The sequence below is a fragment of the Peromyscus leucopus genome, chromosome 19, assembly GCF_004664715.2.
Source record: "Peromyscus leucopus breed LL Stock chromosome 19, UCI_PerLeu_2.1, whole genome shotgun sequence".
NCBI lineage: Eukaryota > Metazoa > Chordata > Mammalia > Rodentia > Cricetidae > Peromyscus > Peromyscus leucopus.
The window spans coordinates 10,182,625-10,254,713 of NC_051079.1; the positions used below are offsets into that span (position 1 = coordinate 10,182,625).

Genomic DNA, 72,089 nt, shown 5'->3' on the forward strand with positions numbered 1-72,089 from the left:
ACTCATCAGAGGAGCAGATGACAGGCTGGGTCATTGCCCCACTATGGACCGCTCCACGACTGTCATCTCATTTAAGTTTCCAAATGCCACTTTGACTGGTAAACTACAAAAGGGAAAATAAAACTCCTCACACCTAAAACACCTGTTTCGATCTTTTTTCAAATGACATTTCTACAAGGAAATGTACACACAGGCTTCAAGTTTTGTGCAATACTTTTTAAACATTGGGAATTAAAATGCAGCATGTTAGGGCATGTTGGAGGAAGCATGCTCAAAGGAAATGCGTCATCTGATCTCGCCTGATCCTACCATGGGATTGTTTCCTCATGAAATATTTGAAGCCTAAATCAAAAAGAGAAAAACTGGATTGTATGGCCCTCATATATGTTGAAATATAGAAAACATTTCAAACTACTAATTTATTAAATCAACAAGTAACTCAAAATTTGTATGAAATATAGTACTTTATTAACAAACTAAATTTGCAGTCTGGTAGGGTTTCAGAGATTTAATTCATCATACAATTAATATTTAAATTTTGATGCAAAAAGAGAATTACACGCAGTTGCCTAAATAAATCCAACAATAAATATAATTCCTCTGAGATAAGTTTTAATAATGCCTTGAAAACATTTGAAATAGCTAAAACTGCTTAATATAGATTAATTTCCCATACTTTCTAATATTTCCTCCAATACTTCAGGGAAATCTCTCTTGATAAGTGAGAAATACACCCCTGGATATCAATTGTACTTTTTAATTTAGACATAAATTTTCTCATCTATAATTCAGTAAGTATAAGAGCAAGATGAAGACAAACAACACATATAAACTATTGTTAAGCTAATAGTTGTAACTGCTCATAGAATATTCAGTAACTATATTGAAGAATACAACTTACTGCAGCATTTGACGATTTTCCAAATTGGTACTATTAGATCCTAAAATGTTGAAATCTACATTGTCAGAATCACATTTACTTCAAAAAGTAAAAATTACATCACCATTCCAAGTTATCTTGCAATGACTATAAAATTTACAAAATCAAATCTGGCTTATTAAATCCATATTTCATTTTATTCCTGTATCCAATTTCACAATAAAAAAAACACCTTTCCTAACTGAGACAATAAGACTAGTTACAAAACCTAAATGAAACAGAAGTCTGTTTTGCCAATAGAGAGAAAGTAGAAGATTAAGAAAGTCAGTTTAGTTTAAAGTAAAGTTTCCATAAGATGTAACTTAACACATAACTGTAGTTTTCCACAAATAACTAATAAAATATCATTTAAATATATAGTTCCTTTATAAATCAATAAAATAATATCTCATTAAAATGTAATTTATCTACTCATGTTAAAATATTTACGAATTCACAATTCAATAATATTTGGTAGGTGTTACTTCAATGGATTAAAATTTTTAATGTGTTTCTAATGAGAATTATTTCTAGTCTTCCAGCTTTTCTTTGAGTAATGACCAAGGTAGACTGAGCATTAAGTTCCAGCATGGCCGCTAACTCAGTGTTGACGCATGGTTAAGCACTAAACCCCATACCAGTTACAGCTTGACGCCTTTAAGGCTGATTGGAAAAAGGCTTGAAGATAAAGTTGAAAGCCACTGAAATAGTGGATCAGCATCAAGTTAAGTAGCTATTATTCTCCCCACAGTACTTATATATAAAGTAATACCACATTTGGTTGGACAAACAAAATATGTCTGTGAGCCTAAGCCAGCCTATGGAGATCAAGATTCCAGAGTTTTGATGGAATCCTTAACCAATCTCTACAGTTCAAGGCACTGTGGACACAATGTTTTCACCCATGTCATTCCAACAGAATCTCCAGGAGCCTGATGATAACACAGGGTAGAGATCTGAGGACTAAGCTTTGTAGGCTCCTGAGTGAAGAGGTGCTCCTTGGGGGAATGAAAAGTGTAGCAAGAATCAAACTTGTTTATACACACAAAAGGATACACCTACAAATACTTAGAAATCCATCTGAAGTTACTCTGGGAGAAAGAAAACAATATCTTGCCACAAAAGAAAATATTTTAGAAGCAGAATTCTCCCCACGACTTTGAAGAAAATATTTAATTTGTATATATACACAACACACATTCATGTTTTAAGCTTCCACAATACCCAATTCCACCATGGAGTCTCACATAGTGTGCAAAAGAGCTTAAGTTTCAAACATCACCAGTTTCAGTGGCAGACACAGTCCAGTCCTGAGAAGGCAATGTATACATGCACAGAAAGAAAAGGAACAATGACAACTTCCTGTCTAGACAACTTGGAAGTTCCGGAGACAAGGAGAATTCGAAGAGCTGTGGTTGGTAAGGCATCCTTATCTATAAATGACTTCACCTTCAATAAGCAAAGTCCTTTTACATCCAGTGACGCCTCTGTATTCATTTGCAGATGTCACTCTCTTAACCAGAATGATTATTTCTTCACACATGTCTTTGCTAATGTCCTAAATTTCGGTTCCAATTGATCTAAAAACTCCAGCCCTTCTTCCTCCTGCCGATCGCTGCAACAGCCTACAGAGCCGGCCATGGAGCCTTTGCCTTCGTAGTGATACGGACGAACATAGTCTTCGCAATGCTTGTGTTCCTCATCTTGTCCACACAGATACACCTTCTGTGTGGAGAAAGAGCACAATTTATTATGTCTTTTAAAAGACACCTAAACAGACTAGCATAAAAATGATTCTTGGATTTACCTTTTACTGTTTAATTTTTAATCAGAGTGTGTCCTCTAATGGATTCCTACATATAAAAAATGCACATGATTGGTCTATATTATATTCATTTTTAAATTATAGCAAATAAATAAATGGTCAGAGTGAACACATTTATAAGAACTAAAGCTATGCATATATCACAGAAATAACTTAAAACTTCCCATTTGAATGAAGGTGTATTTAGTTGAAATTTACCTCAATGGCTTCTTCATATATGTGGAGAAAACCAATGTACTCTGGGATTCTTGCATTTATACTGTTATATAGTTGTAAGAGTCTAATACATTAATGTTATCTATAACATGTGTAACATCATATACAACATGTTATGTAGCTATAATTATCTAACACACTAATTTGGCTTACATTAGCCTGAGTAATCTGAAACAGACAAGGAAAACGCTCAGAATCCTGAGAGAGAACCTAAGATTAAAGCTCACTAACGTATCTGGTTGATTTAGGTAGGCAAGATTTTGTAATCACCTGTAGCATTCCAGCACACTGGCAAAATGCCAGCAATTTATGATCTGTTCATTATACTATAACTAATTTTTCACAGATATTTTTCCAATAATATTTAGTGAAGAAGACATCAGTCTTTCAATATCCCAAAGACATCCACACAAATTAGTCCTAAAGACTCATAAACCATATTTTTTAAATTGAACTTTGAATGAGTATTTTGCTCTGAGTTTGCTCCTGAAATCAGTGTCTATGCTGGTACAGGAGATGGAAAGATGTGTTTTAGGTGTATGAGGGGTACTTTAGGGTATCCTGGTTTATAAACCATGTTGGGATTTCGTGTAGTGGGCACCCGAAGACCTGAGAACTTACTTCACCAAGCCGGGGTTGGGTGAAACTTTGCCAGTCGGTGTACGCGTATCGGCCAGTGTCTGCTGCTCCCAGCACAGCTCCCTTGCTGGACTCCAAGGTGTGGTGGCCACCTCCTTTGTTGGACTCCAAAGTGTAGCCTCCTTTGACCATCTCAAAACTTTGCTGTGTTTTGATTCCTTGGCCACCAAGAGTCCCAACAGATGCGCTTGTGTCACAGATGTTGGATGTCTGTGTGGGGAGTCTAATATTTGCCTCCTAAATATAGAGTTAGAAAATGAATCAATGGCATTGAAACCAACTCTTCCCTGCCATAGATAAGTCACATGCTATCTATGTCCCTCACATGTAAAATCAGGACAATGTTAAGAACTGTATCATGGGCATACTGGGTCAAACTCTGCCTGCCCCCAAGAATTCACACACTGAGGTCCTCACTCCAGGATCACTGCAGAATCAATCACATTAAGTTTCAAGGAAGCTATACCAGGTTCGGTGAGTATTTGATCTAATATAACCAGTGCTCTTACTAAAAGGGAAATTTGGATTGTATGACACAGGAGATAAGACCATGAAAAATCGCTTCTGTGGCTACAAGACAAGGGACAAGAAGTGAATAGAGCTCAGGACATCCATCCACAGGGCCTTCGGAGGACACATGGTCCTGTCAATATCTTACCTCTGATTTCTACTTTTTATTGTTTGAGTCACTCAGTATGACTCAAATACATAAGCCAATATAAGTGGACATTGAAAGACAACATGCAGGGCACTTCAGTTTCTGCTTGGTGCAGTAAGTATTACATTTTGCTATTACTGTGGAGTGATCAGTTATGTTCACTAGGTCACCATGGGATTCAGTGGGATTTTTAATTATAACTTACCGTCACTTCCTCTCCTGGTCCTTCCGTATTTGATACAATTAAATTTTGCTGGGCTACATCATCTGGGAAACATTTCTTTACTGTTCTCTTAGTAGTAGTCACACAGAAACATGTAAACAGAATACCTAAAAAATGAGAAAGCAAGGCAAAATAATACTGTGCTGCATTCTGGCAGATATTAAAATAATTTGACAAAACCAAAAAATTTTAAAAAATGAAATAATTTGAAAATAGGATTTTTTAAACCATCTGCACAATTTTTCAGAAATCTTCACTGTCTCATAAGTAACTTCTGAAGGATTAAACATGACCTCTGAAACTTACCTAAACAGTTTTAATCTGCTGTTATTGCTGTTTCATCTAGGACTCAGAACCCCACTTACAGATGAGGTACAAGTTTTTTAGAGGGCACATGTATCAACAATTACATTTATGCTGACAATTATACATGTCATCAATATAAAGAACTGCTGTACATCTTTCTAGACTACTGTAGCTGAGACAAACTGTCCCCAGTGGTCCATGTGTTAATGTCTTGGTCCCTACCTCAGAGTGCCATTGAAAGGCAGTGGAATCTTCAAAGGGTGGGCCTTAATGAGAGGAAGTTGCATCACTGAGGACATGCCTTTAAAGGGAAGAGTGGAACCCTAACCTCTTTTTGTTCTCTTTTTTGGTTTCTAGCTGCGATTAAGGTAAGTAGCTTTGCTTGGCCATGTGCTGCTGGTCACAGGCACAACACAACAGAGCCTGTTGGCCATAGGCCAAGAGCTCTGAAATTGAAGTAAAGCAAACCTCTTCTCTGTGTCAGTTGTTTTCTCCAGGATTTTTGTTAAAATGATGGAAAATTAACACATAAGTACTACATAACACTTGAATTAATATACTTTGGATCATAATACTTACACAGTAGCAATGCAGAGCCTAGGACCATGGAGAGAATGGCCCATTTCCCAAGGACTACATTTGGTTTAGCATCCCTCTCCTCCCTAACACTCATTCTACATTCTTCTGGAACTGTACAGTCACACACTCTCACTGATAACATATGTTTTGCAGAGAAACCATGTCTGTCTTGTATTTGGATTGGCACAGAATAGAAGTTATAATTGAGATTGTGTCGTTGACGAAGAATGGCACGTTTACCTAGTGGGAAAAGGATAGATAGAGTATATATTAATATGACATTACAACAGCAACATTATTCCTACTTTGTGTGCCTTCAAGGAATTAATCTGCAATCAAAACTCTAATGATTCATTTTTCTTTCATAAAAATGATTTTGATGCTTCAGAAAATTAAGAAAAGAGTTGACATTACTTTACATTAAAAATAGACTGATCTCCAGGCTGGGAGTGGTGGCACACGCCTTTAATCCCAGCACTCAGGAGGCAGAGGCAGGTGAATCTCTAAGCTCAAGGCTAACATGGTTTACACAGTTAGTTCCAGGAGAATCAGGGCTATGTAGAGAGCCACTGTCTCAAAAAACAATTTTAAAAAAGAAAGAATGAAAATAGATTGATCTATATTTAAACTGTTATTCAGATGATTAAAATTGATTTTTAAATTTTCTTAAAAGATATTCAAAACAAAAGTCTAAGTGTAACATACACAATATAGATAGATGATAATTGATACATAGATAGACACATGCATACATAGGTAGATAATTGTTAATTTATAAGCATTAGGTAGATAATTGGTTAACAAATAGATGATAGATATATAGATAAATGAGAGATATATGGTAGATAGATGTATAATAGATGACAGATAGAAGATAAATATTAAAGACTTATTATTTTTTGAAGATCAATAACTTCCTACAGTATGTATGTATTTATTATGACTAAACAAGGAGGAAGCAAGGCCTTCAGCAATCATGAACCAGGCTTGCTCACACGATTTAGAATAAGCACTTACCATCCTGTGGTTCTAGAGTCCAATGTTTGCTGGCAGAATTATCCAGAAAGAACTGAAAAGGTGGACCATTATCAGGCCCATCTAGATCGACAGGTTCCAAAACAGCATAATCCTTCTCCTGCTGACAAATGGTCAGGTCTTTGTCAATCTGTGGTGGGTGGTCATTAAAATCTTCCAGAAGAACTACCAGTGTTCCTGTGCAAGAGCGGCCAACTAGAATAAATAAAACATAAGTTACTCCCATAGCAAAGCAAACTGAGATCCACTCAAGTCTGTGTTTAAAAACATTTATCATTTAATTTTTTTTCCAATAAGAGTCTCAGTTTGAAGCATCCTGATAAAAACAGAATGAGAGATACTTGACATTACTTGGAAGTTTGTTAGTCAAAACCAGAGTTGAAAATAAACTCTTAGAAGATTTTCCAAGACACCAAAGGCCGATTTTCTAGTTCCTGGAAATGGTAGAACATCATGAAGAAACAGCACCATACATTTATCTTGTACAACAACTTACTTTAAATTATCTGTTTATAAGTATCAGTGAGTGGGGATTATCAGTCACGGAGCTAATAAGTACAAGGGGCAGATAAAATATAAATTCTTAGCATTTCTAGAAAGAACCTCTGAAAAGTTGGCAGTTCTCATTACTGTTTTCCATATCTGCAAGCTCACTATATTACAAATCAGCCCCTGAATGAATAGAGTTCTTTGTTATTAGAAAGAGTTCACATTGTTTCTTCTCAAGTTGTGATATGCCCATTAGCTCCCAACATTGTGTGTGTTACTTTTAGAATCAAATAAAATACTTACTACTTTGATATGATAGCTACTCAATAATAACTTTAAGACTTTTTTAAGAGGCTAAAAAAAAAGAGAAGATATTTTATAAAGTTTGAGCTCAGTTGTTCCAAATACACCTCAAAGTTCCAAAGTCCTCAGTACTGAATTTCACAATCTAGACCTGGAGGTTTATGAGTCTCTCAATCCGTAGAGGAATACCAAATCTAGACATTTGCATTATTTGGGACTCATTGGAAAAAAGTACTTGTCACTCTTTCAGAGGACCACAGTTTAGATCAAGCATACATGTCAGGTAACATGGACAAGCAGGTCATTCTTCAGTGACAGGGTTCTAATGGGGAGGACCAGAGGATGAGAAGGTAAAGAAGATAGGAAACCTGGAATCAGGAGTTTTATGTTTTATGCCAAGCAAGTTTACTAAGAAGTACAGTTTTTAGGGGAAAAACTGGACAAATTTAGCAGAAATCTCATAAAACAATGTTGCACAAGGCAAACATAGAATATCTCACAAGTGTCAGAGCAAGCACTCAGAGACCTTGGGACTGGTGACTCAGTCTCTTCAGGGGGAAAAGCCAAGTTTTCGGGAACTGAGAACTTAACTCTTTTGACACCCTGGTTCCAGCCCTAGCCTCCATCTTGCCAATTCTGTCCCTGGGCAAGAACACAGATCTAGGTTCCCTTTGTCTTTTCATTAGGGTCTCTGAGAAAGCCTTGGATCAGCGTAGCTCTCAACAGTCAGACCTCTCACAACTGCCTCTAACTCTAGTCCCAGGGAATTAAATGCCTTCTTCTAGCTTTCTAAAGACAATGCATGCATATGCACAAACATATACATAAATTTTCAAAATCTGCATCAAACATAATGTACCAAGTTCTTATCTTGATACTTGATAAAGGAAAAGTTTATCAATGGAAAAAAAATGAGCTCATAACCAATCTAGACAAAAAGGAATACAAATGAGAAAGAGAGAATGCACATTTTCAGAGTAACAATGCAGCATATGTGATAATTAGAATATTAATTCCAGTGTATACAAATGTTTAAATTGCAGTACTAAGACTCAAACATGGACTAATGGGAACAATCAAAAAGTTGTCATGGCTATTCACTTTAATAACTTAAGGAACATGAGTTTGGGGGCCAGGCTTGGAGGGAACACTGGTGTTCTCATGTTCTAGGAGGAAGGAGTGTAAGACATGTCTTCTAGACTGACAGCAGAGAAATTAGCCTGACAGGCAACAATGAGGCACACGAGAAATACAAGGAATAAACTTGAGTCTAAAAAATCATTAGGGCTTTTTAAATTGTCATCTAGAAATACCTTTGAGCATCAAAACAAAATTTCATTATTCATTATATATTACTCATGCATACATACATAGAGACTAAAACTCAAATAAACAATGTTCTTCATATTGCCATATGATTTTCTCATTAAAGTTTGTAGCATCCTCATCTTTTCTAGAGCACATCTAAGTTATGTATGACTCTGGGACATTGTTTGCTTGAGCTTTGCTCTTTTATGCTAACCCCGTCATCTACACTCAGTATCTTTTAGCATGAAACAACAAAGTTACTTTCTTATATTTTTCTCTCTGTATTTTCCCCCTCTCTAAATTATAACTTCATTCTTCTTTCATCTAGTGCCAGCATTTCTATAATCTTTCCCTCTTTGTGCTACGATATGAACGCTTCTGAACTCTCCATGCATAAAGATATCTGAACATTCCCTACTGGTAAAATTTTCATACCATAGACTTTCTTCTGAGAATACAAAGCAGTTAAACTTTCATTATTAGTAAGACCAAATCCTCATCGCATGACCCCTAGTTTCCATGGTCTTGTGCTTGGAATTTAATATACAATCAACATCTAAAAGTAATTAGTAGAGAGAGAGCCCTGTTTCCCATCATAATTCTATGGGTAAGCCATTTAGATTTCATTTTTACTTATAGAAATGGCAAACATTTTAAAGAAAGAATAACAAATCACCCAGAATTATATAGTATATTATATTAACATGTTTCTCAGCTAATGCTCTCACCATTATTCTGTAGGGTTTTTGAACTTCCAGCAAAATAACTATATAATAAGAATGTATGTTTGAGTTGTGGAGCAAAAGGAAAGAAAATATGCAGATAGGTTACTTGGTAACAGCATTCACATTTAGAGGCAGTTCAGTTATTGAAACCTAGATATCTTTATCTGGGAAGAGGGTTCTTTAATGCTGCTGGCCCCTGAAGAGGATGTGGTGTTTTTATCCAAAGGCAGGACGACTGAGAGGTGAGAAGAGCCTTGACTTGGGAGAGTGTGCATGAGTCAGCTTGCCCCGTCTCCCTAAACAGCAAGCAGCTGGCATTTTAATGACTTAAACTTTTGTCTTTCTTTTAGTAGATATAACACTTGCTTTAAAACCATAGCAAAAGAGCCAGAGAGATGGCTCAGTGGTGAAGAGCATGTACTTCTCTTCCAGAGGATCTGAGTTCAAAGCATAGCATTCTTAACAGGTGGCTCACAACTACCTGTAACTCCAGCTCTTTGAGGAGCCAACACCTATAGCTTCTTTGGTCACCTGCACTCACATGCACATATCTACACACACACACACACACACACACACACACACACACACACACACACACAAAATTTTGTATAAAAAATTGTAAAAATACTATAGCCAAAATAAGGACATAATACCTGGGGAATCATTGTATGTTATTAACTTAAGCAAATTCAAGACATGTGTAGAAATAGCCTATTTTACTGTCTGGAAGTATGTTTTACACACTCAGCTTGTGTTTCTAAAAACAGCAGAGACCTTCTTGGGTTAATCAGAGAGGCAAAAGAATTAGCTCTGTCTGAAAAGCCCCAGATCATTTTTATTCTCCTTTGTCTTACATGGAGAAGTACATAATCAAAGTGTAACTTTTGTTTCCTTATTTCTGTGATAATGGATTTATATAATGCATGGCATAATAGTACATGTGTACACTAAGAAACACCATGAACACATTTTGTATGCAAATATTTATTTAACCTATCTAACGTGGTTCCAGTAGGGGTTCATTTTAAGAGCTTCAAGATCACTACTTGATGGTTGACTGTATTTGAAGCAGACTCTCTATAGAATAGATTCTAGAACTAATCTTTTGTTACTGTTGTTGTTTAACTGGAAACAGGTTTTTTTTCATACAATATATTCTCATTACTATTTCTCCCACAACTCCTCCCAGATCCTTCCCTTCTTCCCACCCTCCCAAATCCATACCCTTTCTACATACAGTATATCATACAGTCTATCGTACACTATATCATACAGTGATATAAAATAATAAGATAATATAAAATATTACAAACCAAAATAGGACAAAATAAACAGAAAAAGAGCCAAAGAAAAAGCACAAGAAACACATATAGACTCAGAAACACACACATTTGCACACACAAAAATCCCATAAAAATACAAAACCAGAAACTAGGTATATAATATATAAGCAAAAGACCTGTAAGGTAAACATCCTGGCTAGTTTTTATGTCAACTTGTCACAAGCTAGACTCATCAAAGAGAAGGGAGCTTCAGTTGAGAAAATGCTGTAAGACCTTGCTGTAGGCAAGCCTGTAGGGCATTTTCTTAATTAGTGACCAATGGGGAGGCTTCAGCCCATTGTGGGTGGTGCCATCCCTGGGCTGGTGGTCCTGGGTTCTAAAAGAAAACAGGCTGAGCAAGCCACTTCTCCCTCCAGGTTCCTGGAGAAACCATGCTTTTGATCATGGTGTTTCATCACAGCAATAATAACCCTAACATATATATATATATATATATATATATATATATATATATATCCAAAAATACCAATTTGTTTTATGTTGGCCACCTGCTGCTGAGCATGGGGACTACCCTTAAGTGTGGTTTATGTTTGGGTGGGAGCTCCACCTCAACCCCTGGCACCCTGGCATCCCTATACCCAAAGAGTCTGGAATGTTTGGAAGGAGTTTGATTGAAGATCCACCTCAGCTCCCTTCCCATCTCTCTTCCTAAATCCACCCCTTCAAAGCCCGCCAAATACAGCTCCTTCCCCAGAGAGGCTCAGGAGGACTCCCACAGGGGATATATAACAGCATCCCAGAGAACAGACTGGTGGTTCTTCCAGTCTTGTTCCCGTCTCCTCTCCCAGGAGTGCTTTACCCATTAAACCTGGGCTTTTCCTGATTCAGTCTGATTCGGTTTGTTTCGATGGTGGAGAGGCCTTCAGCTGGCCTAAAACGTATCAATTTGTATTGCACCATGAGACTCCATTGAAGAAAGTCATTTTTCCCATGTGGGTGATTATAGAACTAATCTTGACAATCACTAGCTCCAGCAAAGGCGTGAGCCGACATTGAGTTATTTCTTTAACAGATGCTCAGAATAAACCTACCATAAGCTGGACTGTTTTAGGAGGGTTGAGCCCTTTCAGCATATTCAAGGCATCATAATCTAAATGAAAGAGGAAGCAACCCGGAGATCCCTCAGCAGAAATGAATAGCCCAGTACTCAAAACTGGACTTTGGTCATTTACTCTCAGATAGCTTTGCTTGAGGGGTGGATAGAGAACTAAATGGGTGATCTGAGTAAAATGGGCAATCACACTGAAAACATTGTCTAGAGTGCAGAAACAACGTCAAGTAAACAATGACTGAACTGAAATCTGACACAGACAGCTCTTACCCCACACTTTCCTAGACACACATTCTATACTCACGTTTTATTTTTAGAAAATGTCACTCACCTGCATCCATGGCCACTACTGAAATATTATACTGATTGTTCTTCACAAACTTTGACTCTCTGTCTAATATTTTGAGGGTTTTCAAGTTTCCGGTGCTTTCGTTGATTTCAAACCAGTTATCTTCATCTCCTACCTTTTGGTACCTGGGTTTAGAAGGCAAACACCAAATGACCAAAGAGGAGACACACTGACCATGCCTAAATTTGAAATAAGTTCATGCCCCAGTGAAAATGAAGGAGCGTTTTAGGAAAGTGCATTACCTTATGCCTTCAGAACTGCTTGTTTCTGGGTCTGTGGCTTTGTAGCCCAGAAGCTCTTGGCCAGCTGGCAGTCCATCTTTGCTCTGAATGATTTTGACTGGTGGCTGGCACTCGGGGCCTTCATCACTGTCTTTAATTTTCACAGTGACAGTCGTGGTGCACATTGTGGGGGCTTGTCCATTGACAGCTTTAGTGAACTGGGCTTCATTCAGAACACCAATTTGTAGAATGACTTGGCGATTGACTTCATAGTTCAATGGCTGTTCAATAAATATACATTGATCAGTCAATGTATTGTTATAAAAAAACACTAATGATTCCAAGTTTTAATAGAAAGGAATGTCATTCTTAGTTTTAAAATGCTACTCAAAGTTGGTACTAACAAAAGGGCCAATTATTAGCTTCTTAAAATGGTTAAAATGGACAATTTTTAAGATTCAATCACTTTCTTTCCTACTTTGTTTTGGAAGATCCTATCTTCATCTTTTATTGTAACTTTATACACTAATAGGAATGTAGCATAACTTTTAACTCCCGCTGTGAAATTAAAGAGGAAAGATGTGAGAGGGAGACATGGAAACAGTGGTTCAGAGAGCAGCCGAGGAGCGTGCACAGCCAGGAGCGTGCACAGCCGGGAGCGTGCACACTCAGTGCAGTCCACCGAGGCAAGCATCAGGTTCAGCATCTCTCATCTACAGAGGATTGAAGTTTGTATCTGATACAAGTTTCTTCTAAGACAGAGTAAAATAATAGAAAAGTGTCTATGTCAACCAGTGTAAATCATTTCAGCACCTTACTGCTCTATTGTGCTATACAGGAAGTATTCATTTTTAATTTATATACTATACATCAACTTTGTGTATATAATGTCTTTTTGTCAAAGTCTTCGTTATCTTCTCTTATCCCCTTTCCCCACCACAAAATCCCTTCTTCTTCCCAAGTCCTCTTCCTGGGCTTAGTCATGGGTGCTGAGGAGTGACCGCCCTCCCTGTATGTCATTTAAGTGCCTGTACCTCTGAAAAGGGCTCATAGAAGGTGGTAATTTTTATACCAATGCTGAAGCGTGGGTTTGAATCCCTTAAATACTACCTTTATGATATTACATACCTTGACAACACACAAGACTCCTTCATTTGTATTCGGATCGGTTGTGATTTTGAAGTTCCCATTTTCATTTCCTTGGAGAATTGTGTATACTGCCTTTGAGTGAGGAGTGTTGGGCAAATCTTGATCTTGTACCATCATTCTTAGAATCTCAACGTCGATTCTGTTTTCTTCTACTTCTGTAGTATACTGGGGTGGGGGGCAGAATGTCCTTCTAATTACACATCTGCAGCTTTAACAAAGTGACCTTTTTATTTAAAATTATATTTAAAGAATGTAATATGGAGGTAATAGATGCTCATAATTTGGAAAAGAATGTATGTTTCATGTCTGGCTAACTGCTTTCTTCCTAATTCTCTTTTCAAATCTCTTCCATTCACCAAAAGTGACTCATCTCTTGACCTTACATCACTGAGGTGATTTTCTGTCTCTCTGGCCCTCAGATTTATCTCTTCTCTGACCCTATATGACATTGACATTTTGTTTCCTCTTTAGACATAGCAAACACCAATTAAATTACACTAACATATTAATCACACAATACTTGTTGATAATGAGAACATATATGATGGGTTTTGGGCTTCACAGTACTGTGGGCTGACCCTAGTGCCTCAGGTATGAAAGACCAGAGCTCTAAACCTGAGCTATGGCTGCAGCTCAGAATTACCAGTTTTCACAATAATCTTGTTTCTACTGACTTTGATTCACAAGCAAACATTTTAAGAAAAAGTTTTCTCTCTTTATTTGAGAACTTAAATCATAGACATCACTCTTTGAAATTAATAATACATTAATTAAAATATTAAATTAAAAAATTAATAATGAAAGGCTAAAAAGATAAATCATAATCTGCAAGAGATGTAAGATGAATTCATAGGAAAATGAAAAGGATTGGATCTAGATTTAAGTCCTACTTCTGATTTATGGTCTTAATGAATGAGATCTTTGACAGTGAACTGTCCATCACTATATTAGATTTCTTATTTTCACTAAAACTCTGGTGTAGATCATGAAAAAATGAAAAGTTGCCCATTAAAAGTCAGAAAAACAGCCACTCCTAGGAAATTTCATCATAAATTATGCCTCACATAGTTTACTAGCTAAGGCACAACACAAGATGAGCTGGGGGTAGGAATTCACTCTGACCCCAGCAGAGGATAAAAGGCCAATCCCTTTCCTTCTTCAGAACTATCAATACACAGGACACTGGAAAGAAAGCCTCTTCTTCAACAGATAAATGAATTTAAGTCCAAGGACCCCAAAACTGGAGCAACCTTAATAACCAAGAAAACATTGAACACATGACCCACATAAGAGGGGAAGAATTCTTCACTGGCCAAGAGCAAGGCCGCTTCCTTACATCCAAAGCCTGCAGCACCTTGCCTAGTCTTCTTACACAAACCATGTTTTTCTCATTCTACTGGGTTTTTTTTTTGTTTTTGTTTTTTTTGGTTTTGGTTTTGGTTTTTTTTTTTTTGTTTTGTTTTTGGTTTTTCGAGACAGGGTTTCTCTGTGTAGCTTTGCGCCTTTCCTGGAACTCACTTGGTAGCCCAGGCTGGCCACGAACTCACAGAGATCCGCCTGGCTCTGCCTCCCGAGTGCTGGGATTAAAGGCGTGCGCCACCACTGCCCTGTTCATTCTACTGTTTTTAAATGATTATTATTTAAAACAAAATGTTCTCAGGGAGCTGCCAAATTCTAGATTTTTTTAATATGAAGAAACCTAGATAAACAATACACAAGTCCACTCACAGAAGTCTGGGTGAAATACGGTGAATTGTCGTTCTCATCCTCCAGTGAGATTGTGATTGTTCCTGTGGTGAAGAGACCGAAGGGCTGGCCCCCCATGTCCCGGACTTCCATCACTAGCTTGTAAGTATCACATTTCTGTAAAGAAAGGAGGGAGGGAAGGAAGGAAGGAAGGAGGAGGGAGGGAGGGAGGGAGGGAGGGAGGGAGGAAGGAAGGAAGGAAGGAAGGAAGGAAGGAAGGAAGGAAGGAAGGAAGGAAGAAGGAAGGAAGGAAAGGAATGTTACTGGAAAACATATCTATTTCCCCTCACAGTTATCATATATACTCCTTACACTGTGATTATATTACAAATATTCTTTAAAAAATTTATATGTCTGTATTCACATAGCTGCATGCCCATCCCTGAATATTATTTAATAAAAACATTATACATACAAATACAAAACAAGAAATTGAGCAAATAGTACAGCTAATTCCAACTGTCACTTTGCCTGGACTTGAATCACCTAGGAGACACACCTTTGTGTGTATCTGAAAGGGCATGTCCAGAGGTTTGACTGAGGAAGAAGACACCATCCTGTGTGCTAAGGGACAGCACCATCCTTTGTGCTAAGATCGCAGACTTATGTAAGGGGAAATGGAGATAGACAGCTGACTGCAGCATTCAGCTCTCTGTGGTTCCTGACTGTGAAGTGTGACCAGCAACTTCACACCAGGGCAGAACTGAACCCTCCGGGCTGAGCACAAACAAAACCTTCCTTCCCTGAGTTACTCTTGTTGAGGATTTTGTCACAACAAAAGAAAAAGAACCAACTACCCAGATGTTTACATGTCAAATTTAAACTTCTCCATTCATACTTGACAAAACTGAAACCAAACCCAGATACCCCTTAGCTGAGAAATGAGTAAATAGACTGGTATATTCAGATGATGGAAGAATAGTTTGTACTGTAAAAGTAATGAGCTAATGAGTCATGCCGTGAAAAGACACAAGGGAAGTGCAGATTACTGGGAGAGGGCAGCCAGTCTGGAAAGGCTTCATATTGTATGGCTCAGACTGTGACATTCTGAGAAAGGTGAAACTATGAAGAATTTCTCTCCCTCTCCTTCACCCCCTCCATGTATGTGTATGTGTATATATGTGTGTGTGTGTGTGTATATGTGTGTGTGTGTGTGTGTGTATATCAGTGATTCCAGGGGTTCAGGAGAGGAGAGTAGCTATAGACAATAGACCTGTAGCAGTGGACCTGTGCAGCATGGGAAATGGAAGCAAATGGGAATCCATTGACTCTCTGCTCTATTTACCAGCAACTCTAAAACTGCTTTAATACAACACTTTATTGATTTTTCTAAATGGCATACATTATAATGAAATTACTCTTTCAAATTCAGAAATGAAATAAATTTGAGCAATGTTATCAGGAACTCGCATCTGCACACTGAGAGCAAGTCAAACCTGTCTTTGCCTTGTACTATCTTAGCATCTCTGTAGAGGCAAAAAAGTCTCCAGAGAATCCCTGGGCACAGCCTGGGAAGAATGCTTAGGGAGTAGGCACACTGGCTGTACTATAATCATCCTGGCAGTAATTACCGGCTTAAACATAGTGACTGACGAACTAATGCACTGATCCATTACCTCTCTGTCCAGTAAAGGTGAGGTGGTAGTGATCACACCTGTGTCTGGGTGTATGGCAAAGTGCTTTGGGTGATCTGGTATTTGCTGTAGAATTTTGTATTTCAGACGAGTATGTAAGGTTCCTGGTTCATCATTGTCTATGGCAGTCACTTGTCCCACTGAAGTTCCTGTTTAGATAAAGCTAGTACTGTCAAAAATTTAAATCATAACATCATTGAGCTATAAACAAAAAACAGAGGCATCATTGCAATATATTGTCAACACACACACACACACACACACACACACACACACACACACACACACACAAACCAGTAATGTTTACAGATAATCTGAATATTGTTCAAATGTTCGTGCCAACTTCCCCAAGCACCTCTTATTGGAATTTCAACTAAGTGTATACTGTGAAAAGTGTGGCTTATATTTTACACATAAGACTTACAATGACTCCCAAACTCTTTTTCCCATCAACAATTGGCAGTTAACAGCAGTTCATGAACTGCTTTTAAATGGTGACTTCTCTCTTGCAGTACAACTTAGTGCAATGTTTTTGTATAGCAAAGACTTTACATTTTATGTTTTAATAAGAGTGCTGAATTATTCATAGATGAAAGCAGTTGTTAATATGTGAGAGAATTGAATGCAATACAATAGTCTGTTGTTCAGAGGATATTCATAGACTGAACATGAAAGCTTTCCGGTCACTTCTGAGAGAGCAGCATCAAAACTAAACATGGACCCAGCAACAGAATGCAGAGAGCCATAACTAACATATCTTAGAAGTGTTTTAAACAATGGCCAGTTTTCTTACGTTCTTCCAGAGGCTTAGGGCACAATCTTGGCTTTGTGTAGTCTCTCTGAATTCATGCTAGATTCCTTCTCCTAGAATTCTCCCAAGTGAATGAGAACTCAGCAATTCTTTCTACACTACAATATTTCTATGATATCAAAAATTAACCTTAGGGAGAACTGAATCAGATAAAGTTTACCAGAATTATGGTCATGATATGAAAAGGAAAAGATATGAACTTACTTGAACTATAAGATCAAATTTAAGAAAACTTGCTCAGACCAATCTGACCCTTAATAGAAAAACCATTTCTAACAGGGAAACAAAAGATGAGTATAATCCAAAGTACCAAAACAACATGAAATGAAATTATAAAATTAATTTTTTATTGAGACAGTGTCTCTCTATGTAGCCAAGACTGGCCTTATGAAGTCATGACTGGCCTTGAGTACACACGTCACTGACCTCTTTTTTCTGGGTGCTGGGTTTTAAGATATGTGCCACCATGCCTTGCAGTATTTTGAAGTGCAAATGATCTTATTATGTCACTATAAAATCTCAGGCCAGCAAGATGGCACAGTGGGTAATGGGGTCTTGTTGCTGAGCCTGGTGATCTGAGTTCAAGACACCAAATCCACTGTGCAAGGAGGAAACTCATTCTTGACAGCCTCATTCACGCACGTGTGTGTGTGCGCGCACACACACACACACACACACACACACACACACATACATGCACACACATAGGGGCACACACACACAAATATACAGACACACACACATACATGCACACACATAGGGACACACACACACACACACACACACACACACACACACACACACACATAAATTATAAACTTTTTTAATGTGAACTCACCAGATCGGCAATTTTCAGGCACACTAAAAACTGTCAGTTTGGTTTCAAAATATGGGGCATTGTCATTGTCGTCTTCAACCTTGAACAGCAAGGGCAGAGGGTAGTCTGGGGCATAGCCATCAGCAGTGGTTGCATATCCATACACCTGGAAGGAAGAAAACATTACCAGCTAGTTCTTATGAGACAAATTCCACACAAAAGGAGGTCCAAAGTAGGACAAAGGGTGTTGTTTACAAACATCATGCACAGGTATGTGTAGCTAAGAAATGATGCAATGTACAGAATGCGTAGTCAGTGTGAGCACATACCATGTAGCTTCAGCCACCATGAAGAGTTAATCCTCATTATTCTCCTACCAAAGTCCCATGCACTCCCATTACCATGAGCTCCAATTGCTCTCAGAATTAATCATGTGTCTTTTGACTTGTTAGAACATATGTAGACCCACTGCAGTTATGTTTATAACAACTACTATCAAAACTTATAAACGTTTCAATTTTAATATACCCAGATACTTTTCACAATTATATCTGGGTGATATCTCTACCTGTATTTTCTATCACTAATATGTTTCTAATAAAATGCTAATAAAAACATATTCCTATCCTAAACTACACGACAATAGGATAATCTTGATCCCAACTGCCAAGATTTAATGTTTTTTCCCTCTAATTCTATACAGTTATTTTTGTACTCACTTTATGTGGTTGGTGCATAGTGGATGTTCAGTAAGTAGTTATTGAATTAAACAGTCCACTATGCTAACTAACACTTCCATCCCCATCACCACCATTGCCATCATCACCATCATCACCATCATCATCACCATCACCATTGTGGTGGTATGAATGAGAATGGCTCCCTGTGATTCCTATGTTGAGCGTTTGGTCCCAGTTTCTGGATTGTAAGGAAGGATTAGTATGTGTGATCTTGTTAGAGGAGGTTTGTCACTGGAGTGGACTTCAAGGTCACAAAAGCCCATTCCAGGCCTAGTCTCACTCCCTCTGCCTGCAACTTTCCGATCAGATGTGAGCTCTCAGCTGTTGTTCCAGTGCCACCCTTGCCTGCCTGTGGCTACACTCCCCACCATGATGATTATGGACTAACCCTCTGAAACTGTAAGCAAGCCCCCAATTAAATGACTTTTTTATATGTTGCCTTGGTCATGCTGTATCTTCCTATCAATAATAACCCTAACTAAGAAACCGTCATCACCACCATAACTACCATGGCATATCATCACCATCACCACCATCACCAACATCATCATACATAACCACCACCATCATCACACTACACCTTTACCGCCATATTTAGAACATTCAAATGTCACACTATCCAGCCTTCTAACAATTCCCCTCTTCTCCCCCTAGGCTATATGAATTTTTTCTCAAAACGCTGGTCTTAAGATTAAATGAAAGCATAAAATTATCATTAGATTACAAATGCCCTCAAACATGAAGCTGGAGAGTCACAGGTATTTCTCTGAAACACCTAACACAGTTACATAGTGTCTTATATTTGATAAGTTTTTAAGTAAAAAAAAAAAAACTTTCTATTCCATTCAGTCATTTTCTCTTTTATAAAGACAAGTTACTCCTTATGCTTGAGCCTTCCATATTAATTCTTCTACCTTATCACAGAGGCATCACAGCATCTCCCTACCTTTTGCTTATGGTGACTTCTGCCTGTTTACTCTACCATTGGAGATCATGTTTCCTACATGTAGGAAACACTAGGAGCTTTAAATAATAACATCTCATCCATTGATATTTGACTGCATATAAGGATGCTTTACACCCACTTGTTTGAACTCAATGATCTTGCATCATATGCTATATTGGTTTTAGTAGTAGTAATGAGTCTAGAATCCATCCAAGAAATCCTAATAGAAATTGTTTCAAACAAGATGATTAAAACTAGGAAAGCTATTGGTTCACACTTCATGTGTTTCCACTAGTTTGGCTAGTTGTCTCTGTACTTTTCCCAATCATGGTCTTGATATCTCTTGCTCATATGATCCCTCCTCTCTCTCTTGTCAATTGAACTCCTGGAGCTCCTCCTGGGACTTGGCCATGGATCTCTGCATCTGCTTCCATCAGTCACTGGATGAGGGTTCTATCATGACAGTTAGGGTGTTCCGTCATCCAATCACCAGAGTAGGTCAGCTCAGGCACCCTCTTGACCATTGCCAGTAATTTATAGTAGAGTCATCTTTGTGGATTCCTGGGGACCTCTCTAGCACTCTGCTTCTTCCTATTCCCATGGTGTCTTCATTTATCATGGTATCTTTTTCCTTGTTCTCCCAATCTGTTCCTGATCCACCTTGGACCTCCCGCTCCCCTAAGCTCTCGTTCCCCCTACCCTTGTTCTCCATTACTCATCCTCAGCCCCAGTATGCTTATGTTAATCTCATCCATTTCTCCATTTCTGGGCGATCCCTGTGTCTTTCCTAGGGTTGTCTTTACTAGCTAGCTTCCCTGGAGCTGTGAGTTGCAGGCTGGTTATCCTTACTTTACATCTAGTATCCACTTAGGAATGATAGCTGAGGAGCCCCCATGGTACTTGACTAGGCCCTCCAGATACGTGAGACAGTTGTTTAGCTTGAAGTATTTAGCGGGCTCCCAGGCAGTGGGATCGGAACCTGTCCCTAGTGCATGAGCCAGTTTTTTGGAACCTAGTGCCTATGCTGAGACACTTTGCTCAGCCTTGGTGCAGGAGGAGGGGCCTGGACCTGCCTCAACTGAATGTACCAGGCTCTGCTGACTCCGCAGGGGAGACCTTACCTTGGAGGAGGTGGGAATGGGGGTGGGGGTGGGAGGGAAGGCTGGGGGTAGAAGGAAGGAGGACAGGGGAATCCATGGTTGATATGTAAAATGAATAGAAAATCTCTTAATAAAAAAAAAACTAGGAAAGCATCTAACATTGAAGCTTGGCCTCAATCTCTCAGAGAATCTGTTCATACTTAAATAATTATTAACAACTAAATATAGGTATTCTCTTAATTAGTCCTTATATACACACTTAAAAACCTCAAGTAATGCTTTTATGTACTATCTAGATGCCATTGTTATATAATAAAAGCAATACAATGCATTAACGTTAGTATGATGATAATAGTAATATTAGTCATATTTAACTGAATTAAAGATACTATTTCAGTGTCATGGATCTGCTATTTTTTCAGTCTTTCCCTTTTCAATTTTTGTCTGGAGGAATATATTTCCTTCAGCCCTTCTGTGTTTTCCTTTGTTGAAATGTCTGTCATCTTTGCGAACATTTGAACAGCTTCATCCAGGATTTGGAACTGAAGTCTGGCCTCACAGTGAGAGTAACTAGTGTAGACTGAGCAAGGAAGAAGAGCATGATGAAACTGAGTGGCCCTGGAAGGGCCATCAGCAACATGCACGAAAAGACAAAGGGCAGAATTGCATATCTGGGAACAAGATCAGCATCACTACACAGGACACTTCTGGTTGAAAAGGGAAGAAGAGGCCAGGGTTTTGTAGATTTTTTTCAAAGGTGCAAATCTCCAATAGCTCGAGCAGAAATACTTTGCAATTGTCTTTGTGGAATAATTTGAATGGGTAAAGAAATCTCCCATCTTATAAAAAAATTATATAGAAAGTTCTCCTCTTATTTGATAAACTGTCAAAAATGTTCTGTCATGAATCCCTGTAAGATTAGGTAAATTTAATGATGAAAAAAAAACTTGCTAAACCGCAAAAATGGAGTGACCTGGCTGGGAAATCTGAACTTCCTTCATAGACATTTCTCTTGGTTAAACTCCATCAGCAAAGAATATGGTTATCGCTTACAGTTGAGAATTGTAAGAATGTAACTAATGTCTGTCATTAATCATCCTCCTAAGCTAAGGGGATATCTCTTATATACCAGTTAAAGATTAGACTGCTAAACAGATGTTTGGATTTGTCCTTAGGTAGACGAATAAGATAGATTGGTAAGTAAATTCTAGATGCCCAGGAAGATAAAATGCTATTCAGGGGTTAAATCTCTGAGGAATGGGGGGAGAAGGGAGCAGCATCACACTAAGCAAGGCCTGAAAAGATGGGCCCAACTAACTTAGATACACATTCAGAATCCTTGGATGATGGAACCCAGCTCAGACAACTAGGTCAGACTTTCTGGGCATGGGCCCAAGTATCAGTTTTACTTATCTTGCTTTTTAGATCTTATATGTTTTACAACATAAAAACATGGGTGACAATAACTGAAGTATTTTATTATAGAGAACTTTGAACCCAAAGAAAATCTTTGTTATTTCTCCAGTTTATAGGTAAACATCTGTTCTTGAGATATGTCATTGCATTTTTACACATCTTCGCATCCTCTGCTTATATGCTCCCCATATTGTACCCACTGCCATTTTTTCAGCCTAGCACCAATGGAACTTTGAAGTTTATATTGAATAGTAATAAAATTCTACATACTAAGTGAATTATTAGATGCTTAATATTTGTAAAAAACAATGTTTACAATATTAATACATGAATAACAAATACCTAATGTTAAATAAATATTTCAGTGATCTTACCAAAAATTGGTCATACTGCTCACGGTCGATGCTCCGGGTACAATAGATATCGCCAGTGTCCTTTTCTATGAAGAACAAATTAAAAGGCTCTTTGTCCACTCCTGGTCCACTGATGGAGTAAAAGATGGTGTAATTCTGGGCAGCATCAGATTGGATCTATAACAAGAAGAGACAATTTGGAGACAGAACAAGTATATCTTGATCACTATCTTAATCTTACCTCTTGTGAAAGTTTACTTTTAATCACTTTCTCTCTTTCTTTTGTTCCTTCCTCCAACATTTCCCATTTTTTTTTTTCAAAATCTTATCTCCATCCTTCCATGTGTGAAGCCACAGACTCTGTCCCTTGCTTGATCCCTAATGTCTGTGCAGTTCTGAGGCCTGTGGAGCAGTGTGCCTTCACTGTCCTGTTCTGTTCCTGTACACAGTGCAGGACACCTTTCTGTGATTTCCAACTATTTAACACTGAAAACTGTATAATCACAGGTGAAGTAATACAGTTTCTTGTACTGTTAATTCTACTGACCTCAGATTGTTGCAAAGCTGCCCTAGGCTTGCATTGCAGCTGTGTGGCACGAGGCAGCTCACTTACTAACCCCAAAAGTGACCAATTTTTAGGAGGTAAGTGTTCATTTAAGCCAGAGTTGAGCTTTGCAAAATGAGTATATTTACTCTCTGCTGGGGAGAGCTTAGAAATCTAGCATAGGGTTGGAGAGGTGGCTCAAGAGTGCAGGTGCTTGCCACCAAGCCTGACCACCTGAGCTCAAGTCTTGGCACCCATGTGGTGGAAGGAGAGAACCAACCGTTCCTAGCCATCTGCGGACCCATGCATATGTATTTCTATGGCACATGCATGCCCTCTGCCCCAAATAAATAAATAAATAAATAAAATGTTTAAAAAATCTTCAAAAAATAGCATTTAGATGAAGAAACTCTATATAGAGTTTCTCTATGTTCCTCATTATAGTGAATAGATGATACCAGTAGTATTAATAATTTAATAATTCAATAACTTCCTTATTTAATATATTGTACACTATTTATTTATGTACTTTATTGGGGATAGAACTTAGGACCTTGCTTGGCAAACATTACCACTGAGCCACATCCCCAGCCCATTAAAGTTGCACCTTAGTTGTGTAGCTTGGTCCTTTTGTGGGACTCCTAGCAAGTGGGAGCAGGGGCTGTCTCTGATTCTTTTACTGGCTTTTGAGACCCTGTTCCTCATACTAGGTTGCCTTGCTCAGCCTTAATACAAGGGGAGGTAATTAGTCTTACTGCAACTTGATATGCCATGTTTGGCTTGTAGCCATGGGAGGCCTGCCCTTTCCTCAACAGGAACCAAGGAGTAGATGGGGGGAAACAGAAGAGAGGTTATAGGTTTGGGGCTGGGAGAAGAGGAGGGAGGGGAACTATGGTTGGGATGTAAAATAAACAAACAAATAAATAAAAATTTTAACACATATGAAATTTTAATGAAAACCATGGGACAGACCTGCTGAACGTGTTGTGGAAATGGACCTAATGAGTTCTCCATCAGCGAACATGGAATAGGAGCCCATCTTCTCTTACTGCGAGTGTGCACTGGATCTTTGGTATGTCTCTTCCTAAAAACCTACATTTGACGAGCAATGAAATACAGCTTTACTTAGCATTATTAAAACTGTGATTTTCTGTGTACTCCAAGATGGAGAAAATAAGTAAGAGTGATACATAACAATATCATGAATTATCCCCTAAAGAATTTGTATTATCTTTTTTCAATACACACACACACACACACACACACACACACACACACACACACACACACATTAACTTTTTACTGCATCATATTGCCTAGTTCTATCAGTTTCCTGATGTAACTAGTTAGCAATCAGAATTTGGTTGGTCATTGATATAAGCATCTTTGAGAAGCTATAGACTTTCCCTGCCCCACCCCCACCCCCACATAATCAATTAACAAATACTTAAGAACTGGCTTCATTTCATGAAGCATGGTGCAGGTGAAATCCATGCAAACCCTGTCTATAAATATTTATGTTCCACCACAAAAACGTGAACAGCATTTATTCAAGCAGCTTTCATGCAATTTGGATAAAAAGAATAATGCTTTATAAGCATTAATTATATTTTAAATTCAAGGAAGAATAAATAGTCTTTGCAATCAAAAGAGGTTTAGTTCAGAAATCTGTTTATAAATTTAATCAGTAGTTTTATGAGACTCAGTCATTATGCTGAGTTTACTTAACGTGAGATGCGAAGTGTGGCCATCTTCTCATGCCAAGGACTCATCACCCTTACCTACAAGACAGTGGGTTGAAGACCCATACCCCTCTTGGCCAGGCCATACATCCACTCTAAAGACAAGGGCCCTATGGAGTTTTCTACTATGCAAATGGGTCCCTTGATGAGTACCACAAGCCCCACTGGAAGGAAGCCACAGGGTGGAGTGGCCCTGCTTGCACTGCTTGCTTGTTCTCTGAGACCCGCCCTGGCCTTGTTCTTGTTCTTCAAGCTGGCTCTTCTTCCCACCACACCTCCAAGTTTATCTGAAGCCTTTGATATTCCGACGTTGCTCACTGGCCATGGTCTTCTTTCTCAATACTAACTGGGTAAATGGCGGATATGCCACTCTTTTAACAGTCCAGTCCTCAGTTATGAGAATGTTGAGTGCAAAAGACAAAGAAATCATTCAAGGATGCCTTTAGCCTTGCAGGTGCAATGGGAGCCCTGTAAGACATCCTGCACTAACCTGCTTTACCTTTTTTTCTCTTGCTGACAACTCAATTTCTATCTCCTTTTGCTCCTGCCTCTGACTGTCTGCGAGGAAGATGGAGAACCTCTTCTGCTCAGAAGACAAACGCAGGTCATGTGTTGTATAAATTGTGCCATCTTCTAGAATTCTGAAGGCTGGGTCACTGGACAGGATCAGGCTGGGTGACTTGAGGCACTCCTCCAGATTCACTGCAGGGAGGGTATTTCACAGCAATGTCAGGTTAAACCGGAAGGGAACGAGTCTTACAGGAATTACAACTGCCAGTTGACATGAGAGGAGCGGAAAGAGGGAGGGACACCTGAACACCTGCTGTTCTAAAATGTAGAGGCTGTGAAAATTAAACTAGTGGCGTTTTGGTCCCCCCCCTTCCTTTTCCTTCCTTCCCTCCCTCCCCCTCCCTCCCTCTTTCCTTCTCTCCCTCCCTCCTTCTTTCCTTCTGTCCTTCCTTTTGTCCTTCCCTCCCTCCGTCCCTCCCTCCTTCCTTCTTGGCCGTCAGTGCTGAGGATACAACCTAGAACCTCATTCAGGAAAGTCAAGCCTCTACCAACTGAGCTGCGTCCCTGCCCCTCTCATTACTTTCATCATGAATTAATTTAAGAAATAAACTATTCCATAGCTTTATTGGTTTTGGTTTGCTTCTACTTTCCCTAGTATCCAGGGGTTTGTGTACACAGGTCCTTGACTTGCAGTGGTTCAACTTCATGGGAGTGTGAAAGTGATATCCATGTGGCAGCAACTGACTTGATGCCTGGGGCTTTAATACTGATCTTTTTTCAAGCTAGGGATATGTGGTAAAAGCCTCCCTCCTGATGCTAGCCAGGGTTATGAACTGCTCCTAGTGATCCTTGAATAGGGAGATAGTAAGGGACCATGATGAAAACTGTACAGTGGACCCTGTTGCTAAGATACAATGCTTGGTAGGTTAGGTATACTGAATGCATTTTCCCCTTACTTTTAACTTATAATAGGTTTAAGAGGATGTGGTGACTCCATCATAAATCAAGAGCTATCTGGAGGTAGGTAGGTTAATATGTATGTATTTATATGTTGATAGATAACATATATAAGCATGTGTATACACATATATGTATAAATGCACTATATACATATGTACATACAATGCACTATGAAACAGAAATTTATATATTAAGTATATGTACAATTATAAATATATGAATTTCTATTTCATAGTACATTTTTGACTTACATAGTTTTAAACTGCATTTATTATAAGATGGTGTTAGTAGATTTTGAGATTAAGTTAAAATTTGTTTGGCAATGAGATAAAAGTTATGTTGCAATAGGTGAGAAGCCTAGTCTGTTCTTGTGCAATATTTCTCACTAATGATGCAAATAATCTTCATGTAAAATCTATTTGAGGTTTGAAAAACTCGGTGCTTAATGCATATTGATGATTGTGATAGTAAAATCCACTGAGATTGTATTTGACTTTCACAAGTTATTCTGTGAAGTAGACCACATAAATTCTCAATAAATATGTATTCACTGCTACCCACCACAAGTGCAGATTTTATATGGAGCATTTCAACTTTGAGACTTATTTCATGTTTCATCAGCCAAGAAACTTGACCCTGGGATTCTGGCAGCAGAAGAATTGACATGATTTAAAATACACTTCTAGTGTTGGTGCTTGGATTTGTTTAATCTAAAAGAATTTTCTTCCTTCCCTGAGGTTTGCTAATTTTTCCAGGAAGAAAGATACACAACCAAATTTGATAGTTTGACTACCTTCAACCACCATGAATAAAAAGGTAGCTACTTTCCAATGTAGGGCAAGGTTTAAAACTAAGTAGCAATTACATAACTTTCATCCCAAAGTTTCCAAGAGCAGCCCAAAACTAATTGCAGTAAGTTACAATTCCCAGGACAGATTCTCACCTTTGCCTACAGGTGTTCCAGCCTTAAGATGAGAGGGAATTTGAAGAGAAATTTTTTGACAGGCATCGCAAAATAATACCAGAACCTCAAAAAAAAAAAAAAAAGAACAAATTCAAGTATCATATTTGATTACATTTTTCTTTACATTTCAATTTTGTTTGGTTGCTAAAATTATTATCAATTTTAGAAACAAATGAACCCTTTTAATCCTCTACTTTTTCCTATTCATTTAGAAGGTGATTGGCACAGTCTTTGGGAACTCCAGGGTCATTTAGTATCAATGAAAAAGTTAAGTGAACAGTTCCTAGGACTACAACATTATTATATAATTGCAGCAAAATATATTATGATCCATTGAATTTATTGTATTACCTCCAAGACTCTCCACAAATCTCACAGATCTTTGGCCTGGAAAAGTACTGAATTCTAGAATTCTATAAGCATTGGTATACTAACTCTCTCCAACCTTTTTTTTTAAAACTACTTGAGGTTACTATTGAGGAATCGAGAAACATTTGAAGTATTTTTGAGGTTCATAAAAATAATACTTAGAACCAACCCACTCTCATTAAATCACTTTTTAGACTGTCTTAGAAAAGAAAAAAAATCTTCAAAGTATGTTTTCAAACCACCTAGCTAAATGTTTTAAACTAACAGAATTTTCTGAATTTCAATTATATTCAAGGCACAGCTATTGTTATAAAAATCTAGGAACTCCAAAGCAGACAGAAAACTATTTTTAAAAAAGTAAAAGTTATGAGCTCAAAGAATTGTATAAATTCAAAACAATTTTATTTCTTTTGTAGCACTTTATATTTATTTGCTTTTTTTCTCTTTATTAAAATAATTTCATGCTTATTTTTTTTAAAAAAGGACCACAGTAAGATTTCCCAGAATTACACAGATTCGTATGTGGTCAGATTTTCTCAAAGACCAAGTTCTAAAGTCATGGGATATGCTATTTGTGTGAGGATGAGCAAAATGGTTAATGTTCATATTAAGGATGCTGTATCCTTCTAACTCAACTCAAGTCTACCAGATGTATCATAGCGGCTTAAAACAGATTGTAAATTTGTTTTACAAATCTGTTAGGCATATAATGTGGCAAGCTCCCATTTTATATGTCACATTTGCATACAGCTGCAATTTAAATAACCACTTATGAAAACAAGAGGCATTCTTATTCATTTGGCTTTTTAGAAATATCATCATCCCTAATGCCAAGAATTGCACTAGTCTGTGCCTCAGCCTTCTTGAAGATAAAGTTTAGGTAGGTAATTGTCTACATGTATAGTGTGGGAAAAGCCCATCATAATTAGAAATAGATGCATGTACATACACATTTATATATGCATATACCTAGGTATGCATATATGAGTGTACATACATTTTATAGAATACATCCACATTTCCAAAACTATCCTCATTTTAGTTCCTCCCTCTCATAAGACCCCCACCTCAGGAATTCACCTTCTGTAGACAGAAACAATGGAAGTTTCCAGAACATCAGTAGTCCCTCTGCCTCCAAGTTAAAATTGGGGTCTAAATGACTTGGAAGGAGTTGAGACTTTTCCAGTCAGTATAGGATTCAAGGATGAAAGAGCAAAGGATGAATCAAGGGAATAAAGGGCTGTGTGGGGACCAGAACCAAAAGCAAGAAGAAACTGGGTTTAACCACATTTTACTTAACGGACACTAACTCCAGGTGGTCTCTGTGTGCTTTTCTCCCAGATAGTCACAGGATGAGAAGTGGACCATCAACCCTGCACTATAAATTATTCATATGAAGAAAATGTTTGTGCTCATTCATGAAAATCCCCAAATTCTGAAAAGATAATTTACAACTAAAGTATTTTTGGTAAAATAAAAAAAAAAAAACTAAATTAAAAACCAGGGGGTCACAATGCAGAATTTCCAGATGGAGATTTGGGAAGTTTTCCCATCAAAGGCAGACATAGCATCCTTTAAACAGTTCAAAGTGGTCACAACCCAAGTGAGCGGCAACTTCCTGGCAGTTCCAGTGACCGTCCCATTCCTCTTGTTGAGCTGAACTGCAGCCTCACATGGAAAGGTCTACCCTTCTTTAAAGGCTTCCTGAGTGAACTAAGAACATCTTGAGTAAGTCATAGCTGCACCCAGAATCCTTTTCTCTTTTTGCTGCTCAGTGGACTAGCATGTTAAATGCATGAGCTTTGAAAATGCCTAGTATCTAAAACAAATCTCAGAAACTTCTGGGCCAAATTCCAAAAATTTATTTCACCACTCCTTAGGAAAAAAAAATCACCACAGAAAGCTGAATGAAGGATTCCATTGAAAGACATTACCACACAGGCATTGGAGCTTGGAGAGTAAGCTTATCCCTCCTAATTCTGGATCGACCACAAGCCCCTCTGCTCTTCTCTGAATTGCTCTCAAATCAGCTTTTTCTTTTCCTCTGTCTATCCTGGCTGCCTTCCTTCCTGCCAAGACTCACTTTCAAGCCCCAGCTGGCAAGAGGAAGCAGGTGAAAGCATGCCTAGTTCCCTAATCCTTTGGATGTTACTCACCAGGAGAGAGAAAAGGAGCTGCTTAGAGAAGGTGCTCCCTGGGGCAGCGAGGGCCACAGCCATCAGAAGAGGTCCCAATGGCCAGGGACGGTGGGCAGCTAATGGGGTGGCCTGGAGTGCACAGGGAGGCTAAGCAGATGCCGCCACTTGTCAAGATGCTCTGGAGCCAAGTTGGCACAGATGAGGAGGCTTTGGAAGAGAGTCAGGAGACAAGTGATAAGAAACAGGAGGAGGAGCGACAGATGGCCTCCTTCCCTGGCCAGTCTTCCTCCTTCCAGTCCAACTCCCTGTGAATGTAGAGAGGTTTCCTACAAGTGAGGAGAGGGAGGCACAAAACACCCCATGCCCAGCCACTGGCTCCTCCTCAAAGCAGCTTTCAAAATTTCTCCTGCCACTTAACACATAGTCAGAAGCAGAAGACAACACCCTCCATCCTCAGCCCTCCTCCCTTTACCCCCAGGTAGAGGCAGTGAAGTCCTCCCAGTTATTATGTCCTCCCACAGCCTCCCCTCCTTCTTGGCCTTATTAACCTGCCTTGCCCCCCGGGTGCAAACAGGAATTTTGCATAAACCCCATGCCAAAAAAAGGAAGAAGAAGAAAGAGAAAAAAAGAGATGCCTGGTTGGATGCTTTGGCAAATCAGAGGACATACGCTTGTGCAATCACTTCCATCTGGAGTTATCTCCCCATCAAAGCATTCAGGTATAGCCTGTGCCACGAAGCACTACAGCTTTGCCAGAGAGATGACATTCCAGTTGATGCCACGGGTACATTGTGTTTACCCCCTATTATTTTCTGTCTCCTAGGAGTCAGTCCTCTAGACGTCACAAGGAATATCCCAAAGTATATCAACCTCATAAAAACAAAATAATAATAATAATAATAAAGCAACAAGGGACATAGTTTTTTTATTGTTTTCTTTTTCTTATACTGGATGTATCGTTATCCCCTTCCCCTGCAGAACAACTAAAATCTACTAGACTAATCACATTAAAAATCATCCCATTTACCCTAATTGTGCATTACAAGTAATACGGAAGTTGACCTAGAGTACTGTTGTAATGATGCCATAGTACACGGGCTTTGTAAACAACAATAACTCTCACAATGGAGACTTTAACATCTTTTCTTTTGTTTTAATTCAAGTTGTTCCGTATCAGTTGCATTCTATGACAGTGATAGAAGTTGGGGGAAGATGATAAATATTGCCAGGTATTAAGTGTTAGATATATGGATGAAACTAAATTCACATTTTCCAGACTATTCTATGAATCAAGAGCCATAGCAGACATTTAAGTCAGTGTTCCCAATAGACCAACAAGGGCTTCTTTTAGCAGATGACAAAACCTTGGGAAGGTAAACCTTATCCCTATGTTCATGAACAAATGTGTGAAAGTGGGCTGGGGATACAGTGTAGACCATGGGTTCAGTCCCCAGCACCACACGAACCAGGTGTAGTGGCACATGCCTGTAAGCTCAGCACTCAGGAGGTGGAGGAAGGGAGTCAGACATCCATGGTCATCTCCATCTGTTTGGAAAGCTGAAGGGCAGCCTGGGATACAGGAGACCATGTCTCAAAAGCAAAGTGAAAATGCAGACAGTGGAACCTACGTCTGCCTGTCACCAAAGCCCTACCTTTTATTTATTTTATCTCTTAATTTGCTGAGGCTACCTAAAGGTGTGCCAACAGATGTACTCATTGAACAACTACCGAAAGATTCACATGCCAGACTTTGGGCTCTACTAAAAGGGACACCATTCAAGGAGAAAAAGAACACTAGAAAGCTCATGAAGCCAAAAGTAAGTAAATGTTTTGGAGACCACATAAAAGTTTAAAGGATAAGAAAAGGACACTAGAACAAATATTAAAGATCTTAGCACTTGAGAGCAAAGTAAATAACAGATCCTGAGTATATAATTCGGAGACTAAGGAGAAGAATTAATTGCATTATATAAATATTGCATAATCTCTCATTTACCACAAATTTACAGTCATAAAGAGAAAAGCTTGACATATAAGGCCTCACATGATTCGTGTGTTTCTTTAATCATTAGCTTAAGGTACATCAAGAAGGCATCCCTATACTACATAGTGTGTTTTAAGGAGATACAGCAACACATTTCAGAGAAATTGGTTATATGTGGCCAATTTATAGGAAGAGGTAATCAAGATAAAAATTCATGATCTTAAAACAGTTATTTTTTTTTAAACAACACTAAGGTGTCTGTCAGGTGACCTCATTTATTCTAAAAGACTAGATGTGCAGGAATATTGTACTGATAAAGTTATAAGAAACTACTTTGGATAGAATACATTTGAGTGGAAGGAACCAAATTCTGGGGTAAAGGAAAAAATGGGCTGCAATCTTATGGAGAAAATGTATAAACAAGAGGAAAAAGAAGTCATAGCAGTTGAAAGCAACGTCCTGAGTCGTTTGAGCTTAGTGTACTACAAAAACAAACAAAAAACCCAAAACAAACCAATAAAAAAATTCATTTCTGCCATTTCCTCTGGTTAGTATTTTCTCTGATGACCTTCAAAGTTGAATATTTAAAACCTATTTTTTTATTTATTTTATTTATTTATTCTATTATTATTATTTTGTTGTTGTTGTTTTGTCTTGTTTTGTTTTTCAAGACAGGGTTTCTTTGTGTAGCTTTGCGCCTTTCCTGGAACTCGCTTTGGAGACCAGGCTGGCCTCGAACTCACAGCAATCCACCTAGCTCTGCCTCCCAAGTGCTGGGATTAAAGGCGTGCACCACCACCACCCGGCTGAAAACCTATTTTTAATTATAACCTTCCTGTCAATTGTTCATTTACTGTATTAAGCGGCACGCTACTAAATGCTGACCTTGAACATGAGAATATATTTTCACTGCCTAGAGAGAAAAGCCCTTCCATTCCACTGAACTTGGAAACTGGGTAAAAGGTTAATAAACTGAGAAAAATTATTTGTGAAAAAATTACTAGGAATGATTTCTTAAGGGTTCTTACCTAGATTACTAGTTAATTTTACATAAAGTGACCACTCCCAATTATTATCAAAACTGTTGTCAAGCCTAGGAAAAGAAACGTCAGCACCCATCCAAGGGCAATTTAGGGCTCTCTCAATTTAGCACACACACTTAATTCAAGCTGGCTTAAGAGAAACAAGACCTCCTTCATGAAAATGCATCACAACTGATTTAACTGAGCATTTAAGTCATTCCTAACACTTACTCATTATAAGGACCACCTTCATACATAGAACTATTTCTTGAGCTAGAGGTTCTTTATGTTTGTAATGTTTTAAATTAACCCCTCTAAGTTAAACATTTTCAGAATCTGATGTTGGCGTATTTGATAAGCTAAGACACTCATAATTGTAAATTATGCACTCTCTTGGTGAATTTCAATTAAAAAATGACACTTAAAATCTTTAATATTCATAGTTGTGTCATATATAGCAAAACATTCATTAGAAAGGAATATTTTCCTACACAGTTCTATTTCTATTCTCACTAATGAGGTATATGAGGTCCTTACATTTACAGATACAATAATAATATATAGATATGCACAATATAATGTATAGAATAAATACACGATGGAAAAAGTACATGTGTAGTAATCTGGAAATATTTTTAGAAGAAGTTCTATTAAGAGCACACTTCTCCACTTTACAGTTGTGTTAACTAGTTTCTTTTGTGCAAATGGATTAAAAGTGATTACCATTAAACAAAAGAAACTACACTCATTAAAGCATACACCCTCTATGAAACAGCCTCAATTAGCCACTGGCCTCCAATTATCATTATGCTACGATGCTTCTGCAATCCATCGGTAGCAGACAGCCCTCCTGCATTGGCATAGATCAGAGAACATGAATCTAAAAAAATGCTGAGGTTGGGAACGCCCGGATTCCACTCTCAGAGTCCAGATTCAGGTTGGAATAAGCTCAACATGTTGCAAGTCACTGGATAGTGTTAGTTCACAATGTGTCTAGAACTGATAAATAATCATTTATTGTGTCTAAAATGCTGCTAGAAAATGTGAAGAAACTGTGCGTGAGGATGAGTACAGTATTGGCAAATAGAAAAGGAGTCTATGTATGAAAGAACACAAGGAATATGTAGTCACATGTGTGTATAGGCACAGAATTGCAGTGTTTCAGGAGTTCAAGGTAGACTGGGGTACTCAGGAGACCAGAATATCATTCCTTGTTAATGAAATGAAAAACAAGTGATCTGTGCAGCATGCAAGTGTAAAATAAGGCCCTTGAATTCAGATGAACCAAAATGACACCAGAACAAGGAGAGACAGTGGCAAGGGAGACAGTTCTCTGAGTAAAATGTTTAACACAGAGAGTCAGAACATAAGTTCCTCATCACTCATATTAAAAAAGAAAAAAAGAAAAAAGAAAAAGCAGGCATGATGGCATGTGCCTGTAATGCCAACAGTGCAGAGGTAGGGAAACAGAAAGAGGACCCCTAGGGCTTGCTGGTTAGCTAGTTTCACCAAATAGATGAGCTGAAGTTCAGCAAAAGACCCTAATCTCCCCAAATAAGATGGAAATCAGTTGAGGAGAATACCTGGCATCAAGCTCTGTCCTCCACAGTAAATACACATAAGACACATATGCACGCATGCACGCACAAAGAGAAACAAATCATTCTTGTCTTCCTCACTGTAAATGTTTCTGAGGTTAAGAAAGATAAGGGTATGTCCTTTAATGGAGACTGACATCTAGTTTGGAATGCATCTAGATTGCATGAGGAATGGAGAACTCTAGAAAGAGGGGAAGCTGGGAAGGTGTATAAATAAGGAAGTGGTCAAAATGGGCTGAAGAGAAAACTGGTCAATGCAGGACCAACTTTTCTCGACCACAGATAGCATCTCTGCTCTATGTCTCTGGAGCCGCTCTAGTCTTTTCAGATGTAGACATGGCTTCTAGTCAGAGTGTAATGACAGAAACAGATAAGGAAAGGGCTGAAATTCAGTGTGGAGTGGGGAACTGTAATACACAAACCTCATGTGCTTATAGAGAAGGGAGACGGTAACCCAGCATGGTAGGGAAGGAAAGTGATGCTATTCCACTCACTCTGTCACAGGAAGAAGCTCATGAGATCACTTCAGAGATGTAAAGCCCTTAAAGGAAGCCAGAAGAAGAGCAGCCTATGGTACAGTCTGGCACCCGTCAGTGTTTTCAGACATTAGTTAAAACACAGAAGCAGGAAGACACTCAAGAATTCACACGACATGAATCAAAACATCCTGAGTAGGGACTTTTCTCTAATTGTCTCTAATTTTCCTAAAATGTTGATTGTTAAACATTAACCAGCATAACATTGATGATTCATTTCATATGCTTTGTAATAATCTTCTTCTGTCTCCAATAGTGACCTTACACACACACACACACACACACACACACACACACACACACACACACACACACATATCACAGCTAACACTCACATGCTTCTCTTTCCTCTAGAATTAACAGAATAAACACATGCATTGAGTGTATGTAAAAAAGGCAGTGGATCAGCAGATGGTATGGATAGCTAAATGGAAAGCAGCTGTGAGCACAATGCAACAACTAGAGTGAGAAAGAAAAGCAAAGGAGAGTCCACATTCTGTCATCCCAAGACACGTTACTGAGCTGTTTTGCTTGACTTGGTGTTATTCATTTGCTTTTGTCTGTTGGCTAAGTGTGAAATGCCTTCCATGGCTAGACCAGTCACTACATATTTACCATCTTAAAAGAGAAATATATGTTTCTAGACTTGCATGCTGATTCTAGAGTGCAAATGTTTATGAATAGATTTATGAATTAGGATACCATTCATGTGAGTCAGGGAACAGGAATCAGCTATTAACATAGACAGACTTATTTAGGATAATCTGAGAAAGACTCACACCATGCAATTAGTCAGAGTGCCTCTCTTCTAGATTAGGGGCCTTACTGGACTAGGAGGAGGGGAAGGAGAGGCCCCGTGTGGGTAGGCTGGTAGCTAGGGTCTTCTTTGGAAGACAGGGTTGGTTTTGTTCTGTCAGTGGTGTCTCTAAAGAGTTCAGGATGTGGTGCAGAACATTGTGTTGTTCTCAAGCATTCAAGAATAAGGTTACAGAGCTTTGTGCACTTGGAACCTGGTGTCTGGTTTAAGATGGCCACTCAGTTCTTCTACCAATATGCAAATATTTAGACTATGACAAGGTGGAAGGAATTTCACTTCCCTGCCAGACTCACCTGCACTTGGCAGCTGCAGTTTAATCTCGACTTGACAGAAAACTGTCTAAAAAGAAGCAGCCTTGAGCAGAGTTCCATTGGGTGGATGCCTTGAAGAGGCTAGTCAGCAGAATGGACCTCCCTGCCCTTCCCAGTTACCTCCCAAATGGGAATAAGTATGAGGTGACCCACAGGTGAGACTCAAAGAATAAGAAGCAAACATGCTTGATTGTCTGCCACTCTGTACACAGTGCCATCAGACTTCAAGAATGCCACACTCATTTGAATGGAAGATGCTGATTAAGAATGGATGAGGAAGTGTCCAAAGATGAAAAGGAAAGCAATGGTACTCCCACAAAATAGCACCTCAGAGGTGGCTTACTGTGGTGAGTGAGTACACGCAAATTTGACCACAACCTAAGTCTTTGTTTGTATGTCCTGTGTAGACATGACTCTATGTGGATAAAACATACACGCACATCATTAATTTATTTAGAATGTTCTTAAGGGAACAAATGGACAAACTATGAATATGCAAGAATACACATAAAGTAGAAAAATGAAAATTTAATTGAGTTTGAGAAAGTTTTGTCATTCAGAACAAAGCAGACCAGGCTGTTTTGTCTCTTTTGTATGGGATAGCCTCAGTCCATTATGTTCCTTTTACATGGGATAGCCTCAGCCAGTGTTTCCCAGAGACAGAATCAGAGAGGTTTGGGTTGTGGAAAGTATAGCTTTCCTTGATCCATCACAGACTTACTGAGTCAGATTCTTAAAACAATATGCAAGGAATGTGAATTCTTCTGTGTGTAGTGTGTGTGTTCATCTTCTTATGTGTGTATGTGTATGTGCAAGCGTGCATGCATGTGTGTACTCCTGCATGTAGAGGCCAGAATGTCTTCTTTAATTACTTTTCCACCTTATGATTTTATACAGTCTCCCACTGAACCTGGAGCTGCTTCCACCAGGCTAGCTGTCCAGCAAGTCCCAAAGATCTTTGTGTTTCCACCTCCTTAGCAATGGAATTACAGGCATGCTTTGTAGTGCCCAGATTCTTATGCCATGGGTCTAAACTCAGGTCAGTGTGCTTGTGTGGCACGAAGGTAGTATCCATGAATAACCTGCATCAGATCTAAATATTTCAATCAGTTGTAGAGACCTTCCAAAGTTATTAATTTAAAGACCCATATATGTACCTATTTCTTCCCAATTGAAATGTACCATCCTGGAGGAAGATGAGATACTAGTAAGACTCTGGAAGTTAACAAAACTTACAAGGCATGGTTTATAGTCAAGTCAAGGTAGTTGAAGACTTTGACATGGATGAACTCCATCAAGGGAGGGTTCTGATGGACTGGGGGGATGTTAAATCTAAGAAGGGGATGGAGAAACAGGATGAAATTACGTGATTGGACAGATCAACCCAGCATTGGCAGATGGAAGCTATGCTACATAAGGAGAACGTCTCTTAAGACGACTGAGAGATAGAGAGAGATGGAGGAGGGAGAAAAAATAAATTTGTCAGAGACACCACAGAAACATGAAGCTAAGCAGCATCTGGATAGGAATAAAGAAATCGTGTGTCCTAAACAAGTTTCAAGAAGCTGTTAATGGAGTCTAGGGATAAAGCTCAGAGCTGAGTGCTCACCTGCCATGCAGGAAGTCCAGGATTGATTCCCAACAACAGAAAGTACCACTACATGCCTCTAATCCCAGGATTCGGGAGCTGAACACAGGAGGATCAGAAGTGCAAGCTCAAAGCTAACCTAGGCTACACGAGACCTTTTCTCCAGAAAAAGAAGCCGCGCTAGCCACTGAGCTTGTCCAGACTGCTGGCTCCAACAGAGAAGTAGACACCAGCTAGCAAACTAGAAAAGTAATTCATTGACATAATTTCAGGCACATCACAGTAGAAAAGCGGATGAGCTAGGTTCATAAAACTGGAGGTGGCCAGGGAGATTTTACCCTAAGAAAGTAGAAAGGATGATCTGCCACTGAGACCATTTGTCTAGGATGCTACCACTAGCAACATCACACAGGACATTTGACACTGCTATACCAAACCCAGGCTCATAGCTTGGAGTTCCAATAGCAACTTGTTCAAAACTATTAACTGTCTACTGGTTCAGGATACCAGAAGGTGGGGAGAGAAGCTGTCTGCATTTTGCTCTGCCTCCCACAAGGCCTCTCAAGGAGTATATCTTCTACATGAAGAAGACGAGCTGTTTCTTACATAGCCGTTAGAATCAACGCCATGTTCTAAGCACTTTACAGGCACTAGTTTAACCATCACAGCCACTCCACATGAAGAATTCCTTCTAATTGAATATAGATTAACTGAAAACATCAAGAAAGAAATGACTTGTCATAGTTAACACTGACGGAAGGTTCAGAGCAGAGGTTCAAACTGAAGCAGCCAGCTTGGGGAGGTCTTTAGAGGCACGTTGTCACACTTGCCACATGTAAGTAATGACAGGATCGATGCTTTGATGCAGTACTGCTAGGAGACCAGAGGAGGCAGGGAACAGAACAGCTATTGAATTCTTAAACTTGGATCATAGGACATGGGGAGACTGATGTAGATGCTATGGACCTGAAGCAAAACAACGAAGATGGTTTGGGGTCCTCGAAGTCTTGATTTCAGATTTTCTCAGAATAATAGCTTCACTTCTACATAAGATAATGTAGAAGACAGTGAATATGGTGAATCTTTGCCACAACCACTGTGTGAAAAACAGAAGTTCCTCTAGATAGAGACCATAAAAAGCAGAAGCTCCAATACTTTCTGTTTGAGTAATTATGTCTAGAGTTACTCAATAACCCAATTGAAATGAAGAGATGGTAAATGGATATTTGAGGTTTCTTGGTCATATTCAACAGAAACCAAGGGTCAAAGGTAAGAGAGTTGGTGAACTAGACTAAAATCATCACCACTACCACAAACACCGCCCTAATTATGACTATCGTTTATTACTTGACTTCTATGCATCAAACACACTGTTAAATTCTTTATATGTATTATCTCAATTCATGCTCATAACAAGTCCATGAAATGGGTCCTGTTATTATCACATTTTATAGGAAGTAAATTGAGACCCATAGAATTGAACTAATGTCCAGTCAGAGAGCTGGTAAGTAGTGACACAAATCTGATCCTCCTGATACCAGCTAGGCCTCTGTAACTGGAATAAAATTGTTGTGATCGGGGTTGAGGAGGTGGTTCAGTGAGTAAGAGCACTTGCTAAGCATGAGGACTTGAGTGTGAATCCCCAGAACCCATGTTAAAAAAAACGTTATGTTTGTCTGTAACCTCAGCATTTGAGAGGAGAGACAGGCAGATCCCATGTGTTACCATGTGGTGATAGAGATCAAAACACTAGACCATAACTACCAACTGACCTACATCCCCAGGGCAGTTTTCTGGTCTCAGGGACATCTACAATTCTCCCCAGTCTGAGCTGTAGAATACAGTAATTTGGTTCAAAGTTTCTTACTCCATCAATGCTTACACAAACAATTGACTTCTTAGACCTTGATGCCAACCAATAATTTTATAAAAACTAGTAAATGTGCATAATCTTCTGTATATAGATACTGTATATTTTTTATTTTGGTCATTTTATGTTCATTCTATTTTATAGTGACTATTTATAAACTAAATATGTTTGAGTTTGTCCCTGTGTAAAGGAAGCCAGTGGGGATGAACAGAAGATATGGCTATACTGTTATATCATATTTTGTTCTGGTGGGAAACTTTGTCCCCTAGAAGTAAGTTTCTTTTTTTTTTTTTTTTTTGTTTTGTTTTGTTTCATACAAAACCACCTAGATACCATTATGTATATATTACACACATATATGTATATGTGTGTGTGTGTGTGTGTGTGTGTGTGTGTGTGTGTGTGTGTTTATTACTGTGTTCCACAGCCTAGGCTAGGGAGAACTGTAAAGATGTCTCTTAGACCAGAACACTTCCCTGGGAATGTAGGTCAGTCAGCAGAGTACTTGCCTAGCATTTTGATCCCCACCACCATATATATGACATGTAGTGTCAGTGTGTGTGTGTGTGTGTGTGTGTGAGAGAGAGAGAGAGAGAGAGACAGAGACAGAGACAGAGACAGAGACAGACAGACAGAGACAGACAGAGAGATGTTGAACTGGAAATATTTTTATTTTTCAGTTTATGATGATATTTGCTTGGGACAAAGGTCTACCATAAAACAGAAAAATATGCAGGGTTAATGTTGACCCATCAAGATCAAATACTTATGATTAACAGTACCTTGAGGATATTGTTAAGAACTTTGTAAAGAAGACAAAAGAAAATATTGAGATCAACTAAGCTTGTGTGCAGAAATCAGACCTAGAGTCATCTGAATATAAATATTTAAATAAAATAAATTATAAAGCCATGTTTAACAAAGTTTCCTCTGTAAAAAGCACTCTCTTGTTTGCTGATTCAGTGTTCAGCAATATGATGATTTAAATGTCGGTCACAAATAGAAGGTTTCCTTTTCTGTATTCCTTTTCAATTCCTTCCAATTTTCTGTCTTATATTTTGTTTGGAGTCTTTTTCATCTCTCACAATACTCTTAAGTGACAGTGAAATGAAGCCTGTCTCACTTGTTTTTATTTTAATCTTAATGCCCATGCTTCACCTTTAAGTACTTCCTCATTGGAATGATCTAAATGGAGTTGTTTTTCAATGACATAATGACCCAGCAATAGGCAAAAGCCTAGAAAAGAGCAAACCATGGGCTTCATGAGGATGACGACCTTGGCCACTAGTCATACTTCCTAAACAGGCTCCCTGTATACACAATATATATATATATATATATATATATATATATATATATATATATATATATATATATATATATATCTGGTTCCAACTTGAAGCCCATTCTACTCAAGGTTCAACTTTTCTGCCCTCAGACACAAAAAGGTCATTGTCTTCCCCCCATCCCCAAGGTCAGCAAAGGCTTATGGTGCCAAGAGTGTCACGGGTATCTGATATCTGGGAGCGCTTCTTCTCACACTGATTGTGCCATCCTGGGTCTTCTCAGCTGTGAGATCTTGAACTAAAGAATTAATGTGACTTTGCCTTTGTTTTCTTATCCATCTCAAGGCATAATAATAGCCTCCACCTGGTGTTTTTTGTGGAACATGGGATAATATGTGCAAATTATATGGTTAGTGTGTGACTTGAAGTACATGGCCACTATGTGTGGTTGACTAAGCAGGGAAGAAGGGAGGCGGCCTTCCCATCTGCAGGACCACCAGGAAGCAGCTTTCCATTCTGCTCCCAGTCTTTCCTTAACCTGTCATATGCCTCCCAGATATTTAGCACCTGGAATTTCAGAATCAGTCTGCAGTCTCTGTGCATGTGTGCGTGCGTGCGTGTGCATGTGTGTGTGTGCGTGTGTGTGTGTGTGTGTGTGTGTGTGTGTGTGTGTGTGTGTATTAGGGTGTGGTCAAGGGTACAGTCTTCCATAATAATAATGGGCTCTTTAAAGATCACAAAATTATCCTACTGAGGGAAGGGCAGAGAAAGGGTTATATCAGGGTTCACTAGGGGTTTAGAGAGATGAGAGTAGTTGATGGACACTAGAAAGCAAAACAAAAACCTTCCATATTAGGAACACCTGTGAAAACCCTGCAATCTGCCCAGTCTTGGGGACAGCTGAGTGGCTGGCTTATGCCACTCTCAAGCTCTTAGTCAGGGGTTTCTTCACTTTTCTACTGAGGTTCTGGGCTCCTGTTGTTTTCTCTCTTCCTCTGATTCCATGATGTGTGTGTGTGTGTGTAATGATTCTTTGACACTGTAGTGGTTTGAATGAGAAATTTCCATTGGCTCATGTGTTTGAATACTTGATCTTCATTTAGTGGCCTGTTTGGGGAGGTCATGGAACTTCAGAGCATGGAGTTTTGTTGGAGGATGAATCACTGGGGTTGGGATTTGGGAGTTTAGCCTCATCCCATTTCCAGGCTTCTGTTTCCTGTCTGTAGCTGAGATGTGGTCTCTAGCCTTTCTCCTCCTGTGACTGCCTGCCCGGCCTCTGAGCCATGATAGACTCTTATTTCTCCAAAACTCTAAACAAAACTGAACACTTTTGTCTCCAAGTTACTTTAGTCACTGAATGTTATTACATCAACATTAAAGGAACTAATACAGGTGCAGCTGTAGTTTTCCTGGTCCTGCCTGGCCTACTGTCAGGACAAATCTCTGTCACCTGCCAGTCCCACGGCCGCTCAGACCCAACCGAGTAAACGCTCAGAGACTTATATTACTTATAAACTGTATGGCCACGGCAGGCTTCTTGCTATCTGTTCTTATATCTTAAATTAACCCATTTCTATTAATCTATATGTTGCCACATGGCTCATGACTTACCGGTATCTAAACATCTGCTTCTCATCATGGCAGCTGGCAGCATCTCTCTGTCTTAGCCTTCCTCCTCCCAGAATTCTCTTCTCTGCTTGTCCCGCCTATACTTCCTAACTGGCTACTGGTCAATCAGCATTTTATTTATACAGAGCAATATCCACATACATGTATTTAGTGTGTTTCTGTCATTTCACCCCATTATGCTCTCCCCTCCCCCCAAATCCTGCTGAGGTCCTACTTCTCAACAAGTCCCCCTCTTTTTTTTTAAAGATATTTATTTATGTATTTATTTATTTATTTATTTATTTATTTATTTATTTATTATGTGTACAGTGTTCTGGCTGCGTGTTTGCCTGCAGATCAGGAGAAGGCACCAGATCTCATTGCAGATGGTTGTGAGCCACCATATGGTTGCTGGAAATTGAACTCAGGACCTCTGGAAGAGCAGCCAGTGCTCCTAACCACTGAGCCATCTCTCCAGCCCAACAAGTCCCCCTCTTATTTATTTTGTTCTTTTTTGTTTGCTTGCTTGTTTTGTGACCTACTGAGTTCAATTAAAGTTGCTTATAGGAGCTTGGTGGGGGCTTATTTACTTGAGCAAGGACAACTTATTCAGCTACAATACTGAATAAAATGATTCTTCTTCCCCTGGCAAAAATATATGGGGAAGAGTGGTCTAACAATGGCTCCCCACCGAGGATGGGGCATTATGAACTATGGCCCCATCCATGATGGACTGTTGACTGGCCCCATCTTGTCCAAGCCTTGTGCTGACAACCACAGTTGCTGTGAGTTCGTGAGTTCACCAGCCATATCATATCCACAGACACCATTTCACAACCTTCCTCCTCAACCTCCAGCTCTTCAAATCTTTCCACTCCCTCTGCTACGACACCCTCTGAGTTTTGGAGGGGTGACATAGAGGCCCTCTTTAAAACTGAGCACTCAACACTCACGATTTCTCAGCACCGTGACCATCTCAGCATTAACCATCTCCCACTACACACAGAAACTTCTCTGACCAAGGCTGACATCAGCACTAATTTATGGCTATAAACACAAATATTTATGAGGCAGTTTGACAACATGTCCATTTAACAAAACAACAGCAGTACGTTCCCCTGGGGCCTATACTCCCTTGAGCCAAGGGCTTTTGATGGGGTTTACAGCACCGGATACGAATTCTCTAGTGGGAAGCAGGCCTCAAATCCGTCAGAAAGGTTGGTTGAGCTTTTAACTATCCCACCATTGCACCAGTGAGCACCTCCAGCCTGGCAGGTACGTATTGCCGATTCGGCGTCTACCGCTGGTTAAGGTCATTGATGACTTTTCCCCATGAACCTGCATAGCATCCCCCAGTACTGTGAGAGCTACGCAGCCGGGAAGAAGCTCCTGGTTCAGTGCACATTTATTTCTCCATGTCCCACAACAACAGTGAGTGCTATCTTCAGCAACGGGGGTCTCACCATCTGGTTGCGGGGAGCAGGGGTGATATGCGGTTATAGCTAATGGAAAGAGGTGAGCGGGTTACCCATACCTTTGTTTCCTTGTCTATTTCTACTCTTGTTTCTTCAAATCCTCCTTCTATGTCACCAATAAGCTTATCAAGGCCTTCTCCTAAACAAAAGTATTCACTCTTAAGGCAAAGTTTAATTTGAAAAATGCAAAGATAATCTCAGCGCCAAGGAGAAGGCACCGGCACCACCGCAGAGGCCCCGAGGAGACGATCAGATAAGTATGAAGTTATTTACCTTTGGAACTGATAAAACGTTGTTAATGATAAGACAGTGCACTTCTCTTTAGACGTTTCAGGAAGTATGCTGGGTGTGGTGGCTCAAGCCTGTGATCCCAGCAAGCAAGAGACAAGGCAAGAGGAACATCTCAAGTTCAAAGCTAGTTTTGGTCTTCATAGTGAGTTCCAAGCCACCCAGAGCTATGTAGCAAGACCTTGTCCGAATGAATGAATGAATGAATGAATTAATGAAACATGGTGTTATTAGGAATAGCTGGCAAATTGTGTGCATGAGAATCTTCTGAATTCACTTTTCTATGTGGATAAATAAGGCTCAGCTTCACTTACAAATAACATGTTTGTGAGGTCACACTTCTCCCGAGATTTCTTTAACCTCATTATGTTTTTTTATTTTTATCATTTTTTATTTTTGAGACTGTATTTTAATTACATTTCTCCTTTCCCTTTCCTCCCCTCAAGCCCTCCCATATACCCCTCCCTGCTCTCTTTCAAATTCGTTTTTTCATCAATTGTTATTGAATGCACATATGTATTTGTACATGCATATATATTCCTAAACGTAGCCTATAATATCACTTGTATGTATATTTTCAGTGCTGACCATTTGGCATTAGACAACCAATTTTCCTCAGTTGCCTGTAGTTTTTTGTGTAGGGTTGAGGCCCTGTGGGCTTTTCCTTGGGTTTGATAGTGTCTTCTTCATTCAGCTCACATTTGGGTGATCGTGGCAGTGAGACTTTTTTACAAGTGTAGCTTCTGATATTACTAGGAGACATAATATTACAGGAAAGCCCCAGATTTTCTGGCTCTTACAGTCTCTCTGTCCCTCTTCCATAGTGTTCCCATGGGAGTGTTTTGTAGGTGCGTCCTTTGGAACTGGACTCCACAACTCTGTGTATTGATTGGCTGAGGTTTTTCTGTAGTGCATTTATATCTTTATCTCTCTGTAAATAAGTCAATGGTTCCTAAAGATTAAAGAAAAGAATACTCTTCATTTTCCTAAATCCAAGAGTAAAACTCTTTACATCAAGTAGTTAGGGCCAGAGAAATGGCCCAGTGGTCTTATAAACACAACAAATAATATGTAACATGTACATGATTTTAACAGGTTCATTCTGTGTCCCAGATGTTTTGCACCTGTTAATTTATTCACCCCTTGCAAAGTTGGGGAACTGTGAGGAGTGGATATATTAGCAGACATAGGGTAGACGCTGTTATTATCCCACCTTAAAGACAATAAACCTAGGGCATAAAGTGACTCTTAGAGGACACACAGCCAGTCGATGATACAGGAGGCATTTGAATCTAGGCAGTGTGACTTGGCCACTGGACTAAACTTCCTTCTCTCAAATGAGAGAGGAAATATATTCCAAGAATATTCTAAAGTAATTGAAGTTTCACTCTGGGAAATGGACTTTTGTAAAATCACAATAGATAGCATTCTGAAGAGATGAGGATAAGCATGGTCTAACCTGAAGGGGTGAAGCTAGGGTGTACGTGGCTGAGCTGAAGAGATGAGGCCGGATAACAAGCAAATAAAACTTCCCAGCCTTTGTTTTACAGGTTTCCCAACACCATAGACAGAGCGATGAGAAACAGCATACACTGCTACCTTATGGCATTGCACTTGGCTCCCTAGCCCAGGTTCTAGTGTGTGATGATTTGGAGCATTTCTCTGAGTAGCATCTAGACTAAGCACGTTGGGAAACAACCAGTTGCTCTCAGAAAACCAGAAATTCCTGCTCTCAGGCCAGACAAAAAGAGCCACGCTGAGATGGGAAAGGGCCAGATCAAGGAAACGTGGAGTTTGGAGAGCAGCGCAGGCAGCGCTGATGCAAGCTGAAGCTTTTGCAACCCTTCTTCCGGAAGTTCAGCTGTGGCTCCAGAGGGGAAGGTTCTCCTGGTGGCAGTTCTCCTCTGACTCCGGGTATCAGGTTACAGTCATTTCCCACCACCCCCACCCCAACCAGCTGAGGACCTAACCAAACCCAGACCCTTGTGCTTGCTAGGCAAATGCTCTACCACTGAGCTAAATCCCCAACACCTCAGGTTACACTCATAAAGAAGGAGCTTGTGGACCATTTCCCCTTTGATGTGGGAAATAGGCTGGAAAACCCGGCCTTATTTCCTACTGATAAGAAGGAAAGTTACCTATAAAAAGGATCAGTGTAACTAACCACACCCCCACTGAACTCATATGCAGAGAGTTTAATAGCATAGAAAGTCCTTTTGTCTGCTGTTACACAGCCTTCTGTTAGTATTTCAAGGTTATCTAAAGTGTCTTTCTCAATGTAAGAAATACTAATGCAAACATCTCACTACACAGCCTTCTGACCAAGTAATTAACTTAAAATACACTTTGCACTTTGAAATATTTTTCTCACACCAAACCATAAAAAAAAAAAAAGTTCATGGCCTAAATATCTGTTGTTAAGTGGTATGTTATGATTCTGTCACTTATCATGTCAACAAACCCCTTCAGAGCATCCGAACACAGTGCAATCTGAGAAATGGTTCCCAAATCTATAAGCTGAATCATAAGAATTAAAGAAAATAGACTGCTTAAAATAATCAATTCATTCTGTCCCTGTGCATTCTATAATTGAAATATATAAAATTACCTGTATAATAAAGCCATCATTGAATTCCTTGTTCTTCCATTTAACACAGAACATTAGAATTTCTTTTAGGCTTATGAATTTTAAAGGGCTCTGGCACATTAATACTATCAAATCTGGGGTCCTTTGGGAAATGCTGACAAATTTAGAGTCTCCTGTGTGGTGTCGGCCTCATCCAGCGTGTGTCATTGAACAAGCCTCTGCCTGTGTCAGTGATTACTCCATGTCAGAACCTGATTCATCCCGTCTTTGCGGATAGAACAAGTTTCAGTTTCCCCTTAAGTCATCTTCACAAAAAAGTAATCCTCACTCTGGATTGAGAAAACATTGACTGATATAGTACAATGAGCATCATTAGGAAAAACCTGAGCCAATGGAGGTTTGAAGTCATTCTCCTCTCGATGTTAATGTTGACTCTAGTATCACTCATAGACAGGATCTCAGGGTCTATTTGTTATAATGGTACTTTACACTATCAAGTCATCTCTCACCAGGGACCTCAAAGGGATTCTACAGTCATTTTGTCTTTTCCGGAGATATGAAGGCATAGCAATCTCAGGGGACTCAATAGAGTTTAAATAACACTCCTGGCCCATCCAACCTTGAGAAACTAAGGGAATGTCCCATCAAAGGGAGCCCCACCCTACAAGCAGAGGCACTACGACTGAACTACATCTTGACTTCTGTTCTGGGGCTGTTGGAAAAATGATTTCTTTCTTGGAGTTCTGTGCAGAACCCCGGTGAGTTTCTCGGAAAAGTCGTCCCTTAGAAAAATGGGAAAATTTTTTCAGCACAAATTGTAAGATGACATTTCCCCACACTACAGAGACAGAGGTTCTGAGAGTGGGGACTGGGTACAATGACTCTCCAGTCTCAAGTGAGTCTGCTCTTAGCAAGAACTCCATGATGCCCTTAAGTGATGGTGATCAGAAGTCCAGGTGTACACAGATAGTGTTAGTATATACTTTTTTGGCACATAATTATGATATTAGGCCTTGACATTCCCAAAAGTATTCTAGATTGGGTACAAAGTTACAGATTAATGTAACTGCAGAGTTCCACATCTAAAGACTCATCTTTAAAAGAAAAGAACTAGCAAGCAACAGTGTATGGTGGTCAATGGCCAACTGTGCTTACCCTGTCCAAGAATCCAGTAAAGAATGCAAAAAAATGATACCCACTAAATAGTTTTCTGGAGTGGTTCAGTGCAGTGATACCTGAGGATACATTCATCTCTGTACCCCACAAGAAGCCTGGGAAATGTTCCAGAACTTAAAAGTCTCTATTCATTCATTTCTTCCCTTTTGATCATAATGAAAGAAAATTTTAGAATGAATTGCTCCAAATAAATGTAGGACTATCAAAGTTTCATGCTCACCTTCTCAAGTTCTCAGCAGCATGAGGGCTCCCCAACAATTTCAGGGTGCTTCAAAGACCCCGGTGCTCCTCCTCCCTACTCACCCGGTTGAGTGAACATCCTTGCATCTGCAGACAGCAGGCACTTAACCAGAGAGGGCCAACGCTCTCTGTTCAGATTCATCTCAGCTAAACACAATGAATATTCTAACTAAACAGCCTACAAGGCGATGAGGAGCCTCAGAAGACAGACTTCCCTGCCACTCTTCAGGCCAAATACTGCCAAATTAATCATTTAATCAGCACATTTAATCTTAATTTCTAATTTAGTTTTTATTATAATATTTTTATTCATTCTTGGAAAATTTTGTACGTGCATACAATGTGTTTGCATCATTTCGCAATCTGCCCCCTGGCTCCTCTTGGACCCACTTCCTACCTAGACCCCTCTCAACTTCATGTCCTCTCTTTTTCCCTAATATCCCAGTAAGTTCAATTCGTACTGCATGTATTTGAATGGATATGGGTCATCCACTGAAGCACAGTCCATCTACAAGGGCCACCTCCTTAAAGAAAACTGACTCTCCCTTCCCTGGCAGCCATAGACTGTGTAAAGTGCCTCTACTAGGGTGAGACTCATGAGCCCCTTCCTCATCAGCATATTCTAATATAGGAAGTTTCCACTTCAAGGAGCACCCAGGACCAGGAATCTTCATTTTGTTCTGCCTGATACATCACTCATTTCAGTACCTCAAAATTCCTATGTTTCTCAGAAAAATCAATCTGGTCTACCTTTTCCTTTTCTAAACTTCTAATCAAAATCAGTGAAAAGTATAAATAAACCTTGTGTTTTCTGATGAGGCTGTGTGTGTTAACATAGAGCTACCATTCCCCATGTTCATTTTAGCCATCCCACAATCCCTCTGTCAAATGCCAAGCATAGCATACCATGTGTGCTCAGTATTTGGTGACTACAAATGCAAACACATTCCTGTAGATTTTCCCATGCCAGTCACAAGCAGAAATTGGCACTCCAGTCTGCAGCAGCTGTGGCCATACAACATATTATTCATGTCTTCATATGACGCAAGAAACAGGACCTCAGCAAACTCAAAGAAAAATGGATTGGGTCTATGAAATGACTCAAGCTTTTGGATTACAGACACAGGAACTGAAAAAGACTGTGTCAACCAGACTAATCCAAATAAAAACACACTGTGTCTCAGCATCACCATGCTCATCCCAAGTTTCACTTGACCAGTCACCAAAACCTACAAGTGTGCTAAACTGCTGTCAACACCTGAGGCTTAGGTGGACATTTTTACTGTCTGAAAGGTAGAAAACATTTGTTCTGTGTGGTAGGGATGCAGTTCGGTTGTTAGAGTGCTTATCAGGCATGCACAAAGCCCTGCCTTCCATTCCCAGCAAAGGATAACTGTAATCCCAGCCTCCAAGAGGCAGAGGCAAAGGGATTTAGAGTTCAAGGTCACCCTTGGCTACACAGTGAGTATGAGACCAGCCTGGACTACATGAGACCCTGTCTCAGAAAGAAAATGCTTAACATGGCTACATCAAATATAATCATATCCCCAATTACTGGCACTTTGAACTTCAATTACAGTATTAATTTACTCTATTACCACTGTAGCTCTGGTTGTACAAAAGGACAACGACGAACTACAGAATGGTGACATCACTGGGACCGGCTGTCTCGTTTCTCCTCTTGACTGAATCCACACATCAGTCAAAGACGCTTTTGCAGCTGTGTGACCATTCTCTTGCCTTCTTGTCTTTCCAGACTCCCCAACAATAGAAACTTCTGTGGGAACTGCCAGTAACAGAATTGCCAGAGCCATCTCTCCCTCTCCCCAGCATTGTGTGAGAAAAGTAAAGACTGTGGGTTTTCCCTAAGTAGGATGTGAAACACGGGACATTTGGAATGTTTATTTATACACAAGTTATAGAAACACAGTCCATACTGTTAGCGTTGAAAAGAAAAACGTACATCACAGAACATAGAACTAGGAAAGAGAGAAGAGGCCCATGGGTAACAGGATAAGGACTCCGCCGTTGACTGGAGCTATTGTGCTTCTTTGTTCCAGTCACTCCCGTAACAGAACAATCTGCGCCTTCACCAGTAGAGAAATGAATATTCTTAAATAGTTATTCAAATCCATCTTATGAAGACTTTGCATTTCTTTTTTTGAGCCACTCACAACTTGATGAGGATATTATAATTAAAATATCATCCTATAACCATGGAGGTAAAAAGAAGGAGAATTGGTCAGCAAGGGGAGGGCAGTGATCTCAAGGAGATGAAGAAGGTTAAGGAGAGAATATACACACCATCATTAATGAATGTTCCTGGGGTCCAAGGTTTACTCCTCTGGTCTAACTGGGATGTCACAAAGTGACCCAGGGGCTGCTGAGTTGGCTCAGAAGGTAAGAGTGCTTGCTGTGTAGGCATGAGAACCAGAGTTTGGCTCCCAACACCTAAGTAAAAAGCCTGGTGCACTAGAGAACCAGAGGCAGGTGGATCTCTGTGGGTTCAAGGCCAGCCTGGTCTACAGAGTGAGTTCCAGGACAGCAGAGCTATACACAGACAAACCATGTCTCAAAAAACAAAAACAAACAAACAAACAATCCTGGTGTGACTACATGTTCCTGTAACCACAGTGATGGTGGCAGGGACAGAAACAGGAGGATCTCTGGGACTTGAAGGACACCATCCTAGTAGTAGTTTCAGTGAGAAACCCTGCCTCAAAAGCACAAGGTGGAGAGTCAGACAGCAGGACACCCAACACCCTATTCTAGCCTCCATGTGCATATTCATGTACACCACACATGCATACAACATATACATACACCACACTCACACAATCAAAGTGACACAATCACAAATATCTTTCTTGGTTTTTTTATTATGGATCTCACAGAACTAATGAGCAAGGACACAATTAAGATGAGAAAAGAAATGGTCTTGGATCATTGGGGTTTACAAAATCCTCCATGAAATGTTCCCTCTACAGTTCAATCTTGGCCTGTGATTCTGCCTGGCACAAGGCTATTGGTAGCATTTGATCAATCCCAAGTGCTGTGGTCTCTGTCCTTTAACATTATTCTTGGATACAAAACAACATGAGATCCTCATAACCCTGAAAATAAGAGTGGCCTTCAATGGTTTCTGTTGGGTATTCATTCAGAACTTAATCAAAACACCAGGTCACTATTTTTAATGTTCTAGCAGCCATTTTGTACAGGGTACCAGCTGTAAGGACCTACACAAGTCAATGGCCAAGACAGGTATGGCAGCATGGCCTATGGTCATGGCGCTTGGGAGGCAGAGGCATGAGGATCACTAGGTAGAGGTCACTCTGAACTACACGAGGCCCTGCCCCCCAGAGAATATTTTCATGATTCATGCCTTTTACTATCAGAAGTTCATGGGCTTTCTTACATAGTCTATAATGAAATTATGACAACAGAAAACCTAGAAGAAAGCAGCTTGAAATTCAAACTGTTTCCCCAGTATAAGTACTATTTCGTTCTCTGTGGAACTGGACATAGTAGCTATTTCAGCCGGATGCTTTGGTCTATTTCCTACCCAGCCATCGTGGAAAGCAAACAAGTGTGTGCTTCAACACCTAGCTTTCTCAAACACTAGTCTAGACACACACATCGAAAGCATTTAGAGAACTTGTTTAATACTTTCATGGTTGGTCCAATAAGGATCTCTGTGTTGGTGGTTTGTTTTGTTAATTTCTTTTTAAATTTCTAAATGATTTCCATGGACAGTCATGACAGGAGAGCAGGACTTTCACCCAAATTCCTAACCTTTCAGCAAATTTAACTGACAATAATTTGTTAAGCATCTCACATGACCCTAAAATAACTCTGTTATTAAAAATCAGAAAATAAGCTAGGCGGTGGTGGCACACGCCTTTAATCCCAGCACTCGGGAGGCAGAGCCAAGTGGATCTCTGTGAGTTCGAGGCCAGCCTGGGCTACTGGGTGAGTTCCAGGAAAGGCTCAAAGCTACACAGAGAAACCCTGTCTCGAAAAACAAAAAACAAAAAAATCAGAAAACAAGTAGAGAGGTTCTAGTTTTGTTCTGACTGTTGCATAGTGGATGAAAATCCATCCTAGATGGTAGGAATGGCCTTCATGTTCATCTATAAATAAGATTTTGAGATGAATTTCAAAGTTTCTTTGAAGTAATGCTTGGTGGCACATACCTGTAATCCCATCCCAACACTTGGAAGGTGGATGTTTGAGGATCAGTTCAAAGTCATCCTCTGCCACATAGCAATTTTAAGGTCAGCATTGGCTACATTGAAACCCTGTCTCAATAGATAGATAGATAGATAGATAGATAGATAGATAGATAGATAGATAGATAAACATTTTCTTAATTCTATAGGTGCACCCTATGTGATTCTACAAATGAGATGTGAAAAAAAATATAGGGCCTGAAGAGATGGCTCAGCAGTTAAGAGCACTGGCTGATCTTCCAGAGAACCTGGGCTCAATTCCCAGCACCCATATGACAGCTCACAAGTGTCTGTAACTCCAGTTCCAGGGGATCCAGCACCTTCACACAAGCATGCAGGCAAGCAAAACACCAATGCACATAAAATAAATAAATAAATCTTTAACAAAAATTCAATACAAGCAAATATTTTTATAATTTTCATCAAAAACAAATAGGCTGTATAAAAGTATAAAATTGCTGAAAATTTTTCTAATGAATTAAAAAGCCACAAATAAAAGTGCTTAGTTTTTTCAATTAAATCAGCCTTTCCTCAAGTATGATTTAACTCCCGCTCTGGTCAGTGCTTTTACAGTTTCCTTGTCAATCCTCAGAGAGCATGGTGACATGTCCAGAAGGCAGTTTACAGAGTGCTGAGGTCTGGCAAAGCATGGGGAACAGGGTGGGTGGAGTGAGCCTTTTTTCCTAGTGAGATGTCCCACCCGTCTGATGAGGACGCTGTGACTCATTGTAGTTGGCACATGTTCAATTGAAACACATCTTGCTTTTCTCCCATTGGTCTGTCACATACTATCCTGGGAAAAGATAAAATTCACCAGCTGTAAATGAAGATATCCCTTCTCAGGAGCCTCATTCTGGAAGCATATTATAAGCCCATAGACCAGTGCTTCTCAACCTGGGGGTCACAGCCCTTTGGCGGGATCAAACTTTCACAGGGGTTGCCTAAGATCATCTGCATATCAGATATTCACATTAAAATTTATATCAGTATCAAAACTAGAGTTATGATGTAGCAAAAAAAATAATTTTATGGTTGGGAGTCACCACAATATGAGGAACTGTGTTAAAGGGTAGCAGCATTAGGAAGATTGAGAACCACTGGTCTAGACTCATACTGGTTAGACTGTCTTCACATGAGAAATCACTTATCAAACTTTTGAAATTGTCTTTGTTTTACTGTCTTGTGTCATCTGAATGATCTGTAGAAATACTATACTCCCATTTCTATTCTATTTAATATCATTATACAGATATTGAACCCATAATGGGAAAAAAAAGAGGCTAAGAGCCTTATTTAGGATAAATGGCTTCACATAAGTAAACTCTACAAATATTGTTAACATTGTGATACTTGAGTGAAAATCAATTGCCTGTATGCAGGCCCTTTGGGAACAATTAGATTACTTGCTGCAAATCCAAATTTTAACCTCAGCAATAAATTGACAATCACAATAGCAAGAAAAATGTTCTGACAGTGTTCCTTCCCACCCATGGGTCCTGCTGTGCAGATCATGATTTCTCCTGACTTCAGATCAACCTCAGGACACCACTCCCTCTATCCTTTAGGTTTTACTCTTAAAATGCAGCTGTCTTCCTGTCCTGAAGCATTCAGAAATCTTACAGCAACTTTGACTTGTATCAAGCAGATAAAACTTGATTTTCTTCCAAGGTTCCTGCTGACTTCTGAGCTTCTCTTAGCAATGCCCAGCTTCATTGTGAAGCTTGCAAAGGGGTGGCAGCTCCAGAGCTCCCATGTCACAGAAACAGGACACCTTTACCTAATACAAAATACTCTTTGGGGATATTCAGATCCACCTTTCTGCATGGAACCAATAATCCATGCAGTAAAAATCCTGTCCCAGTAAAAAACATGCATATTTATATTGAAAAACAAATCAAGTTGCAAAAGGAAATGCTTATAAAAACCTTTTAAAATCAAAACTTTTGCACTGTATAATAGCTAAAATGTCTGACATTTCATAAATTACAAGATTTGGGCGTGACATGAATATTTATGTGGGGAATCCTGTTTGTGGTTCTAGCCTGCAGTTAATGCTCATTTTCTAGAGGGGAAAGCTGTGTTGAAGCTGCCCTAGTCACTTGGAAGACTCATCAAGGTGCCCTGCTGGCAATGGTTTCTGGGCACCCATCCATGTGAAATTCTCAACCCTGCCACCCAACCCCACAGTTATTCTTTGTCAGGACTTGTCCCATTAGCCCTCTAAGTTCAGACCAAACCCAGGCGAAAGTCTTGATTGCGGCCTAGGATAATCAGGAAAAACTTGATCGGCATTTGCAACTTAGCTGAGTGGTGGTTTCATCACAGTTAAGTGTGGGATTTCACACGCACGCGTAGCTTCCTGGAGATTGCTATCCATACCCAAACCCTCCATGTTCATTATACTCCATGTGCTTCAAGCTTGAGTCTGTCTGTCAGCTTCAGGAAGTCGAGTTGACAGCTCTGCTGACAGTATCTTTGACCCATGATTTAACAGAGAAACTTCGCTTTGTTGAAGCTAGTGAAGACACCTCCCAGTATAAGGCTGGCCATGATGAAAATGCAAAACAGAAAGCAAGCAAAGCTCTGTTGAAACTATTACATTTGTGACTCTCACTGCTGAAGAAATGCCTGGGCCTTCTTTCTCTAGGGGTTCGGAGTGTGAGGAGTAGCAGTAAGTAGTTTTCAAGGGAAGAGAGGCCCCTAGACAGACACACAGAGACATACAATCATACATTTTAAACAAAAACTGGCAACGGAAATGTGAATTTTATATCATCTGTATTGCAGAGTTATTTTGTTCTGGGTCTTGTTTCAAGCTTTCAGAGTTCTCCAGTTGGTGAAGAGTCTGGTCATTAATTATCTTCCTGAGCTGTATATGAAAAAAAAATTTAAAATTCAGCAAGGGTGGGGGGCTTTACATCCTTGGGAGAGCAATCCTAGCTTCTCCCACTAAATGGCAAGATAGAAGGACCCGGTGACCCATACTGAGTCTATTTTTAAGTTGGTAGAGGTAGTGTGTGAGGTAGTGCATGTGTGTGTTTATTTGCTTACTTTTAACTGAACAATAAAAACTACACACAGTTATCACCTCCAACATGACATTCCACATATCTATGTGTTATAGAATGGCCAAATCATGCTATCTAAAGTCAATGGCCTCACATCTTTATTATTTGGTGTAGAGTGAAGACTAGGCCTTCAAAATTTAACAATTTGGAACTAGTCCATTAGCTACTATTCTCAGTAGTGAATGTGGTGTAAAACAACTCCTTTGAAATTCTTCATCCCAATTGAGATTGTGTATCCTCTAACCAACGTTTGCCATGCCCAAGCGCAGCCTCTGGGGGACCAACACATTACTCAGTTTCTGTGAAATTCTATTTCCTTTACACTATGAAAGAATGAGATCCTGCAGCATGCGTACCTCCTGCCCCTTACCGCACTCATTTTCTTTCATTTCATCTGAAAAGAGGAGTCAAAGGTGAAAGCTATGGGAAAAGATAACACAGTTTTCACACATCCAATCAACGTAGGTGTCCCTCCAATGAAAATGTGCTTCTGAGGCTGGAGAGATGCTCGGTGGTTGAGAGCACTTGCTCTTAAGGAGGATCTGGGTTTGATTCCCAGCCCTCACATGGCAATCATCTGTAACTTCAGTTCCAAGGGATTTCACACCCTCTCCTGATCATCGAGGATATCAGGCACACACCTGATACACATATATACACACAGGTAAACACTCATATACATGAAAATAGGCTAAGATATCTAAAAAAGATGTTTTTTAAGAAAATGCACTTCCAACTATTCTCTTTAGCCTTCAGTTAATGCTCCTTTCTCTAGAGGGAAAAGCAGAAACCAACTAAAGCTTCTGAACCAAGGGCCCAGATAGTTCAGAGTCCTACATCAAATAATTTACTAATGTGATTTCAGATGTGAATCCAAGTTATTTGTTTATTTAATAACATATATTTTAAAGGCAATCCTATTCAGCAATTAATAATGAAGAAGATATGTGGTTATGATTTACGGCAAGTTGTCTATGCGGATGAAATATGATCTGACTGCTTTCTGCTCCCACTGCTAGACCTTTGCTGCCATTATGGATGCTATCTCTCTAGGACCATAAGCCAAAAAATAAAACCTGTTCTTCCTTTATAAAAAAGAAAAGATTTATATTGATACACTGGTTCGAAGTGCATTTCCTATGGTTTAATGCTGAATTAAACAGTTTATACATATTATGACATGTGATCTTCAGAAGACCCATTTGGATTCATAGTTCTAATTTCATATGAGGGACACTACATACAACAACCCTTAAACAACTGTTCGGAGTTCAAGCCTAGATATTCTGCTCTTGGATGGACCCCTTCCTAGTGTGGCTCGGGGCTGTCTGATTGCACAGACTCCCTTCGTGTCTACAACAGCTGCTCCAACACGAGTCATGTCACTGTCCTTGCTTGTGAAATGAAAAATCAGCAGAAGAGAAATAAATATGCAAGTGCCTTCAACACCGTCCCTCAATACATGCATACTGTGACATATCTGATATGCCAAGAGTCTCCAAGCTGTTTGAAATGAAACCAAACACTGGGCCTCAGGCATTGCATATGCATTTCAGATATGCAAGCCAAACCAAGGGTTCATTTCATTTATACTTAAGAGCTAGCCATAGTCTTTCTTGCTTCAATGTAATTCTCTTTATTTCTTAGGTTTTTAAAAGAGAAGTCTGCAACGAAGCTGGTTACTTCTAGAATGCTACTCTCATAAGCTATGAACAGGAGCCATCTACTGCCACGTTTGATATTGCTCATAATTCATTAGTTGTCACAAACATTCAGAACTTACAAAAATAATTATCATTCCAAAATCAGAAACGGAGAAGTAATTATATGCATGTTTTTAATGTTAGGACTAATTACAATTTGCTGGAAAGCTCTGCTCATAAATTCCATCTTCTTCCTGAGACATTGGCTTCACACACAACCAAGTACACTTGAGGGGATCCTCACTCACCCAGCAAGTATTTATGGAGAGTCTGCTCTGCTGCGTGGGAGACCTGTGTTGGCTCCTGGAGATTTGATGGCACCAGGAGAGCTACAATCCCTGCCCTCAGGAATGTAGAATAACATGGAATAACATGGTGAGCTGTCTTCTAAAAGTGGACACACAGGTAAACAAGCAGAGTGCATGAGGACGACCTTGGCAGGGAACAAAGAGCACACATTGGGAGAATGCCCTAGGGACGTCAGAGCCCCACTTTGCTGAGTGGGGAAGGCAGGCTGGTGGAAATGACCTTCATGGAATGGATGCGGATGAAATGGCTGAGAAGATGGAAGTGGTTTCTAACCAGAACACAGCAGGAGGGAAGGTCTAAAGAAGAGGGGTGATCATGCAGGCATGGAAGAAACTAAGAAGCTCCATCTGCCTTGATAGGGACTTTGAGGTGGGGACACAGAACTCAACAAGAGCAGAGCTGCACAGAGCTCAGCCAGATGCTTACAAACTGAGCTAGGTCAGTGGGTCGCAGGTGGCATGGTAACAGAGATGAGGAAGACATTTAGAGGCCACTGGTGCACTTTTCGGTGCATCTGGCCCATGTTGCTGTGCACAAAGTTCCCAGTCAAGAATTTCACAACTGAGTTAAGAAAAAAATCGAAAACAGTGTTTTGAATAAGTTCAGAGATTTATGTTGGACTTTGTGCACACTTGCTCTGGGCAGTTTGAAGGCAGCAGGCTGAGGATTGGACACTCTGACGGTTCACGAAACTTCCAGGCATCTTTCTGCACTGGGTCTCTTATTCTGATGACAGGCGTACTGTGATGGCCACAGGGAGAAAGGAGCAGGACATTTGGTGACAGTTGTTTGCTTTTCACAACTGTCGCTGACTTCAGCAAGAGTTTTCCTGCCTTCAGCAGCCCTCACCGCACACACTCCCCCAACTGCTGCTCATTTTTCCTGTGGCACGGTTCTCTGCTCAGGACTGGAGAATATTTTGGGGAACTTCACAGACACATTGTCAAGAGCCATCTCTAAATTGCTCTCAAGCAACCGTCACTATCTCTGACTGGGCTTTGATTGTATTTCATGCCGTTTGCCCTGTTTAAATTTTTTAAACTTTATGTAGTTTTGATACGTTCTCTACCCCATCAACATGTGAGTGTCTTGTATCAGTGAAGTCATATTTGAGAAAAGAAAATCACACCATTTTGTGGAGATGAAGTATGTGAACTTTTCATTCTGTTTTGTGAAATGACGTGTTAGACTGAGCACACACTGTCAGTCTGATCCAGGCTGCACTGGTGAGATATATGAACACCAGCTCGGCTGCCTATGACCTCAGAATCCTGGTAAGCAACAGCATCTCTGTATCCTCTTCACTTCCTCTATGACCTCATGGTGATGCTCCCACCTCAACAGCTTTGGAAGGAAGTGAGAGATAATGGTGGGAACAAACAAACAGCATAGCACTTCAAAAGTAATAGTAGCTGTGGATTATTATTATTATTATTATTATTATCATCATTATTATCTAGGATGATGGCTACCTTATGCACTGCATCTAGTTCCTGTGCCACCTCTTTGGTGGAGAGCCAGCTAAGCTCTGAAGAGGGTAAGCAACTTCCTAAAGCCCCACAGCCAAGAGACAGGGCTGGGATTTGAACCCATATCTTGTTCATACCAAGGCCATGCAGTCAGCAGCCCCATTGTTCCCCTTCCTTCCTATTCTTACCTACCAAACACAGCAAGCAATAGGCTCCCACAATATCCCTATCAAAAGACGCATTGTTTAAATCAGAAAAATCTAAACCCATATTTACATATGCATGGCACATTCCATTTCATTAACAGCACATCTTGGTGATATAATTAATTCCAGAAACAATCCTGTCCTGCCCTGATGGTTTCGGTGATGTGTAATGCTGCTTGTACTTACTTAAGTGAAACAGATGCTACTGTGCACCACTCAGCAGTGTGGGGCTGTCCAGCTGCCTTCAGCAATGAGTAATTGAGTGACTAAAACCAGCACTGAAAGGAAGCAGGGCCCTTTTAATGGAGCAACTACGTAAAGGAAGACAAATGCCATTTCCACCAACTGCAAATGATTTATTGGCTGAACTCCACCCAACCAGGCCCGGCAATTTCCCATTTGTCCCTTTCCAGTCCTGCCCGGCCCATGTCCCCACCCTCTGGCCACCTGCCCTTCCCAGGATCCACCCTCTTTCTAAGGTGAAAGACCTTCAGCTCACAGCTCACAAGTCACACCCAGTCACTGTGCTGGCTTGCTCAGCAGCCAGTGCGCCCCTGCCCAGCATCTCTAAGGAGTCCCTCCTTGACTGTCTTCCCCTGCTCCTCTACAGTAACGCCCACCCTGTTCTTCAACCTGTCAGCTTGCACGTCCTTCTACATTCCGCGTGTCCCTTCAGAATTACTTTCAATCGAACACAACAAGTGAAATAAGCAGATATCCCAAAACCTCTCTCAAACACGGGTCCCCTGGTAGTAATCACCCCTGAATGGACTGCTAGACTCTCCGTCAGGCCAGCTCCCTGGGGCACAAGAAAACGCCCCACGTAAATAGTCCATTATGCCTATTCTATTGTGGGTCATTGTTAATCATGGATGGGTAATTAGAACAGTGGTCACAACAATTTTGGTTTCCATTCATAGCCTGGAAGCCTGTGTCACAGGCGCCTCCCATGCATTAGCTCTCAGTCCTCATCACAACCCTCCTTGTGGGTATGTGTGCTAACCTCTATGTGTGAATGTACTAAAGCATTGGCTTGCTATCATGTGGACTTGAGTGCCAAATACAGGTTTTGAATGCAATCTCTTTAAATGTAAAGCTTGCCAGTGCCTCTTGGTGCCACCAAACTCCTCCCAACTCCCACCACTGGTATATTCTGTACGCCACAGGCTAGATACTTTACGGCCATTGAAATTTATCCTTTGCCATGACGCTCTTCAAATGATTCCTTGCTAGAGTACTATAGGTGGATTCTAAACATACAAGCTGTTCTTTGTCTGTCTCTGCTTTTCCTCTCCTACTTCAAACACCATAGTTGAAGTTTTCAGTGTCTTCCTCTAATGCATCACAAGAACCTTCTCCTGGGTCTTACTGTTTCTCTCGTCATGTTCAAATCCACCTTCACACCACTCTTCACATCACTTCATGTTTTCAACGTTATCTTTCCACTGGTGGCTGAGTCACGGAAACAAGCTACTCTAATATTAGAAAGGAAAATCCTTTTGGGGGCAAGACATAGCTCAGCTGGTTAAGGTGCTTGTTGTCATGCCCGACAGCCTGTGATGGATTCCTAAGGTCAACATGGTGGAAAACCACAAGAGACTCTCAAGTTACCCTCTGACCTCCACAAGTACACTGTGGCACATGTGCACCCATGCACACTCACATAAGACAAATAAATAAATGTTATCTTAAGAACCTTTATAAAATGAGACCTGTTTTCTATGTTGTCATATTTACTTAGGTGGTAATACCTTAGGATAAAGTAAAGCTTGGAGAACAGCAGAGGTTTGGAGAACAGAACAGTCAACAATAAAGCATTTGGGATCAAACTGAAATGGTTAGGAGGACTGATTGCAGAAGCAGAGGCGCTGGGCTCCTTGCAAATGGAGAGAGCTATTGAGAGAGGAAAGCACTGCCGTAGCAGAAGGAAGGTTCAGAAGAACCCATGCTCCCAGGAGACACTGCGGGGGTAGGAATGGCATACCTAATGCCAACAGGTTGTGGTGCAGAAAGCAAGGGAATCCTTACCCGAGGATGCCCTGGGCTCTGGCTCTGAGTGAACTGGTGTCTACAATACAAGCATTAAAAAAAAAAAGGAAGGAAGGGAGGGAGGGAGGGAGGGAGGGAGGGAGGGAGGGAGGGAGGGAGGGAGGGAGGGAGAAACAAAGAAACAGAAAAAAGGCAAGAGTTTCTTATTCTATTTGGATATACAACTCAAACCCAATTTATCAGCTCTTACTTTCTTTTGTTCATGTTTGGTTTTGCCTCTGTTTTGAGATAGAGTCTCACAATATGATCCACACTGGCCTTGGACTTACAATCCTCTGCATCCTGAGTACTAGGATTACAGATATGTGCCACCATACCTTCCCCAGTTCATCTTTTTTTTTTTTTTTTTTTTTTTTTTTTTTTTTTTTTTTTTGGTTTTTTCGAGACAGGGTTTCTCTGTGTAGCTTTGCGCCTTTCCTGGGACTCACTTGGTAGCCCAGGCTGGCCTCGAACTCACAGAGATCCGCCTGGCTCTGCCTCCCGAGTGCTGGGATTAAAGGCGTGCGCTACCACGCCCGGCTCCCAGTTCATCTTTGATCTTGAAATAATGGGCTTTTGTTTCCCAAGATGATGTGATGCACAGTGAAGTTGGCAAGCACTTTTATTTTTAATTTTAAGAATTCAATAATTGTCTCATATTTTTAAAAAGTATACATTTTAATTGTAAACATTAAATCCTAGATTGCTTATGAAAAGAGAATGGTGCCATGTTCCCAGCAATAGAAAATTCATCAACACCTTTAGAATCCCAATGTCTTATTTATTTCTATGACTCTCGATGTCTTAAAGTTCATTGCCAGCTCTGGCACCTCCAGCCCCTTACTGGCAACATTAACAATTATTAATTGGTAGGAGGTAGCATGCCAAGTCCGGATCTTGCCCCCAACCTCCACACTTTAAATTGAAATTTTACACTTGTACTCCTGGTTGGTGAACTTAAGTCAGGCTTTTAAATGGACAGCAGAGGAAGTCCGTTTATGACCAAGGTAGCCTGAAATGAATGTATGCTAATGCTGGCTCTGAAAATTCGGTTGTTTTATCCATTCCATTCCAATTGTGTGTGTACATTATTCAAATAACTGAGGAAGTATGTCAAAGGACTTTCACAATAAAGCAGGTTATAATTATAAATTGCCTTCATTATTCCTTGGAAAGCCAGGTAATGTAAATGGAACAGCTAAGCCATATAATTATGAAAATTATCCCACAGAGGGACAGTCCCTAGGATTGTACTTAGTTAAGGAGAGTGTGTGTCCAGTACATAGTTAATGAGCTTTAGCATACCCACAAGTATTCTTGGAGAACAAACAACCTGATACTTCATAAGATGGTGAAGAAATGTGGACAGTAGTTATCTGTGAGGAAGAAAGAAAGGACTAATTTAAACAAACAAAACGTGTAGTTAGGAAATAAACAATTACCTTTTAGTGAAAGTTAGAATGTACATTGTTTGCAACCTGGCTAGGACCAGCAGAATGAGATGTCATTCCAACTTGTAATTTGCTGTTGTCTGTAAGGAAGAGCTGTCTGAGAAAAGACTTTCTTGTGGTTTCCTGTGCTTTTACCCTGGATACATTCAAACATTCAAAAGAATAAGAATGTTGGAAGGCAAGTCCTCTAGAGATGACTAGAAAGTCTGTATTGTCTGCCATCGGTGCACGGGAATCTTGCCCAAATCATGTAGCCTTGCCATTCTTTGTCTTTAATGCACAAAAAACATATCCTGACTGACATCTTTCACTTAGTAACAATGGTGAATGAGAAACAAAACTACTAGAGCCCAAAGCAATGTTAGCAACTGTTGCTGGAGGGCTTCTCTCCAGGTTCCCCAAGCCCTGCAGTCCCACAATCCATGTATAAAATAATCACTCAGACGCTTATATCACTTATAAACTGTATGGCCATGGCAGGCTTCTTGCTAACTGTTCTTTTATCTTAAATTAACCCATTTTTATAAATCTATACCTTGCCACGTGGCTGGTGGCTTACCAGAGTCTTTACATGCTGCTTGTCCTGGCAGTGGCTGCAGTGTCTTCCTCCTCAACCTTCTGCTTCCCAGAATTCTCCTCTCTCCTTGTCCCACCTACTTCCTGCCTGGCAACCTACTTCCTGCCTGGTCACTGGCCATCAGTGTTTTATTTATATAGAGCAATATCCACAGCAAGCAACTTTGGAGACTTTCCTGGATCCTGGAACTTCATGCTAGGTCTTTGCTCCTGCTTGGGCAGGTGTTGGGGCCTGTGTGCAGCATTCTAAGCTCAGAATGGTGCTTCCAACATGGCATCTGTTGTGTTAAGGCCTGGTAGCCTCTTACATAAACAACCTTGAATTGTATTTATCATGGCTCTGGTAAATATTACATCAATCCCAAATTCTGAGTCAGCATTAAAGTTATATTTTTAAACCTTTTTTTAAAAAAAATGTATACATGGTAAGAATTCCTCTCTGGGATACTGAATTCTAAGCATTGTGAAAAATGCATCATCATACTATTCACCATAAAAATAATCACAGAGAACAATTGTTCTGGATCTCTAGATTTCTTCATACTGCCCTCCCATCCTTATCCCCATGAGTCACTGATTGGGTCTTCAGCTCTGTAATTTTCTTTTATAAAATGTGATGGTGGAGGACTATGGTATATGGTCTGGGGGTAGCTTCTTTCACTTAGCAAATCTTTTGGAAACTTAAACATGTCACTTATATCTATCCATGCTGATATTTTTAAATTTGTATTTATTTTAAAATTACACATTATGTATATGTGTCTGTGTTAGTACATGCACCTGTGTGTGCAGGTACCTTCAGAATCCAGAAGGTATTGGATCCCCTGGAGCTAGAGTTACGGGTAGTTAAGGCTGCCTAATGTGGGTGCTGGAAAGTGAACTGGGGTGCTATACAAGAACAGGAAGTGCTCTTAACCACTGAGCCATCTCTCCAAGCCTAATTCTATTCCTTCTTATTGCCTATTAGTGTCTATTGTGCACCCTGTTTCTTTATCCACTCATCAAATTTTACAGCTACAAATAAAAATACTATAAATATTTGCATATCTTTTGTATAAATATAATTTTTATTTCTCTTGGACGATTACTCAGAGTGAGGCTTCCTGGATTGTGTCATAGGAAGCACTTCACTCTACAGGGTGAAACTGTTTTCCAAAATAATTGTGGCCACTTTGAATTCTCACTGGTAATAAATGAGAAATCTGGCTTCAGTGTGGTTAATGTCTCTTGACCTGTCTTCACACTGAATAATTCTTCCTTCAGCTGTATCATGTCTTTTGATAAGCATCTGAGTATGCTCATTTTGCAACATTTTTTAGTTATGGTTTTAGTGGACACTGCACCACAGCTTCCATCTCTCCTGAAATAGCCGGTGTGCTCTTATTTGTTATTTATCTTTTCCTCTACAGACTTAGAGTATTAGTCAGTCTTTTCCTGACAATTCCATCACCATTGCCATCTGAAGGTGTACCCATCACTGCTTGGTTTTGGTACTCTGTTCTTGCTCTTGCTGATTAACACAGTTTGTGGTTTTTTTAAAGTTAGATATCTGTGTAGGAATAGAGACTGAGGAAACTGTCTCTCGGTTTACATGAAGACATTCATTTCCATACACTGGATCTGTAGTTTTAATGGTTGGGACAGGTAGGAGAAAGGAGTTGAATTGCATTTCCAGTCCCTATGGTTACAGTGTAAACGTCTGTAGAGATAACCTGTCTCACAGTGCGGGTTGATCTTGATAAGATTTCCTCACTGCTTTACCTTCAGGATGGGTTCAACCCTCTCTCGTGAGGATTCTGGATGAGCCTCAGTTGCATGCACACACTGTGACCACTATCTTGAGGACGTAACCTCCTCAGTGCCCCTTTCTTAGCATGTGCCTTCGTTTTCAAGGACTGAGTTATTCATTCTAGGAAGAGTTGAGCTGAGTCTGTGGTTTCCAGTTGCTATGGCTACACTCAGTGGACAGGAGCATTTGAATCTCCCACCGACCAGCTACAGTTCTGCACTCCATGCATGTTCCTGCCCCTCCTCCAAGGCCAGGAAGCTTTTCCATTCCCAAGGAAACATTAGCATTCCCTAAAACCACCCCAGCCAGGGCCTGGGGTGCAGCTGTGCACCTCAGTAGGTGGTTTAAGACTCGATAAGGATGAGAGATAAGGGGCTCAGGGCTTCCAGCCTGTCCTGTAGGACCTATCCCATTCTTGGGGTACACACCACAAAAGAATGTTATATCAGAGTCCTCATCAATCTATTTTGGTGAAATTGCTGGGAAAAAATATATGTGTGTAAACATCTCTTGTATCTACTGTTCCCAGGGGCTCTACCCTCTCAGCAGCTCACATTCAACTTCTGCCAATTCCTTAACCAAATTCCTTAACTAGTTCTTACTGGTGCCTGTGGTGAGCCAGTCTGCCTCCACCTTGGCCTTAAAATCCATCTTATAATAAAGAGAAACTAGGTTCATTTCTGTTTATGATTAAACCTCTGTTTCTCAAGGATTAGGCCATGCCCCACCTGTAACCTTAACTACAAATGGTTCTGTGCTGCCTGTCCCAGGAAACAGCAACCATGTCTTTGTTTCAAAAAGTGGTCACAGCCATCTTGCAACCCAACCTTTGTTTCAAGATGTTGTTGCAATCACCTGTTGTTATGGCTACCTTATGACCACCTTGCAATTATGTCCTTGTTTCAGGAGGTCGTTATGACTAACTTGTTATGCTTCTGTTCTGCTCCTGTAACCTCACTTATTTTGTCCACAAAATCCATTTAGAAATCCCCTACCCCAAGCTAAGGCTCACATCCAATACAGATCTCTTTAACCTCACTCAGGGAGAAAGAGCCCATGTACACTAATAAAAATGCTTGTGTTAATTAATTGCTTCCTTTAATTAATTTGGCCATGAAGATTTGGGTTGGTGGTCTTTCTCCTCAAATCTTTGGTATTAAGAACTGGCTGCATCCCCATTCTCTGCTCCCTTAAGCAAGTGCCCCATCCTTATCTCACTGCATGTATTTCCAGAGAGAAACACTTCAGTTTATCTGCTGTGTGACTTCTTTCTGGTGAGTTCAGGAAAAAATGTTGGATTTGCTGTTTGGCTGTTCATAATGAACTTCTAAGGATAAAGAGTGGTGTTTTTTCTAACTCAGGATCACAGGGGAAAACAAAAGAAAATTCTCCATGTTTTTCTGAGACATCACTTAGATTTCGTGTTCCACATTGGCCCTTCAATACATCAGCTGCCAACAGATTTATGAAAATGTACATCATACTTCATTTATGTGGCCAAAATTGTCTCACTGGTCACGTCCAGTTTATCGATATGGAGTTCTGGTTGCTACATAAATTATTCTATCAAATTTCTTACTTGACAGTCTGACTTTGAGCTGTATTTTAATGTTTTTCATTTCAGTGGTTCCATCTTTCAGTTAGAGAGATTAAGGTAAATGATCTATATAATCTTTTCTCATTACTGGGGATGGCTGTTATTAAATTAAGATCATAAGAAGTGGATTATTTACTTGAGTGAGGAGAACTTGGCTATAGCTACATCACTGAGGAACACAACATAACATTTTTGAGAGTCATCTATATGGTCAAGTGGTTCTGTGAAGGCAATACAGACCCCATCATAGGGTAGAGCCACCATCTTAGACCAGCTATTGTACTCAGTTACAGGAAGGACCTCAGGAATGTGCCATGACAACTCAAACAGATACATAGCAATATGCTTCTGCAGACATTCTGTCTGTGGCTTATGGCCCTTGAAGATAATTAGATAATCCTGCTGAGCAGTCCAGATAATCTTGTTCAGTGGATTGTGGTTCCTTGCCAAAAGTCTAACCCAATGGTTTCAAATGTAGTTTCACACCCAAAGTTTAGACTAATAGTTTCAAAAAAATCATCTTGCCTTATATCCCTTCTACCCAATCACAAATTGCCAAAGGATGTAATTCCAGCTTATGGTTTTTCCCTATACAAACTCTTTACACCTGTGCTCATGCAGCCTCTGCCACATTTCCCTCCATCTGCCTGGTAGTGGCCCAGGTTGAACCTGACAATAAAAAGACCAAGCCTATGTACATTTTTACATACATTATAAACCATTTTGAGGTTTATTCCATCTGAATCAGTCTTATTGTGAACCTATTGCTTTAAACTGCAGCATTTTCTGCCTACTTCAGCTTCCCAACATGATGGAACTATATTTACAGCCAGCTCTGGGAACTATATATGCTCCCATAGATTCTGGGAAACAGTGGGTCTTCCATCCGGCAGTGTGTAGCCCAAAAACATTTCCTTCCTTCCTTCCTTCCTTCCTTCCTTCCTTCCTTCCTTCCTTCCTTCCTTCCTTCCTTTTTTTCTCTCTCTCTCTTTTTTTTTTTTTGTATTAGCAAAGGCTAAATCCACCATGCAGCATACTGTGCAGCTTGGAGACACCTCTGTACAACGTGATGTACGTCAAGCCCACATGTTACGAACATGCCATAGAGTAGCTCAAGCCTGCATATTGTCGCATCTCGCCACCCACATGAGAAATGAAGAAGGAAACTGTTTTGGGCTCTATTTATAATTACTTATTAAATGTTCTTAGGTTTCAGGTGGAAACTTGAGCCATTGGGCACCATTTGTAGCAGGAGTTTTCTCCAGTCCTGCCCAGGCCCACAGCTGCTGAGACCCAAATAAACACACAGAGCTTATATTACTTATAACCTGCATGGTTGTAGCAGGCTTCTTGCTATCTAGTTCTTATATCTTAAATTAACCCATTTCTATAAATCTGTACCTTGCCACATGGCTCTGTACCTTGCCACATGGCTCATGGCTTGCCAGTATCTTTACATGTTGCTTCTCATGGAGGTGGCTGGCAGTGTCTCCTCACTCAGCCTTCCTCTTCCCAGAATTTCCTTCTCTGTTTATCCCACCTATACTCCCTGCCTGGCTACTGGCCAATCAGCATTTTATTTATTAAGATCAATAAATAAAGCCAATCAGAGCAACGCATTCACAGCATACAGAGCAATATTCACAGAAGTTCCTTAAATGTATGCACTGTAATTTCTTGGATTCTTCAACACACATGCCTTGTCTGAGCTGATATTTATTTAATAAATGCTATCCCAGCCAGAGACAATTCTCACAGAAACAGCTTTTCATACTAAGTGTGGTTCATAATTTACTACTTGTTTATTTTTTCCTGTTCTACATTTTCGTAGAAACCAGAAAATTTAGATTCTATAACAAGTTTAGGTTATGATTTCCTTTTTGTCTGTTTCTTCAAATTGCCCCCTTTTCTGCTTGTTCTGGTTGTTGCAAGGAGCACACCTGAGTTTCTCTGAGGAATCTCTGACCCCTGTGGTGAATGGCTGCTGAACTTTTTTAAAATCTGATTTTCTATCTACAAGTTATTTTTTTTTTTGCTGTTGTTGTTTTGTTTGTTTCTTCAAATTGCCCCCTTTTCTGCTTGTTCTGGTTGTTGCAAGGAGCACACCTGAGTTTCTCTGAGGAATCTCTGACCCCTATGGTGCATGAACTTTTTTAAAATCTGATTTTCTATCTACAAGTTGTTTTTTTTGTTTGTTTGTTTTTTTGTTTTTGTTTTGTTTTTGTTTTGTTTTTTTTGTTGTTGTTGTTGTTTTAACTTAGTCATCTGTGGGTGGTTGAGCACCAGCATGCTCTAGATCAGAGTTTGCTCAAGGAACACATTTGATTTGGGCAGTTCTCCTGACATGGTGGCCTTTCCTTGCTGTTGGACCTCTCTGGGCTCTAGCTCACACACACACACACACACACACACACACACACACACACACACACACACTCCCAACCAAGGATGTTTACAGTGCCGACCACATTCCTCAGTTGGGTTGTAAGCTCCCTGATAAAGACCTGGTTAGTCTGGTTGTTTGCCCCAACCTGGACTACGACTCCACTCTAAGGGAACTTTTGCCTTTTCCCATTTGCTGCTGGCTGAGATTGTCCCAACCCCCACTCCAAATAAAGCCATCTGCCTCCAGGAGCAGAGTCAGTTGCTACATAGCCTGAAATGCTTTAAAACAATTTCGTTGGTTGTACAGTTCTGAGGGGGAAGAATTTGTCATCCTCCTGGGCCAGCATAACTGGAGACTCCCACCTCAGGTACTCAAAATGAATGTTCTTCAACAGGATCTAGCTGTCACTAATGCCAGCTGGGGATTCAGAACTATTCTCCTTTCTTTTCTAAAAACCATAGTCCTATCAGTATTGCTGGTGTGAACACTGGTATGTCTGTCATAGTTTTAATTTTTCTCTTCTGATGAATGATCAAATAACAACATGGCATGCAACATCTCAGCTATACAGATGCACAGTAGCATTGTCTCTTTCAAGGAAGACAAAAGAGTGGTAGAGAATCCAGAAACACTCTCTTAGCTTTAAGAGTACTTCCTCTTTTGTGACATCACTCGTCATATTTTCCTGTCCTAGTTTATGAATTTTGTGCATCCTGGAAGACAGCCCTCAACTCTCTTCTATTCATCATCCGCATAGAGACACACATGGTAGAGTTACCTCATCTCTTGTCTTTAGGGTAATGAGGCCAGATTTGCAGCCATCTTCCTGTCTTTACATAAGTACTCAGTAAACAGTTAACCCAACACATGACAAGCAAAACTCTTGCTTTCAGATAAAGGCCAAACTAACTTTTCTTTGTATTCATTAAGTTTTTCTTACACAGAGCCTGGATTGTTTTTGGCAGAATAAAAATCTGAGTTTGCACATGAACTAGTCTGGCTGGCATCCACCATTCTGGTCTTTTCTACTCCAAGAGTTGAGCTCTTCTTTTAAATCACACATCTTTTGATCTCTGGGCTATGAGTTTTTCCTTATCTTTAAAAAATTAAGCAGAAATCATATCTATCAATGTTGCTCCCATTACATTTGCAAGAGAAACCACATTCCTACTTTCACAAAGGACCCTGGGAAATGTAAAGTAAAACATACTCAACTTAATCAGTGTTATTACAGAAGTCAGGAGAAAGGAGTTAGGTAGAAAGGTGGCCTTGGCTTACACAAAGTTTGGTACTAGCTATAAGTTATTTAGATGTAGATTTCCAAGGGAAGTAATCCAAAATCTGAGTGTTGTTTTATCCTGTTTCAAAGTTTAGCATTCTTGGTTGCAACACTGGCTTCCTCATCAGATCAATATGTTATGTTCTTCTGACCTCTGCCCTACCTCCCAAATAAACAGGGACAGGGTGAGTGTGGCAGAAACTACAAATCAGAATGAAGGGCATGTGTAGCACACTAGGGAGAATGACATAGAGCTAAGACCCCACTGTAGCAGGAGACGTGAGTCCATCTGCTCCTCACCCTTCTGAGAAGAGCACCTGTGTCATGGTCTCTGTTGCCCTCTCATCTTGCCTTCTGGAGAGTTGACATTCTTCTAGGACTGCTTGTGTCTGAAGATTTTTCAGGCTATGCAGATTGCTAGCTCAGCAGTATGGGTCCTGAAAACAGAAAGTCTGTCTCATCATTGATTGTATATTTATTTTTAATGTTCTTCTTAAACATGCCTATTTTCTAACTTTTATACTTCACCCATGCTTCTTCACACATTCTGGAAATTTCACAAATTCTGGAAATTTCTAGCCACTGCACCTAGTTCAGTGAACAATATAAGTGTCTTGCATACTATCACATGTTGTCAGTTGTTTTCTGCCTTTGAAGTGATCGACTTTCCAGCCCACCATATTTTGTCCTTGCTGTTAGTTGATTTTCAGATCAAAATTGCATCAATTTTTTTTTGTGATATTTGTACCTCTTCTGATACCATTTCCCCTAACATTATACCAAAGACTACCATATAAAGTAGCTAAGAAGCTGTCAGGACTGGAGAGATGTCTCAGTAGTTAAGGGTACGGGGTGCTCTTCCAGGGAACCAGAGTTCAATTACCAGCACCCACATGATGGCTTGCAATTATCTGTAACTCCATTTCCAGTGGATCTAATGCCTTCTTCTGACCTCTGTAGGCATCAGGCAGACACACACAGAGGCAAAACACTCATATACATAAATAAAATAGATCTGAAGAAGAAGAGGGAAGAGGAGGAGGAGGAGGAAGAGAAGAAGAAGAAGAAGAAGAAGAAGAAGAAGAAGAAGAAGAAGAAGAAGAAGAAGAAGAAGAAGAAGAAGAAGAAGAAAAAGTCATTTATCTTTTCTGATGTATTTGGAGTCACAGAAAAACCTGTTCAGTTTCTGGGTGACACTTCTCCAGCTGTCTCCTGGTTATTTCCATGTTTTGTTTTGCTGCACTCAGACTCTAGGTCAAAGCTCACCTGTCAACACATTTATGCTCCACTTGAAGAAGAGCAAAACCAAGAAAAGATATTTTCTTTCTATTTTTGCTCCCAGTTTTTCAGAGCATCTCTATCCCTACTCCATTGGCAAGAATTTGGTCATATAGACATAACCAAGAAGTCTCTACCATGCTGTGCAAAACTACAAGTTCCAAAAGTGAAGAATCTTTGTTCTTTCCTCCATTTGTGTGTGTC

General features: G+C 39.9%; 1 protein-coding gene across 4 annotated transcripts; it reads right to left on the minus strand.

Annotated features, from left to right (window-relative positions):
• Nucleotides 1-445: 445 nt before the first annotated feature.
• On the minus strand, nucleotides 446-30,524 carry Dsc1 (desmocollin 1). 4 transcript variants are annotated; one of them, XM_037196970.1, is made up of 17 exons: nucleotides 30,150-30,524; nucleotides 27,604-27,688; nucleotides 25,690-25,892; nucleotides 24,421-24,540; nucleotides 22,926-23,081; nucleotides 18,371-18,515; nucleotides 16,704-16,870; nucleotides 15,070-15,204; nucleotides 13,321-13,506; nucleotides 12,214-12,473; nucleotides 11,954-12,096; nucleotides 6,383-6,595; nucleotides 5,366-5,605; nucleotides 4,463-4,587; nucleotides 3,582-3,836; nucleotides 2,727-2,772; nucleotides 2,553-2,644 (listed from the first exon to the last, which is right to left on the minus strand). In XM_037196970.1, the coding sequence occupies exons 1-16, from the start codon at nucleotides 30,210-30,212 to the stop codon at nucleotides 2,737-2,739; spliced, it is 2,532 nt and encodes an 843-aa protein (XP_037052865.1). In that variant the 5' UTR covers nucleotides 30,213-30,524; the 3' UTR covers nucleotides 2,553-2,644; nucleotides 2,727-2,736. The 4 variants fall into 4 exon arrangements, with proteins under 4 accessions (XP_028742401.1, XP_037052863.1, XP_037052865.1 ...); XM_037196969.1 differs by having other exon boundaries at nucleotides 25,681-25,892; XM_028886568.2 differs by lacking the exon at nucleotides 2,727-2,772 and having other exon boundaries at nucleotides 446-2,644.
• Between the last annotated feature and the right edge of the window lie 41,565 nt (nucleotides 30,525-72,089).

Coding starts and splice junctions, on each gene's coding strand:
- Dsc1 (XM_037196968.1), bottom strand. CDS start 30,212: ATGGCTGTGGCCCTCGCTGCCCCAGGGAGCACCTTCTCTAAGCAGCTC. Junction 27,689..30,149: donor AGCTCCTTTTCTCTCTCCTG/GTGAGTAACATC, acceptor TTTTTTTTTGAG/GTTCTGGTATTATTTTGCGA. Junction 12,474..13,320: donor GAGTCTTGTGTGTTGTCAAG/GTATGTAATATC, acceptor TTTATTGAACAG/CCATTGAACTATGAAGTCAA.